Here is a 60,948-nt window from a genome sequence, read left to right as displayed (position 1 = left end):
ATAGAAAAGCCTGAAAATGTTGACTTTGTGTGGTTTGCAGGCTCCACAACATTTTTTTAAATTATTTTTTATTAACAATAGTTATTAAATAATAAAATGTTTATCTGAAAGAGTAACAATGCAAACAGGTTTAGGGTTAGGGGACAGAAAATATAGTTTGGTTTGGTTAGTATAAAAACAATCTATGTCTATGGAAAGTCCTCACAATTCACAGAAACCTAGCTTGTGTGTGTGTGTGTGTGTGTGTGTGTAAGCACTTTGCATAGGCCTATCTTAAAGGTAAATGTAAAAAAATGGCCTAATTTTTCAAATTGCACCTCTGATTGCACACAGCAAGAAATACGAACCCATGTTGGCTTCAGTGGCGGTTTGTGACAAGTGCGCCACCTAGTGCACGTTATTTGTCATAACTAAATTATAAATTATTGTAATCATATGTAAACTATAGCCAAACGTGTGAGACATGGCCACGCCCTATATATATATATATATATATATATATATATATATATATATATATATATATATATATATATATATATATATATATATATATATATGTTATAATCTTTCCTGCGTTTATTAGTTTAATTTGATGGTCAGATTATTTAAATTATTTTAAGCCAGATGTAGAAGTGTGTGACTGACGGCGTTATGTGTGTTGGAGAGATCTCGCGCAGGTCTAATGTCTGTCTGAATATGAACAGAGCTGCATATAAAGCATGTTTGATCGGAGGAAGCAGTGAGTGTAGGAGGGCTCTCGGTTTGGGCTGTGAGAGAGAGACAGAGGGTGTGTACATGACCACAGATCTCACTCGATACACCTCTCTGAGCAGACTGCAGCTGTCCTGACAGAAATGAAGCTTCATACTCAGGATTACTAATCTGTCTAACGAATCTGGCTTCTTTATAGACACACCACAGATGTGCTGCACTGATCTTCGAGCGAGTAATGAGTGTGTGAAGCGTTACTACAGCGGTAAGTGTGTGTGTGTGTGTGTGTGTGTGTCAGAGGTTGCTGGTTTTGATGTGGGATTGATTGATTGACGGCCCTTTGTCCTGCTTCCTGTTTATTATTTACATTCGTATATGAACTGTACTGACATCAGATTCTGTGAGTTTCTTCAAATATGCGACAATCAGTAAATGTGTGTCACATCCCTGTAGTTTACGTTTTAATCGCAGAATTGTTTTACTCATACTGTATATAATTGAAACGTTTTTAAATATTTAACGTTTAATAACTATTATGGTAGCCTTTTAAGTATGTTTTGTTGTTGTTGTTTTGTCGGTAGTAGGGTGATACAAGTAAAAGGGACCTGGATAGTTCACCCAAAATGTCCAAACTCGTCATCATGTCCTCTGCAAGCCAGCAGTCCACAACAGTTCATATAACAGCTCACTTCAGGAATTAACAAAGTTGCATCGATGAGTTTGAAGTACAGTGTTTGGCTAAACAGAGCAAACGAAAAGAGAAAGCGCAACAGAAAGACAAAGGTTGTGCTGAAAGATACACGATCTTACGACCTCGCATAATTTGGGACAAATATAATGTTATTTTAGGGAAAACCATGTGAGTGGAATGTTGTTCAGCTGAATGTACAAAGCAGACTGTTAGCTAAAATATATCCACAAAATAATAATAAAAAAAATAAGAGCGTGCGGTTTATCTGTCAATCAGATGCGTGTTAAAGTTGTGTTCGTTGCCCCAGCAACAGCAGAGAATTCTTTCACAATCAAGCTGGGTCCAATTAAAAGACTGTAAACATAAAGTGATCACATAGTGATCTGATGCTGCTGTAATGTTGCTGGTTCAAAAAAAAATATTGTCTGTTAAACGTAACGCAAAACAAAATCAAACCTACGCCCTTGACCTTGTATGACTTAGGCCTACTTTCTTCTGTGGAACATACTAGAAGATATTTTTAGAAGTGTCCATCCTATGAAAGTCAATGGGAACCAAAATCAAAAATATATTTTGGTGTTCCTTCTTTTGTAGGCTTAAGTGGTTTAAAGAGAGGGACATCCCCTTGAGCTGAAGGTGTTGGAGCTCTGCTCCCGAGGCGTGAAGATGCTGCAGCAGATATTGTCTGACATGTTCATCGAGCCCGAGCTGCTGGCCGAGCTGAATGAGGAACAGAAACAGATTCTGTTCTTTAAGATGAGAGAAGAACAGATCCGCAGATGGAGAGAAAGAGAGGCGCAGCTGGAGAAGGAGGAAGCTGCACGTGTCAAAGTCAAAAAAGGTGTGAATTTACAGAGCAGAGGGTCTGTCACACATGTATGCCTCTCAGGATTTCACCAATCTTGTACATTGTTAAAGAAGAACCAAAATACATAATAGCACTCTTACAGACAACATATAATCAGTATTGACATTTTTTACTTTTTATTTAGATGCACATTTAAGGTCTTTCTTAATGATATGTTGATGCATGCTTTATTTCAAAGAAACTTAATCACTTGGTCTTTCTATAGAATTATTGCCTGATGTTAAATAATAGGCATCCTGTTCAGTCTTTATATTCGTATTTATTTTTTAAGTCCTACCCAATTTTTTTCCTCATTTCCCAAACTTATGTCTTTTTTTGGAAGTAAAATGGTTTGCGACCAACAATTCACATTGTCTTTAACAAAATCTTGTTTGTGACATTGTGTGACCCTCGTCTTGTAGCCTCAGAGAGACAGAGTCAACCCAACACTGCTTTATGCTATAGAAATCTAATCTTAGATTATTTAATAAGCATTCAGTGGCACAAAATCAAAGTCATCATTGTGAATATTGTGAAATGTGTGTGTGCTGAATGCAGTTTCAGGAAAGTCTGTGTCGTGGATGAAGGGTCTGGATGAGGATGTGTGGGTTTGGGTGATGGGAGAGCATCCTGAGGACAAACCCTACGATCAAATCTGTGACGAGGTCATGGCCGAGAGAGCAGCGCTGCAGGCTCAGAGAGAGGCCGAGAAGCTCCGGTAAAACACCGTCTCATTCAGGCCACGCAATTATTTTATTATCTGTGTTTTGTCTTGTTACTGTCATTTTGTTGCACTCTGGAAGCTCCTGTCTAATTTCTTATATGTGTAAAACATACCTGGCAATAAAGCTCATTCTGATTCTGAATTATAAAGTAGCTTTTAATAATGTTATCCTATCTTATACTGAAAACAAACTTATATCATGAGAATCACCATTGAAAATCATTATTATTTTGATAGTATTTAAATATTATTATACTTTAATTCATATTTTGAATACAGCTTTTATTTTCATATTTCCAGTTTTTTTTTCTAACTTTATTCATTTTCATTAGTCCCGCACACAATTCATGATTGCATCATCACAGAAATTTTAATGAACAATATTTCACATTAAACTGCACCGCACCTATAATTGTTTTTAGTATGCAAGTGCTGTATTTTTTTTCATATTATTACGTAGGTTTAATTATTTTTTCTTTTTAGTGTAAGTTTTAGTTAAGTTTAGTTCATTTTATATTACCAGTTAGTAATTTTAGCGCTTCAACTTGAAACTTGATTCAGTTAGCTGCCAAGGCAACATTTCTATTTTTTTTTTTTTTAGTTTTTCATTTAATAATTTTAACCAACTTGTTTTAGTTTTGAGAGTTAACACAGTTAAACTCGGCAGTAGCACTGTAATAGTTCTTTGACTCTGAAAATGTACTGCATGGCATAATCTCCAAAGTGATCCATTCGCGCAGCTCTAGTTAAATATTTGACCAGTTCACTGGAATGTGGTCATCACAGCGCTTGTGTGCTAATACTGTGCTCCTAATGCCACTTCCTCATGCTCTTCAATAGTGCACAGAAGTTAAAATGAATACTAGTTTCTGTTTTTAAAGCCATTTCTGGTGTAGGATTATAATAATCAGTGCCTGTTTGGGTGTATATCAGTGCAAAAAAACCAAAGTGGCCAGTATTTCCATGATGCAATATGTGTTGTAGATAAGTGCATTGAACTAAAGGGCAAACGTCTATGTTCAAAGTAACTGAAGAGTCATCAGTTGAAACAAAGGTATGAGGTAACCTGCCTCTATCCAGTCAAAGCCGCATAACTATTAGTTAACTGTACAACATTAAACTGCAGCAGTATGAAATATGGGCTTAAATCCAGCACACAAACCGATAGCTGCCTGATTTTCATATCAGGGCTCATACCTTTTTTAAAGAGTATGTAGCACGAGTAAATTATTTTTTGTTTTCTCGTTGACATTCACAGTCTTGCCTCGCAGCAACGACTGTATTTCCTCTTGAGTTCTGTGAATAATTACAGACTTCCAGTAAGTCTAAGGACCTATGCAAGTGGCCTGCATGTTTTTGTGTTTTCACGTACAGGGCTAAGAAAGAGGCTGAGCTGGAGAAGCGCTTCTCTGGGCTGTATCTGGAACCGGAGCAGGCTGTGTTGTCTGAGCAGGAGGTCCAGCAGAGGAGAGCGGAGGAGGAACTCAAGGTGCTACCCATCTCCTCTTTGCTTTCAAACACACGGTTGGGTCTGTCCTGACCTGGAGGCTTGTTCTTTGTCAGAAACTGGAGCTGGAGGAGAGGTGTAAGGCTGAGGAGGAGCTGAGGAGGCTGGAGCAGGAGAGGAAACGGCAGATTTACATCAGTCTGAAGGAGGTGCAGAGCAGTAAACACACTCCAGAGGAGGAGGACAAGGAGTGGCAGAACACGTGTAAACCATACAGCCTACACATTTCATCAGTCACTAATTACAACGATTGAAGATACGTAATCTACATTGTTTTGAGAAATAGAGGCAGAAAGTTACATATTACTGAAAACCAAAAGGAAAACAATTATAGACTTTATAAAATTAAGTATTATGAGAGCGTTAGGATTTTTTGGAATCAGTAACATGAAAAAAGAAATACTGTCAGATCGGTTAATTGTGATTAATCACATCCAAAATAAAAGTTTGTGTTTTATGTGTGTTTATTCATATATCCATATAAACATACACAGTACATACAGATATTATGTAAACGCAAACATATTTTAGATGCGTTAATCACGCTTAATCGATTTGACAGATTCTTTATAATCTGTTATACTTTTGAGAATAATTCTCATTATCGCCCATGTTTATTCTCATTACAGTAGTACAGTATTTTTTTTACTGTAATGAGATGTAATACTGTAATACAGTAAAAAGTATTTAAATCCGCTTAAAACTTCAAATTATGCATACATTAAACCTTAAATATGAATCTATTATTGGGGAACACTTTATTTTAAGGACCAACTCTCTGTCACGTTGGGTGTTACAGATAACACAGGAGAGGGAACCAATTTGCAGGTAAGTCATTTATTAAAGGGTAATCCACAGGGGTAAACAGTCCAGGCAGGGTCAAAACCAGAATATCCAAACAAAACATAAACTAAACAAGAAGACAAGGCAAGGGCACGAACTGAAGGACATGAATAAACAACGACTCCGTGACACATACTAAGACAGACCGGGTTAAATACACAAGGAGAGACAAGCGCTAATGGGAAACTGACAGGGTGTGATGATAGGTAATTAGTGACAGCTGGGTGCAATAATTAAGCAGGGACATGAGGAATGTGATTAATGAAGTGAAAGACACCGTGGGAAAAGAGGACATCTAGTGGACACCCAGGGAACACAACCCAGACACTGTGACAATACCCCCCCTCTACGGAGCGGCTCCCAGACGCTCCACGACAAGACACAACACAGAGACAAGGAGGAAGGCGGACAGGTGGAGGCTCAGGGGGAGGGACGGAGGGCCAGAAAAAAAAAATCATGGGGGACAGATACCAGAAGTGTAGACACAAAACAGAGAGACCAGGAGGGAGCAGGACCGGAGGAGGTTCAGGGGGAGGGACGGAGGGCCAGGCTCACAGAGGGGAACAGGCAGAAAACAAGAAACACAAAACATAAGTCCATAAGGACATCACGTGGTGCCCACCAGGGCGGAACAGAAGACCACCACAAACGTGTGATCAGGGCGGAAGCCCCCCCAGGGCGGAGCAGAAGACCCCCACAACCGTGTGGTCAGGGCGGAAGCCCCCCAGGGCGGGGCAGAAGACCACCACAACCGTGTGGTCGAGGCCGGAGTCCCCCAGGGTGGAGCGGAAGACCACCACACCCCTGTGGTCAAGGCGGAAGCCCCCCAGGGCGGAGCAGAAGACCACCACAACCTTGTGGTCGAGGCCAGAGTTCCCCAGGGCGGAGCAGAAGACCACCACCACCATGTGGTCAGGGCGGAAGGCCCCCAGGACAGAGCAGAAGACCACCACCCCCCTGTGGTCAAAGCGGAAGCCCTCCAGGGCGGAGCAGAAGACCACCACATCCCTGTGGTCGATGCACAAAGCCCCCAGGGCGGATCAGAAGCCCACCACTTCCGTGCGGCCGGATCAACCGGAGGACGAGACTCTGGTAATTCCATGGTGTCTCTACTGGACTCCAGAAGATCGGTGCTGGCCTGACACTGCCCATGAAGATCATTGGTGACTTGCATTTGCTCATGAAGATCAATGGTGACTTGCCTTTGTTCATGAAGATCAGAGGTGACTTGCCTTTGTTCATGAAGATCAGATGTGACTTGCCTTTGTTCATGAAGATCAGAGGTGACTTGACTCAGTCCTTGAAGATCACCGGTGACTTGACTCAGTCCTTGAAGATCACCGGTGACTTGACTCAGTCCTTGAAGATCACCGGTGACTTGACTTGACTCTGAAAGGTCAACGGTGACTCGACTCTGAAAGGTCAACGGTGACTAGCCCTGACTCTGGAGGATCAGCGGTGACTAGCCCTGACTCTGGAGGGTTAACAGTGACTAGACTTGACTCTGGAGGGTCATCTGGAACCCGACTCGACTCTGGAGGGTCATCAATGACTAGCCCTGACTCTGGAAGGTCATCGGTGACTAGCCCTGACTCTGGAGGGTCATCGGTGACTAGCCCTGACTCTGGAATGTCATCGGTGACTAGCCCTGACTCTGGATGGTCATCGGTGACTAGCCCTGACTCTGGAAGGTCATCGGTGATTAGCCCTGACTCTGGAGAGTTCCCTGGCACCTGACTCGACTCTGGAGAGTTCCCTGGCACCTGACTCGACTCTGGAGAGTTCCCTGGCACCTGACTCGACTCTGGAGAGTTCCCTGGCACCTGACTCGACTCTGGAGAGTTCACTGGCACCTGACTCGACTCTGGAGAGTTCACTGGCACCTGACTCGACTCTGGAGAGTTCACAGGCACCTGACTCGACTCTGGGGAGTTCACAGGCACCTGACTCGACTCTGGGGAGTTCACAGGCACCTGACTCGACTCTGGAGGGTCAACTGGCACCTGAATCGACTCGGGAGGGTCAGCTGAGACTCTCATCCTGTGCAGCGGCGCTGGGCAAGCAGCTATCTTGGGCCATGACTCTGGACAGGCGGCCATCTTGTACTGTGGTGCTGGGCTGGCGGCCATCTGGGGTTGTGGCGCTGGACTGGCGGCCATCTTGTACTGTGGCGCTGGACCAGTGGCCAATTTGGGCATTGGCGCTGGGTTAGCGGCCATCTTGTGCATTGGCGCTGGACTGACGGCCATCTTGTGCTGTGGCGCTGGACTGACGGCCATCTGGTGCTGTGGCGCTAGGCTGACGGCCATCTGGTGCTGTGGCGCTAGGCTGACGGCCATCTTGGTTTGTGGAGCTGAACCGGTGGCCAATTTGGGCATTGGCGCTGGGCTGGCGGCCATCTTGGGCTGTGGCGCTGGAACGGTGGCCAATTTGGGCATTGCCGCTGGGTTAGCGGCCATCTTGTGCTGTGGTGCTGGACCGGTGGCCAATTTGGGCTGTGGCGCTGAACCGGTGGCCAATTTGGGCATTGGCGCTGGGCTGGCGGCCATCTTGGGCTGTGGCGCTGGAACAGTGGCCAATTTGGGCATTGGCGCTGGGTTAGCGGCCATCTTGTGCTGTGGCGCTTGGCTGTAAGCCATCCTGGGCAGTGGTGCTGGACTGGTGGCCATCTTGGGTTGTGGCGCTTGGCTGGTTGCCATCCTGGGCAGTGGTGCTGGGCTGACGACCACCCCGCCGGAAGAGACCGAAGTGGCTGGGGCATCCCACCGAAGCCGATGCTGCAGGTAGCGCACGAATTCCCAGAATTCCAGTGTCTCTAACTGCGCCATCTCCTCATGAGACACTGGATCATCCAGCCCGCCATTGAAATAGTCCTTGAGGTCCGCATCGTTGTAGCCCATGCCCTCGGCCAGGGACCAGAACACCTGAGCCAGGGCACCCACTTCATTGCCCTCTTGGCGGAGGGCGATCAACCGAAAGGGACTTGGTTCGCCGCTCCGCCATCTTGGCTGGGGAACGGAAAAATGACATACCGCTGGTTCCTAGTGTGACGGAGTCGTTCTGTCACGTTGGGTGTTACAGATAACACAGGAGAGGGAACCAATTTGCAGGTAAGTCATTTATTAAAGGGTAATCCACAGGGGTAAACAGTCCAGGCAGGGTCAAAACCAGAATATCCAAACAAAACATAAACTAAACAAGAAGACAAGGCAAGGGCACGAACTGACGGACATGAATAAACAAAGACTCCGTGACACATATTAAGACAGACCGGGTTTAATACACAAGGAGAGACAAGCGCTAATGGGAAACTGACAGGGTGTGATGATAGGTAATTAGTGACAGCTGGGTGCAATAATTAAGCAGGGACATGAGGAATGTGATTAATGAAGTGAAAGACACCGTGGGAAAAGAGGACATCTAGTGGACACCCAGGGAACACAACCCAGACACTGTGACACTCTCACTCTTTTAACTAGCACACGTATTACTAGCATATTAGCTGTTTATTAGTAGCTATTAATAAAAAAAAGAAAAGATGTTTTTTCGAGCGAAATTCAGTTAATAGTTCATAGTGAGAATTGGACCTTAAAATAAAGTGTGACCTATTATTGTTTTTCTGCATTACAATAATAAGAATCTACTGTAAAAACCAGATTCCAAAAAAGTCGGGACACTGTACAAATTGTGAATAAAAAGAGAATTCAATGATGTGGAAGTTTCAAATTTCAATATTTTATTCAGAATACAACATAGATAACATATCAAATGTTTAAACTGAGAAAATGTATCATTTTAAGGGAACATAAAATTTCATGTTACTGTATCAACACATCTCAAAAAAGTTGGGACAAGGCCATGTTTACCACTGTGTGGCATCCCCTCTTCTTTTTATAATAGTCTGCAAATGTCTGGAGACTGAGGAGACAAGTTTTTCCTCAAGTTTAGGAATAGGAATGTTGTCCCATTCTTGTCTAATACAGGCTTCTAGTTGCTCAACTGTCTTAGGTCTTCTTTGTCGCATCTTCCTCTTTATGATGCGCCAAATGTTTTCTATGGGTGAAAGATCTGGACTGCAGGCTGGTCATTTCAGTACCCGGATCCTCCTTCTACACAGCCATGATGTTGTAATTGATGCAGTATGTGGTCTGGCATTGTCATGTTGGAAAATGCAAGGTCTTCCCTGAAAGAGACGACGTCTGGATGGGAGCATATGTTGTTCTAGAACTTGGATATACCTTTCAGCATTGATGGTCCTTTTCCAGATGTGTAAGCTGCCCATGCCACACGCACTCATGCAACCCCATACCATCAGAGATGCAGGCTTCTGAACTGAGCGCTGATAACAACTTGGGTTGTCCTTGTCGTCTTTAGTCCGGATGATATGGCATCCCAGTTTTCCAAAAAGAACTTCACATTTTGATTTGTCTGACCACAGAACAGTTTTCCACTTTGCCAAAGTCCATTTTAACTGAGCCTTGCCCCAGAGAAAACACCTACGCTTCTGGATCATGTTTAGATATGGCTTATTTTTTAACCTATAGAGTTTTAGCTGGCAACAGTGAATGGCACGGTGGATTGTGTTCACCAACAATGTTTTCTGTAAGTATTCCTGGGCCCATGTTGTGATTTCCATTACAGTAGCATTCCTGTATGTGATGCAGTGCCGTCTAAGGGCCCGAAGATCACAGGCATCCAGTATGGTTTTCCGGGCTTGACCCTTAAGCACAGAGATTGTTCCAGATTCTCTGAATCTTTGGATGATTATTATGCACTGTAGTGGACAATGATGACAACTTCAAACTCTTTGCAATTTTTCTCTGAGAAAATCATCTCCGATATTCCTCCACTATTTTTCACTGCAGCATTGGGGGAATTGGTGATCCTCTGCCCATCTTGACTTCTGAGAGACACTGTGAGGCTCTTTTTATACCCAATCATGTTCCCAATTGACCTAATAAGTTGCAAATTGGTCCTCCAGCTGTTCCTTATATGTACTTTTAACTTTTGCGGCCTCTTATTGCTACCTGTCCCAGCTTTTTTGGAATTTGTAGCTCTCATGAAACCCAAAATGAGCCAATATTTGGCATGACATTTCACAATGTCTCACTTTCACCATTTGATATGTTATCTATATTCAACTATGAATAAAATCTAAGTTTATGAGATTTGTAAATTATTCCATTCCTTTTTTACTCACAATTTGTACAGTGTCCCAACTTTTTTGGAATCGGGTTTGTAAATCATCACTGAGAATATTGAGAAATACACAAACAAAAAAAATGACAATAACTTGTTATTTGGAGAGGAGCTGACACATGAGAAGGGATGTTTTGTTCTCTGTGGTTCTGTTTGTGCTGTTATTTTTGTAGTCATGCATAAATAACAGGCATAACCGGTGCTGTTTTGCATACATGGTTCCAGTGCAAAAGTCAAAAGCTGCAGACGTGCGCAGACGATCTCTGGCCAAGCAGACTATTGAGGACCACCGCAGGCGCTCAGTCAGAGCGCTGGAAAGAGGACGTGTAGCAGCCATGACAAAGGCCTTTGGCAGCACGGATCCAGCCCCTGCACCCAAACCCAGAAACACCAGCAACAACAGCAAAGCTATCAGCCGGTGAGTCACGTGATACACTGCACGTCAGAGCCAGCATCCTTCATCTGTGTGGCAGAAACTAAAGAAGACAGGTTTGAAAGATTGCAATCATCAACCATCATGGCCACGTTTACATGCACATCATTTGGTCAAAAAAATGGTCACATTTATTCTGAAAAAGTTGTAATCATGAACTGTTAACAGCTTCACGCTTCACTGAAGGTGTGATCCAAAGCCAAATGTATGTCATGGTGCTTTCACCCATCTGTATAGTGATTTACGTTCATTTCCTTTAATGCTAGTATGGAATCGTTCTCCTCACTCCAGAAATCCTTTCCATTTCATTTGGACATGGAAATATAATTAAAAAGTGGATATTGTGAATAAAGTGTCTAAATTACATATAATGTCATCTTATTTAGATTTATATAAAAAAAAAAAAATTTGGCTTAAATTCATGTGCATGTAAACACAATTAAACAGGAGAGGATTGAGGATATTTGAATAGGGTGAGAAATATGAACAGAGACATGTCGATAAGACATCAATATCTGGGTCAAGAATAAAAATTCTTTGTTTAGTAGAGACACCATCATTCAGAAGTTTGGGGTCTGTAAAGCTGCGTCCCAAATGACACACTATACAATATGCACTCATACACTCTCTACTTATGTACTCAACCATGTAGTGTATGAATTATATATGGTTATTTTGTCATTCATAATAGCCCCTCCCCCTCTGCTACAGAAGTACAGCTGTGACAGTTGAGTGCATGAAGTGTCCAACATAACGTACTTCATTTTTCCGGTCATTGAAGTGCATCATTCAGGTGTTTAAAGTGCAATTTTTCTTTTTGGATTGCTGTTATAGTTGTGTGATCGCAGTACTAACACTATTTATTCTACAAAACGTCATAGAATAGTGCATAAGTACGTGATTTGGGACGCATCTTAAAAGTTTTTTTTAATATTTTTAAGTCACCAAAACTGCTTTTGAAATACTTTTTTTTTTTGATTCTTTAACAAAATGTTCAAAAGAACAGCATTTATTTGAAATAAATGTTATATATGGTTTTACTGTCACTTTTGATTAATGTGTCCTTTGCGAATAAAATCCTTTATTAATTAATTAATGAATCTTACCGGTAATGTAGTGGTAAATGTTTTTTTGTTTGTTGGTTTGTCCTAAGTTTGGATTTTAGTGGAATATAAATGATGGCGCTTGATTTATTGTGGAATGAATGCAGTGATATGTTTATTATTCACGTTTGCTCTGAATGCTGGTCAGTCTGCTTTGTGTTTACAAAAATGTGCATGCAACTCATATATTAGAATATTGATTACAGTATTGTGAATGATGTAAGTTATTGTACTTTGATATTTTTTTCATCTACCGCTGCATTCGATATCAATATACTAATCTGTATAATAGAGTCTATTAATTAGTCATCAGAAAGTTATGCGAGACTTTGACTCTGGGAGAGCTTGAAAGCTGTCTGTCTCTCTTGATAGTGGCGTATTAATCATAGCTGTCTGTCATTCAGGTGTCATATTCATCTGAGGAATGTTGTACTGCAGACTGTTCTGTGAAAAGATGTTTAATTATGTGTAGGATAATGTTAAATATGCCTCCACAGAGCTTCAGTTCTGGGGTTGTGATGTACGCTTGTTCATCCAGGATTTGAATGAATAGGCCTATATGAGAGTACTCTCTTTTGCTGTGATCGACAGGAAGGGTGGCATGCGGCGCTCGCTGTCAGCGTCTAGTCGAGATCATATTATTCGCTGGTTCAAAGAGGAACAGCTGCCGCTCCGAGCCGGATTCCAGCACGACCAGAGCCGGATCGCACCCTGGTTTCACGGTGAGAACAAACACATTTCACTTCTAAATCTAAATGTAGAGCATTTTGTGTTGGCCAGTTTTCTCTTTGACTGTCCCAACACTAATATCTGTCAAACACTAGCAACATCTTTCCAAAATAAATGAATAAATCAGTCAGAAATGTTGCCGATGTTATTGTGATTACACACCTGCATTCATACTATGTAAAGAGTGAGTGTGAGAATGCAGCTGGATTTCTCATGTTCCCTGCAGGAATCATCTCCCGTGAAGAGGCAGAGGCGCTGCTGGAGGAGGGCGAGCCCGGGTTCTTCCTGGTGCGGGTCAGCGAAAGGGTCTTTGGATATGTGCTTTCCTACAGATCCAGAGAGGGAGTCAAGCACCTGCTGATCGATGCTTCAGAGAGCTGCTACATGCTGCTGGGAGACCAGATCAGATTCGGCTCGCTCACTGAACTGCTGGAATATCATCAGGTAAATGGTGCTGGGAAACCACTGCATCTGGGCCACAAGAATCCCAAACCATTTCTGAATGCTAGTTTTTTAGGTCCACACATCACAAAAACAAACATTTCTTCAGGTGCACATAAAAAAAACATTATTTTATTTCTATTTTATCATCCTCATTACTATTTTATTTATTTGTACTCCACTGTAACAACATATCCTGCATACTTGTGCTCTCCTGATTTAATTTTCACAATATCCCACAAATTATTCTCTGGAATGCTTTTAGAATCTTTTGTTGTTCTCCCCAAACCCTCATGTCTCAGGTTTGTTTTCAAATGGATGCTTTTAAATGTAATTGTCTCCCTTTTCACTTCTAATCTGTAACACTTTAGTATAGGGACCAGTTCTCACTATTAACTAGCTGTTTATTAGCATGCCTATTATTAACATGCTTATAAAGCACATATTCTGCATGAGCATATTCTACATCTCTAATCCTACACAAATGTATGCATTTAGCAGACGCTTTTATCCAAAGCGACTTACAGTGCATTCAGGCTATCAATTTTTACCTATGATGTGTTCCCGGGGAATCGAACCCCCAACCTTGCGCTTGATAGAGCAATGCTCTACTAATTGAGCTACAGGAACACTACAATACCTGAACCCAGCAACTACCTTACTAACTATTAGCGAATTTATTGAGACAAAATTCATAGCTAATGGTGTTAATAGCGGGAATTAGACCTTTAAAATAAAGTGACCAACAATTCCTGCTTGCAGTGTTTAATGGTAAATGGACTGCATTTATATAGCACTTTCAACAGACTCCATGGCCATCCAAAGCGCTTTACAAGTTGCCTCACATTCACCCATTCATTCATACACCAACTGCAGTGTCAGCCATTCAAAGCGCCATCCAGCTCATCGGGATAACCTAACCCAGCTGGGGTTAGGTGTCTTGCTCAAGGACACCTCGACACTTGGTCAGGTGGAGCTGGGGATTAAACCACCAACCTTCCGGTTTGTAGACAACCTACATGAACCACTGAGCCACTGCCACTGGAATGTTTCTAAAGCAAGTAAAATTGCTGAAGGCATGTTGATTTGTTGCTAAAAGTTGCTTAATGACTTTGTGACATTTGTAAAAGTCAATGCATAGAATATGCATTGAAATTACTCAAATCTCAGGAAAGAATCAAATTGTAAAATTTTGTTCATTTTAGATTCGTTCATCAAAATAAACATTTATAATATTATAATTAATATATTTATTATTAAATATATAAATGTTTATTACATATTTTACATTTTTAAATACAACAATGATTTAGTAATAATAATAATACATATTATTTATATGGCTTTTCTACGCACATCATTAACAAGGCAATCACAATATTAAGTAAAAAACAATATAGACATTAAAAAATTTAACATTAAAGACAGCTGTGGCCTTATGGTTAAAGACTAGTTACCAGAAGGTCGCCGGTTCGAGTCTCGGTGCTGGCAGGAGTTGTAGGTGGAGGGAGGGATTGAAAAGCGCTCTGTTCCACTCTCAATACCCATGGCTGAAGTGCCCTTGAGCAAGGCACTGAACCCTCAGTTGCTCCCCGGTGCTGGATCTATAGCTGCCCACTGCTCCGGGTGTGTGTTCACTCCTCACTGCTGTGTGTGTGCACTTGGATGGGTTAAATGCAGAGCACCAATTCTGAGTATGGGTCACCATACTTGGCAAATGTCACGACTTTCACTTTCAGATACAAAACAATAAAAAAAAACACTTTGGTTGTGATCAGAGGGAGTCAGCTCTTCTAAAAAGATGGGTTTTGAGTTTGGATTTAAAATGTGGGAGAGTTACGAAGGACAGGAGCGAGTGGGGAGACTGTGGGGGATCTTTAGAGTTAGTAGTAAATTAAAGGCTGCACTCCAAGGAAGGTCCATAAGAAAAGGGCACAGTGTACCATGTTAATATGAAGGAGTTTTCTGTAGCCTGTTCATTTTTCACCTGTATTTTAATCACACATTGCATTTTGATAGACACATTTTTGAGATAAGATCAACAGTGTATGTAAATGATTAACAATTACAGGAACACACTAACAACTAAGGAGTGCCATAAATGAAGAACAGTTATTATTGAAAACAACTAGCAACTTGATTCACATGTGATGCATGTACTGCTGAACACCTCTCTCCAGTTCTCTTCCAGCTGATGTGCTGCTCGGCTGGCTAGCTGCTCAATGCTTTCTTCTTTTTGTGTGGTTAAGAAGAAAAATGCATGCCTTTTTATCAGTCGACTCACATTTCAAATGTTGCCAAATACATTTTTAAAGTAGCTAGATTTGTTGCTAGGTGCTTTTGTAAAATAAAGTTGCCAGGGTAGTGTGAAAAGTTGTCACTGAGTGTTAACAGTATGTTCTGTGGCCCCAGGTGGAGCCGCTGAGCTCGTCTGGAGCGGAGGAGTATCTGCGGAGAGCATGTGGACAGAAAGCAGCCCCAGCTGATTACACAGATCTCTTCACCTGAACCCTGCAGACACAGCACTGGCTCATCTGCCATGATGCTGTTTATAGGCACCGTCACGCTTCATGAGCACCTTTTTAAGTTTAAATCAAACATTAGCCACGATTTTCCATCCTAAAGCATGAGACTGTTGCTTTGTGTAACAGAGCGGATGAAACTCTGAAACATGAAGTGAAAGTGAAAAGTCTATTTTTATAAGACAGTACCTTATGTATTTCAGAATTTGATATGACAAGCGGACTCTGCTTTTTATTCTGTACTAACCAGCCGGTCAGTTAAAAACAAACCCACTGTCACAAATGTTACTGGAGATTATGGAAAGTGTGAAATCATCGTGATGTACGAAGAAGCAAAAATTATTTTTATTACAACATATGTTTGAAACCATGTAGTTTTGTTCCTCTGACACTTTATAATAAAAGTGTTTGGCTGTGATATGAAAACATGTTGGCTGACATTTTCCTTAAAAAAAAACATTAAATTAATTGTGAAGGAAAACACTATTGCAGGGTTCACTTGGTATTTTAAATTTCATTATCTAACACAGAGAGGTCACAATTTCATTTAAATTTAATTGCTTAAGAATACACAAGAAAGATCCGAACATAAATGTGCATTCACAAACACTTCAAAGTGACTTAAGCTTTGGACTCCCACAAAAGTGTGCAAATGTAAGCTTCCCTTATTGATGTGCACATATTTCATAAAGTGACGAACTCACACAGAATGCATCAGTACTCTCTGATTTAGTTGGAGAATGACACAAAGATCATCCAAAACAGTGAGCTTGAAACAAATCTAGACTTGTTTCCCTTAATGTTTCCATTAATTATTGTATGCAGGTTACATTTCACAAAATGTATACAACAGTGTCTGGAAGACCTTCAGATTGCATTTGTGTTGCACACTCACTCCACCTGCATCTGTGGCATCTTCAGCAAGATCCTAGTTTTTTGAGAACTTGATTTTGAACGTGAATAATGGAAAAGTGATGTTGTGCAGAATTCACTGGTGTTCAGTACAGTTCAAGTAATAATTAAAAGAAGAAAAAGAGCGAGGAAGCAAATATTGATGTAAGAAGAAAATTGAAATGCATTTAAAAACAATCAAAGGATGATTGAATTTCTACTGAAATCGTTTTTCTAGCTAATAAAAGCAATATGATAAATGCATAGCTTTAATTAAACCCTTTTAAAATGAAAAAAAAAAAATACATTTTGTGCCTTTAACAGTTTTTGTAATGAAATCCATGTGTACTTGATTAGTGTTGTATGAATGACTTCATTCCTGTGAGAACCGATCCCGACTGGTCGAGTTGCTCCTCCATCAGGTAAACTCAGACATGTGCGGTTGATTTGAGGCACAGCGTGCTACATGAAGAACTGGCCGAACAGATTGGCCACGCCGAGGAGGATGAGGAAGCTATGGAAGACAGCGGAGGGCCAGCGTAACTCGCCCCTGCGTCTCAGAGAGATCATGTGGATCAGAGAGGGAAGCACAAACACCAGAGCCAAGCCACATATGGCCCCCGAATACCTGAGAGGGAACCAACAAGTCACCTTCATTTGATACGGTTCAGATTGTGTCAGAGCAGCTGCACAGAGATAAACAGAATCTGGAAACTCAACCATGGAGACATTAGTGTGATTACTGAAGAAATCCTTCACAGCACTGCTGGATACACACAGACTCTGTCCAGACACCGGTCTCTTACCTGCTGATGGAGCCGATGTTGGGGTAAAACCTGGCCATTAGGACTCCAGTTCCCACAACAAGGATGTTCAGAATAAACACATGAAGGAAACTATGAATGGAAAGAGGCGGCATCAATCATGTCAATGCATTTAACACAGACGAACCTTTGCGATCATTCTTTAAATAGACAGGGCAAGTCAGTGTTCTCCAATGCATATCAATCTGAGAAATGGTTGAGTATAAGCGTTTACATGGGGTTTTGTAATAAAAACTTTTTGTATAAATGAGGCTGTGGTTTAAATGCAGAACTGTTAAGGAAGTCTCACACTAGAAAATAAGTGCCACGTACAGTTATTGGCCCAATATGAGCTGATATTCCGGACTGGGCCATCAAATACAGGAAGACAAATATAAGTAGTTTAAAGGGTTAACACTGGTCAATATAAAGAGGTGTACAGTGATAGACTGAATCTCAAACAAACCTTTCATCAACACACTTAAGCATTTTAAATGCCACATGATGTTATGAAGAACTATGACAAAGCTCCTTCTAAAAGGACAAGGCAGCTTTAATTAATAATACAATTTTCCTCTTTTGTTCTATAATGTGCAACGCACATCTCAAAATGTGTTTTAGTGTTTCATCCTCTGAAAGACAAAAACATGGGTGCGGTGATAATTTTATTTTAGCTATTTGTGAAAATGTGCTTTACTATTCAAAAGTGATCTCATGTATTTCATTTCCACAGAACAGTCAGTCATTACAGCCAAGACTCAAAGATACACTTCACATGTGTTTCAGTGAATGTGTCAAAGCTATAGAGACTGAATGGAACTGATCGGTTCTCTGGAAGTAACTGATCTTCCCTCGCTGAGGACATCTGCTGGTTAAACATCTCTTCCATCTTTATCTGACCCTCTAACTCTAGCACTCTCTATTCTAAATCATTTTAGACTTGCACTCTATTCATTTACTAACTGCTTTTTTCTTTAAAAAATAAATAAACACTAGCTTCTCTATTCTTTTTGCATTCTGTTAGTTTTTTATTATATAATTTAAAAAAGTTATGGCACTTGCTTAACATTGCTCTTTTGTTGGTTTTGATTTCTTCCATCGTCCTCACAAGTCGCTTCGGATAAAAGCATCTGCTAAATGTATAAATGTTCCGCAAAACAATTGCAAGTCCTGACTTTAAAGCATAATCTACAAAGTGTATTCTGTAATCAGTAAATACCATTAAATATAGCATTTTTGTAAGCGCTGCAAGCATGTTTGTATCACTTTTACAAGCAGAAATAAAAAATCCACTACTACTATTAAACTATGACTGACCCTGGATAATGGTCCCCAAAGAGCTGTCCCATGAGCTGCACGCGCACCAGGTACCCCAGCAGAGGATACACGGTGGTCATCTGGAACAGAAGACCAGTCCTCGCTACGAACACCAGGACATCGCTGCTGGGGAAGTTATCCAGGAAGTTCTGCAGAGGAGGACGAGACCCTGTCAGTGTGAATCAATGCCCCTCACACAGCTCACACAGATCTTACTGAGGTCTCACTGGTTCAATGCAGTCCTTAGACAGCGGTGGTGATGGGAAAGCTGCAAAGATCAGCACGCCCACATAGAGGTACGTTAACCCCACCAGCAGGTACGCCAGAGACAGATCCCGCACCTGCCAAAACAACACCGCTGATGAAGCACAGCACATTTACTGGACTACCAGCACATCACCATGAGGAATAACTACATTTTCAATATATTTCAAAGAAAAACCATTATTTTTAAGAAAAACAGTATTAATATTGCATGATATTCTTGATCAGTCTTGAGCACAAAACTCTTCTTTTAAAACATTTTTCTTTCAGATGTGAAATGTGCACAGTGTGTTCTTGAAAGGTTTCAGAAGAATTCACTTAACATAATTCTCACAAAATCAATATTTATGTCTTCATATCTTCATGGTGCTACAGCAAACAACTCCTGTTCGCTCAGTGACTGGATGAAGTGCTATGGTCAAACCACACACACACACACACACTATAGTTTGGCTTCTTTCTGATCTTCCTAACAACTCACTCTTGACCACAGTGACCCATCTCCATTCTCCCTTTGTACAAAGTACAGCACCGTGTCTTTTTTTTGCAGCAGAAGCTGTTTTAGTTTCTCTGTAGCAGAAAAAGAAACCTTCTGCACCCGCTGCAGACGTGTAATGGCTGGAACTAATCCCACGAGGACAGATGAGATGTTTTGAGTCAGTAATAACACTGATGAGAACACTCACGTTGTTTTCCTGATGTTTGTTGGTCTTCATAAGCGTGATGATGCAGTTGTGAATGAAAAATGCTAGTGTGAGGACCCCACTCAGCTGAGGAAACAGCGATCTGAACTCTAAACCAGAGATAATCGACGAGAACACGTTACACAGAGAACAGAGTGCTGCTTCACTTTCACATGACTCACGCATCGATACATCGAGGAAAGAGAAAACGCATTTGAACTGGTAATGGCCATTTAATCTTCAAAATGTCATACAATTTATTCCATCAATCATTGGATACTTTTTTTTTTAATCTGTGGCAAATGGGGTAAAAGTTCGAATGGGTTTTTGAATCTTTTACAACATTTACATTAATCTTTTTTTACTTTTACCCTGGTAAAGTTCAATGCAGTTTGTAAGTTATGGGAAAGGAAATGAATAAAGAACCATAATTATCCCTTTAAAATGAGTTTACAGGTGATTTCAAGACATTGCACAATTTTAGAGTCCTTTACCTGGAAGAAAAAACATTGATGAATCAAACCAGTGGAAGTCCAGGTGAAAGCCCAGTCGAATGGCTTTATATGTGACCAAAAAGATAAGATAACCCACCGACAAGGTGCCTGTGAAAACCAATGAAAGCCTCTTATACAGCAGGATCATGGAAGATGACACTGATCTAAACACAAGCTGAAAGCAGAAATATTAGCACTCATACCGAGGAAGGTGAACCTGGCGAAGAAGGAGGCCGAGCGGAAGTTGAGCAGCGGCAGCAGGAGGACAACGAGGTAAAACGGGATGGTGTGGGTTTTACTCCACCAGCGATCAAACACCGCTCCTGTGCTGTTCTCTCTCACATAGTACTGAAGAGTGCTGTGACCTCCGTCCGGATCCAGGTTTGGATATGGACATATCACTAGAGAAAGAGACCGGAGAAACACATGCTGTCATACTGAACTGAACAGAAATAATGTTATATAAAAAAAACACTTTAAATGGCCAAGCACATGAAATGCAGCAAAAAAAACTGATTCCAGTTCTGGACCATTATTATAAACTGACATTTCAGGCAAATAATTTATAAAGTTACAAGTACATTTTTTTAAAGTGCTATGAAAAAAAAAAGTGAATTAAACCAAACTTGATGCATCATTTTTTTCTCCTCTCCAGATGATTAGGGAAACCAAACATTCACACTCCTTTGACTGAATGGAGCACAGCAAACTATAGTGGACACTGTCCAATGACAACATGCTTTATAGTATGTGAATAAATTAATTATATAGTCTACTAATTACCAAAAAGCACTGTTCTGTCTCTTTCAAATAGCTGTATCTCAGCCAAAGACTTTTCTATGCTAACAAACCACACATCAGCAGAAAGCGTTTCCCTTAATAGTAGACATGTTGTTGTTTTCACTGATATGCTACCTGTACATGTTACCATCTCAAAAAATGTGTTTTAGGGTTTCATGACACTTTAAGATGGTTAAAGTTATTTTTGAATTATCGAATCTGGGCTGAAATATAAATTTATTAAAACTTGAAATAATACTGTATTAGGAAGTAAATGCATGAAAGCAGTTCTGATATTAGTAGTTTTTAATTTGTACGCTCTTCACTCAAAGTATAATATCATATCATCCGATTTTATTGCTCTTTAACACAATATGTTGTTTGTTTGCTGTTCTTGCATTTCTTTAATAAAAAGCTGTCTCGACTCTGAAGTATTATGCATGCACATGCAGCAAGTCTTGTGCACTTCCATTTAAATCATGACATATCATCATACCCGAATAAACTGTGGTTGATATGTTTTGATGAAACATCAGTAATTAATCAGTAAATCACAGATATTGGCATTCACACAGGCTACAGCAGATGTTATTTTACACTACTATTTGAAGCTTCAGCTTTTCTAAAGTGGAAGTGTGATAAAGGCCTGTAATAATAATGGATCCCTGTGTGCACTCACCTCTATCTGTTCCATTTGTGCCAAAAGCATCTGATGTGCTGACATTGTGAACATAGTCTGTGGATGGCGAATATACAAGCAGTTATACAACAATCCATCGCTCAATGGACAGCAGAACAAATGAGGACTGGTGAGGAGAACAAACACTCACTGTAGATGAATTTTCCTGTGTTGAACAGGAAGTTGGACATGAGGACCCAGTAGACCACCATCGCACCGATCAGTGACACCAGTGAGAAGACAAGACTCGACCACTTTCCAAATCCACCAAAGTAATATTTACACACATCAGGAAACTCCCAGTCTGAGGTGTCTACATATGCTGCAGAGAGTCACATTAAACACCTGCTGCTTTGGTGCAATAGTGGAAATATCACAGAACGCAGGGTTACACAAATCAACATCCCATTCATTGTAGGAACATATGAAAACTGATCTAGCAGCAACTCCTGAGGTTGTTAAATGATGGCTTTCGCAAGACCAGCTTATGTGAAGATGAACATAGGAACGGTATTAATCAGGATCTGAACTCTTGCGTATCACACACACTTTCTGGATGATCCTGTCTGTCACATAAGAAGAACCAGAACTGTCTTTAAGTGCATAGCGCCCCTCATTGCACATTAAACTGAGAATGCTATAAAGATAACCAAATAATGAATGTTTTCGTCTGAGTCACTGTATCTCTCATAACTTGAGCCTTCTGCGTTGGGGCTGTAAAAAAAGTGAAAGACAGGCTGTTTATTAGAGAGCGGTCATGTGGTTGGCTTACGTATGGACTTTGTGGACTTTAATACTCTGTAGCAGCAGTAGAGCGTCAGCAGACCCATAAGAACAATAATTATGATGCCCAGAGTGAAGCCAGCCTAGAAACAGAATAAAAAATCATTTATCCTCTTAACAGCCTGCAGTGAGGAAAGGAAATACAGACACAAGAAAAACGTAAACTTAACTTGTTTTATGCCCCATGGTATACTCAATATAGATGTTCCCATCATGGTGTTCCATATGGCGAAGCTGCACACACACACACACACACACACACTTAAATCAAAAGGTGTTTCAATAACTGCTTGTACAGTACATTTCTGGAAATATGGCCATGTAAATCTGCTCTGCGTGTCTTAAGTCCACTAAAACTAACTGAAAAAAATAACGCTCTCTCCATTTAACATGCTTGCAAGTAACTGTGCTGCAATTATTGTTTGGTTTTCTGACTAACTGTTAACAGCCTTAACATTCTAGCTCTGTATCTTTCCATGCTCTATAGCTGTAATTCACAGGCTCTGTGGCAGAGCTCTTCATAAAGCAATGCATTCAAAGCCTTTTCAAAGGTGATCTTACATTGTGATAATGCTGGGGTTTTTGGCAGTACTGTCGCCCCCCTGCACTTTGAACGCTGTTCCCAGTGGACTGTAGACATAGATGTCCTCAGGACAAGGAATAACATGATCTGGAGGTACCTGATGAAGATAAGACACATGAACATCACGGTGCCTTCATGATATACAGGACAAGACTGCAACTTCAGGAGTCCCCAGACAAATGATACATTGTCCTGAAATACTGGCGGAAGCAGAATTTGTGATTGAGTGATTGTGTTAATCTGTATTTAGACATACATCCTCCACAAACCAAACCAGGCAGAACAGAAAAAAAGGAAATCAGAGCCACAGTCTAATTCAATGATACACGGACACACAAAACAACAGACAGCTCACAAATATCTGTGAAAAAGGCAGCAGAAAGAGGTTTCATCCAAAACACACCCTCAAAGAGCAGAATTATCTCACAATCATACGATTTTGGCTCGAGACTAATTGGAATATAAATATGTTCACTGTTTACTGTTCATGCCAAAGCTACACTTCGTTTCACATAAAACTTTCTACAAGTTTTGAAAGACATAAGTCTGAGAAATTTTGTAAACCTACATTGGACAGGTGTAGAATGAACTGAATCATTTTGAATATGATTCACAATTTTTCAATTTCATGTGTCATTTTAAGGTCCGACTAAAACAAAAAGCCTTAACTGTATAGTGTGAGTATTTGACAAAAGTTATATATTTAAGTAAATGTGCACCACATTTACTGTTGATCTGCTCATTTTTTCAAGAGGAATTCGAGCATGTGTGAAAGATTTCACCCTGCAGACTTCTCAATGGGTTCAAGTTGGTTGCATGGATTTGCTGTGTTGACCAACAGAAAGCTGCTTGGTCTGAAAGTGGCTTCTATGCAAGCTGTAATTCATCACGGTTTTACTTGTTACTTAGAAAAGTTTTTTTCCTACACAGTTTCTGCGATTCAATTTTTATAAACATTAACATCTGTGTAAAGGTATTAAATATTAATAGCTTATCTCTGTTGCATAAACATGATAACGTGTAATATGTTATAGACAAAAATAGTTGCTATTGTGCAAATTATAAAAAGTGAAAACCCTAAGCATTTCAAAACAAATGTGCATTTTATGGCATTTGTACATTCACTTAAAATTGCGATTTGACATGCACGGTGATCACAAGAGGCCTAATAAACCACCTATAGATATTTTGATGCTTGTTCGTCCAGACAAAGATTTAAACCTTTAGGAGGTATTAGTGAAATGTAAAGCAGGAGGCAGGGACACACCAGCAGTGGGTCTGAAGAGGCGGTCAGACGGCCGTAGTAATGCACTCTGCTCCTCAGCGCCGCAGCTTCAGCAGACACACGCTCCTGAACATCATCTCCCACTATGTTTCTGGGCTCCACGTGAAACGGTCTGAAAGACGAAGCAAAGAACAACTATCATTGTATATGAAACAGCTCATTAAGATCTTCACCTCATGAAGGGGGCTAGATCTCCAGAAACAGGACACCTCGGCATTAATGCATTTTGTAATATTATGCACATGGAGGTAATATGCTTCTGAACAGCACCAGGAGGTTTTACTTTCACATAGCACTACATCTTCGACAGTATTTGTGAAATACCAGAGAGTGTTAATTCAATCTGGCTAGTGGTGCTAATAAATCCTGTAAGGAAAACAGTTAATAAAAGCAGCTTTCTGAGTAAATGTTAGGGGAGATAGCCTTGAGGTCTGGAAACACTGTCCCAGCTCCTGTGAATTAGAAGGGTCCAAAAAAATTAGATTTTGCTGGACACTCCAGACCATAAATATTTGTCAAGTATATTTAATCAATTTATGTTTTGCAACCAAAAAAGAATGCATAGCTTAATCACAAGATTAAAACATTCTACATCTTTTAGTATATATTCATTTAATGCCATGTCAGCATCAAAGGCTATTTTCATGGCAAAAACAGCTTTAAAAAAATAGAAATATTCTGTTCTTAAATTAAAGCCAGCAGAAGATCAGTACCTTCTTTGCTTGGGGTCCAATGAATCGGTGTAATACTCCCCAGCTTGCACTGATCCTAGTAACGGTTTACTGTCCTCATCCATGATGCTTGTGCTTTGTCTAAACCCTCATCACCTGTAAAGGCATTTGCAGGCAAAGGCATTTGTCCAGTAACACTTTACATGGAAAAGACATGATGAGACATGTCTCACACAGACTCGAAAGCGTCAAAGAACAACAGAGATGGCTGTCCTGTGAGTAATGCGGGAACAGACCAACACAACTCCTGCCATCAGCTGATGCATGTGTTATTCATTTAGAGATTTGTGTTAGGATTGTGGAACATACATTATTAAACACACACACACACACACACACACACACACACACACACAGAGCAATTGCAGTGTCAACAATGAGACAATGAATATCCTCACAAAAACAGATGTGTGTGTGCTTCATATCAACTGAATTAGGGTTGAAAAATTATTAATTGGGATCAATCACATTCAAAATTAAAGTATATCTTTACATACTTTATGTGTGTACTGTGTATATTTATTATGGATATATAAACACATACATATTCATATATTAAGAAATGTTAGATTTATCAATAAAAAATATATAATATAAATTGCATACAAATAACACACATACACACATATATACTGTATATATGTGTGTGTGCATTTATATATACACACATTACACATACTGTAGTATGTAAACAAACTTTTATTTTGAATGTGATTGATCGCAAATAATCGTTTTGCAGCCCTAAACTAAATAGATTTTAAATGATAAAATCAGTATATCAAATTCATTATTACCATTACAATGAACATTATGTGCATTTTCAGCACACAGAAGCAAAGCCATTCAGAAACAGAAAATCTAATCAACGGTTTAATCTGATTAAGAGAGAACAAAAGAGTTTATGCAAGTAGATTACCTTTCCTGTTGTTTGGATTGTAAACAAACAAAACGCGTTTGTGAACAGATTAATATATATATATATATATATATAATAAGCAATTTACTGTGAAAAGAGCAGATGAGCAGCTGTGCTGTTTGAAGGCACTTCTGAGAGTCATATGACATCAGGTGTCATTATATGAGCCCTGCATCTGCGCTTCATATATCCAGTGAGTCAATCATTCAGTTTCTGTTCTCTTAAAGGAGACGCGCATCTGCAGTTCAACTGATGACAAACACAGACTGTGGAAGCGCGAGTGCATCTTCATTTAGACTATAACCTAATAAACGCAAGAACCAGAACACGACCTTCAAGCGATCATTACTAAATACACTAAAGTACATCAACTCAAGAGTCCATCCATAAGCTCAATTTGGATCATAAAAGGAACAGAACAGAGTTATTTGCACAGGTATTCATACGCTTCCCTGAGATTCCGTGTCGCTTTAGTATTTAAATGAAAATAAACAGGAAGCTTGAATTATAAACTTACCAAAGCAGACAAAAGCTGACAATCTGCTGAAAAAAACAAATGTTTTTAAAATAAATCTCGGTATATAAACGGAACATGCTTTTCAAGTGTCGCATGGGATTAGTAGTTCAGCTTCCACCGCTACACAACGCTCGAGGAACGCGAGGAAGCCTTCAAACAACTACATTACCCATAATTCCAGAGCGGGCAAAGACAAACCTTTATGAACGAATGAGGACGTTAACAAAATTGATTAAACAGAAAACTAACGTTTTATATCAAATAAAATGTTTATTGTACGCATTTTAGTGTAATTTAGTGTTGTTAAATTGTGATTATAGAGTTCATTTTAACAGAAGACAGAGGTTCTTAACCAGGAGAGCTCAGAAACTTATAACGCTCAGGATTGGTTGATTGAATGAATAAGACAAACCAAAAAGTGATTTCTAGGTTTGGAAAGAAAGAAAAAACAACAAAAATATAATTCGCTGGGTATTTCTTTACATTTTCTGGTTATGCCAAGCTCTAAAATATTTTATCAGGTATACATACATATTTAATAAACATACACACACACACATATACATATACAGTATACGCACCTTTCACTTCTCTGGTTGCCACCATAGGTTGCCACGACGAAACTTTGGTCACCAGATTACGTAGCAGTTACGCAATGTTGTAGCAGTGGCAGCTCTCTGATTATTCCCATCTTTGAAAAGCTCCGCTCGCCGGAGTCATTGGACACCATGCAACCTAATTTTGACCGTTGGAAACGTCTGAGAAAGATTCAGCGATGACAAAAGCTCTACAAGCCCCGATTCGTATATATATATATATATATATGTGTGTGTGTGTGTGTGTGTGTGTATATATATATATATATATACACGAATCGGCGCTTGTAGAGCTTTTGTATATATATATATATATATACGTGTGTGTGTGTGTGTGTGTGTCGAGAGAGAGAGAGAGAGAGAGAGAGAGAGAGAGAGCGAAAGAGAAACTTGTCTATATATATTTTTTGAGAAAAAAAAATATTATTTCATTCAGAAAAACACTAGGCTATTTTTCTATCTCGAATACCGAAACTTTGATTTTGTGTCGAATGAGAGACCCAATGTTGGTTTCAGTTTCGTTTTAGCCTAAATTAATTAGGTTTATTGCTTCTTATATTTTTAATTCTTGTTCTTTTCTAAATACAATTTTAATTGAAAATTATTTTGTTGTGGAGTGAGAGGAGCTAAAACAGCCTAGTGGAACGGCACCCACCCCCCAACCTTGAGTGCAGCTCGGCGTTTAGCAAAAACACTGCTTTCCAGAGCGTCCCACGCTTCGCTGTGCCTCTCTATTTATCATTCTCTCTCCTTCATGGTAATCAATGGTCAGGTGCAACAATTATTTAACTCAACCCCCTCTTCCCTCAAATCCCCTCCCCCACACACACAACAATCATAACAATGCATCTTTCCCACATCACTTCTTTACACTCCCCCCACCCATAAAGCAGACTCGTCCTCGAGTCAAATTCAAAACATCTCATAGTCCCGGGACCACACTGGTGCACTTCCTAGATACAAGTCCTTGGATAACGTTGCACCTTGTTGGACCTCCCCAGTCATTGGAACTTGGCTAGTCATGGATGGTTGCATATGCCCCGTGTGTGAAGATCCTTGACCACTTTGGTCCTGTGTGGTTGAAGCCAGCCGGTCCCTTTGCCCTTGTGATCCCACTGAGGCAGCACTGCTTCCTGGCACACCACTTGCTCCCCCCTCAACTGGCACAAGTCTGTACAGAACTTCAGTTATCCTCTCCGTGACTTTATAAGGCCCCTTAAACCTTCTTTGTAATTTTGGACAGAGCCCCCATTCCTCACTTTCCCCCGAACCCAGACCAATTCTCCTTCAGAATAGTATTGGAAATGTGCTCTGAAGTCATAGTCTTCCTTCTGCTTCACCGCAGCTCTTAACTGATGGCCCTTTACCGCCTCCACCACTGTAGACAATGTCTCCAACAGTCTAGCCACATACTCTGACGTGGAAGAGAATACCCCCCCCCCCACCCACATTAAGCATAACATCGACAGGAAGGATGATCTCTCTCCCAAAAACCACTTTCTAGGGTGTAAACCCAGTACTGGAGTGCACGCTGCTTCTATAGGCCATCATCACATACGGCAACAGGATGTTCCAGTAAGCTTGGTTATCTACAAACAGAGACAACATAGAGGCCAGTGTTCTGTTAAACCTTTCAACCATCCCATCCGCTTGAGGATGATACGGTGACGTCCTGGTCTTATAAATGTTTAGCAACTGGCACACTTCTTTAAATAACCTGGATTCAAAATTTCGGCCCTGATCAGTATGGATTATCCTGGGGGCTCCAAAGCGGCACACCCACTGTTCAACCAGCAATTTAGCCACCGTCTCTGCTTCTTGATTAGGAAGAGGGAACGCCTCGAGGTTACCACCGATTGGAATGGGGCCCGCCATTGTTTCCCTACAGCTTTCCTGGACCCACGATCCACACACTCACGACACCATCGCTTCACATCCCCAAACCAGCCCAGCCAATAGAACCGATCTTTCACTTTTGCTTGTAATTTCTGTATACCCAATTTCTGTATTTCTGTATTGATGGTTCCAACATATCCTCACAACAGGCCACGAAGGAATTGTCCACCTTTCCAGCAATGACTGCCTCACTACGTGGGGGAATTACAGTATCTTCCAAGACAATCACGGTCCGAGGCGTATCAATATCTGCCGGAACAATCAGGGGAAGCATTTTACCCATAATTCGACACTCCTTTTTACCAAAATCCACAACGACACCATATTTACTCAAAAAGTCAAAACCCAAAAGAATATCCTGGGATGGCACATCAGCTACCAAAAACTCAGTGATTAATGCCAATAAATCAAACTGGCAGACTGTTTGCCATTTTCCCAAAATCCCCATCAACCCTCCATTAGCTGCAGACACCTCACCATGATGTCCAAACAGTTCTGTTCCCCCTTTAGTGATTTCAAGCCAACGTTGTTTTGGTATAACTGATAATGTTGCCCCACTATCTACCAAGAGAAGGGAGTCTGACGCACCATTTTGGCGCCGATGTATCCAGAGCCACCCTGGTTGCCTGCAGAGGCCGCATATGTACCAACACGCCAGGGGGCAGGCAGTGGGCTTATGGTCTCATTGTGCATACACCGGCGGGCTGTAAATGTAGCCCTTCTCCAATCGCTACTATCACAGGGCTCGAAACATCTAGCCGTAGCAGCTTTTAGCAGCACATAATTTCCTTTAGCCTCAGCGGACAAACCACTGTAAATATCTCTTGCACGCCCAGAGAGTAGAAGAGACATAAATTTAAGTTTTAAGGGTTCATCCAAATTATTTATATCAGCCGCCAAATCAAATTGTTCTGACCAATCAGACCACTCCCGGCCTACACCAGTGAATGTTTCAGGCATAAATACTGGCCGTGCAGTAGCTCTTAATGTTCCCATCTCCCTTACGTGGCCCCCACCTTCAGGCCCAACATTATCCTCCCCCTGTAGCATTTTTGCAACAGTTGTCTAGGTTTTATAAGGTTCACAAAAAAAAATAAACAAGATCCCACCGCTGCCACTGTAACATATTATGTATGTTATACATATATGAGGTTATGAGGACATCTAGTGGTCATCTGATATAATGACATCCAGAGTCATGTGTGATGTTTTGTTACGGAAGAGAGTGAAATAAAGTTATGTGATGATGCAGCAGCTGGGGTTCGTCTGTCTGTACGAAGAACAGAACATGGTGTCAGAATAAACTGATAAAAACGCCGAAAAAGAGGATGGCACAGTTACAGCCACCACCGCCATTGATTCTGCAAGGAAATCTCTCGGAAAATTGGAAGAACTGGATACAGAGGTTCGAACTTTTCTCGCTAGCTAGTGGAGTAGCAGAGAAGTCTGAGACGGTGCAGTGTGCTACATTTCTGCACGTGGCGGGGGAAGAGGCCATAAAAGTATGTAATACATTTGAGTTCTCAGCAGAGGAGAGAAATAAAATACAAATACTAAAAGACCAGTTTAAAAATTACTGTGAGCCTCGGAAAAACCTACCGTACATCAGACATGTCTTCTTCACGAGATCGCAAGGGCCTGCAGAAACAATCGACACCTACGTCACTGATCTGAAAAGCAAAGCGAAAGACTGTGAGTTTGGTGATCTGCACGATTCTTTAATTCGTGATAGGATTGTATGTGGCATAAGAGAGGATCAACTAAAAGGCAGACTTCTAAGAGAAACGGATCTCACATTGCAAAAGGCCATAGACATCTGCAGGGCCAGCGAGATCACGTCGAGTCAGATGAAAGCACTCAATGATGAAGTAAATGTACACAAAGTTGAATCCATAAAGCCAAGGAAAAGAGACACCAAATCAGAGCAGACGTCAGTGATGAGAAAGGAATGCAGTAGATGCGGCAACAAGCACGAGTACAGAAAATGCCCAGCCTACGGGAAAACATGTAAGTCTTGTCAGAAGAAAAATCATTTCGCAAAAATGTGTAATACCAAAGACCTGCAGAGTCAGAGTAAAAGAATGCACGTGATTGAACAAGATGGTAACATGTTTATCGGTACAGTAACAGTGGAAAAAGAAAGAGCTGTACTGTCCATCAACTCAAGTAAGGAGGATGAACAATGGGTCGAGACAATCCAGATAAATAAGAATGATGTAAAAGTTACACTGGATACAGGTGCTGAATGTAATGTCATGTCAGAAAGAGTGTACAGGTTGCTAAACATAGCAGGGAGACTGCAGAGATCAAGCTGCAAACTTGTTACATATTCTGGACACAAGATGGCGCCATTGGGCAAGAAAGCACTGAACTGTGTGTACAAAGAACAGAAATACAAAATCCTGTTTGAAATAATGAAGCATGATGCACCTGTCATTCTAGGACGATCTGCATGTCAGAAAATGGGCATGATCAAAAGGCTGTATGAAATTGAAAGAGCAGTGACATTCTCAAGGATTTTGACGATCTATTTGAAGGATTAGGCTGTTTACCAGGAGAACACCACATACAAATTGATCCAAATATCAGACCAGTTGTGCATGCGCCAAGAAGGATACCGGTAGCTCTGAGAGAGAAAGTGGTTGAAGAACTACAAAGAATGGAGCAGATGGGGGTCATCGCAAAGCAAACTGAGCCAACTGAATGGGTCAACAGCATGGTTACTGTAGTAACATCGAAGAAAATGCGCATTTGTATGGATCCTAAAGATCTTAATCTGGCAATAAAAAGAGAGCATTATCCAATGTTGACAGTAGAAGATGTGGTCTCAAGAATGCCGAATGCAAAGTACTTTTCTGTACTAGATGCGAATCAAGGGTTTTGGCAGATAAAGCTGGATCATGAAAGTTCAAAGCTTTGCACAATGAACACACCAATTGGGCGATACCGTTTTCTTAGGTTACCTTTCGGTATTTCCTCAGCGTCAGAAGTATTTCAGAGATCCATTGCACAAATGATAGAAGGACTGGATGGTGTGGTAAATATCATCGATGACTTGCTGGTGTGGGGAGACTCCATTCAAGAGCATGATGAAAGGCTAATAAAGCTGCTGGAATGTGCAAGAAAAAACAATTTAAAGCTCAACAGGAACAAGTGCAAAATAAGAATGACGGAGATCAAATACATAGGACACATACTGAGTGCTCAAGGAGTTAAGCCAGATGAAGAAAAGGTGAGGGCAGTGGCTGAAATTCCACCACCGCAAAGCAAGCAAGAACTGCAAAGATTTCTTGGAGTAATGCAATATCTGGCAAAGTTCATTCCCAATATGTCTGACACAAGTGCACCTTTGAGGAGATTGCTGGAGAAAGAGACAGAGTGGCACTGGGAGGATGCTCAACAGCAGAGTTTTGAAAAACTGAAATATTTGGTTACTCAAAGTCCTACTTTGAAATTCTTTGATGTGAGCAAACCAGTCACATTGTCGGTAGATTCCAGTTCAGAAGGAATAGGAGCTGTGATTCTGCAAGAAGGAAGGCCAGTGGCTTATTGTTCGAGAGCTCTGAACGACTGTCAGCGTAGATACGCTCAAATTGAAAAGGAGTTGTTAGCCATAGTTTATGGATGTGAGAAATTTCACCAGTATGTGTATGGAAAGGAAATCATGGTTGAAAGTGATCACAAGCCATTAGAGAGCATATTTAAGAAGCCGCTGCATCAGGCTCCTATGAGATTACAAAGAATGCTTCTACGACTACAGAGATACAGTCTGAAGGTGATGTACAAACCTGGTACGGAACTATACATAGCAGATGCTCTCAGTCGTGCTTATCTACACGAACATAAGGAAAATCTACTGGAAGAGGATCTAGCAGTGAACTGGATTACGCCACAACTTCCTATCTCAGAACAGAAACTGGATGCTTTCAAAAGGGCAACAGCAGAGGATGCAGAAATGCAAATGTTGAAAAAGGCAGTGCTGAATGGATGGGCGACAGAACGATCTATGATGCCAAGATCAATACAGCAATACTGGACATTTCGAGAGGAAATCAGTCATGAAGATGGTCTGTTATTCAAGGCAAATAAGCTCATTGTTCCAAATCAGCTAAGACATGAAATGATCAACAAAATACACGAGTCACACCTGGGAATTGTCAAATTTAAGGCAAGAGGCAGAGACATTTTGTACTGGCCAGGTATGTCGACACAAATTGAGGATGCAGTATCCAGATGTGCTACCTGCAATGAAAACAGGAACAACAATCAAAAAGAGCCATTGTTCCAACATGAAGTGCCAGGGCGACCTTGGGAAAAAATAGGTACGGACATTTTTTACCATAGTGGTTCAGCATTTCTGTTATGTGTGGACTACTTTTCGAAGTACATTGAGGTTAAACTACTCAGGGACACGACTAGCTGTGGAGTCATCAGGGAAATGAAGTCCATCTTTGCAAGACATGGAATTGCAGATATAGTAGTATCTGACAATGGACCTCAGTATGCAAGTGCTGAATTTTCAGGTTTTGCAGAGGAATGGGGATTCAAGCATGTGACTTCAAGTCCGGGTTATGCACAGTCTAATGGACAAGCCGAGAGAGCAGTGCAAACAGTGAAAAATCTCTTAAAGAAAGCCCAGAGTAGTCAATGTGATCCGTACATAGCACTACTGGAGTACCGTAACACGCCAATGGAAGGGATAGGATTATCACCTGCACAATTACTGATGGGAAGACGTCTCAGGACCAAGATACCAACATCATCTGCATTGCTTACCACGGAGACAATGTCACAAGTGCATGAGCAACTTAAGCAGAGACAAAAGAAACAGAAGCAGTACTACGACAGGATGGCTAAACACTTACCTGATTTGCAGCCTGGAGAAGGAATAAGGATACAAAAGGGAGATGCATGGAAGCCAGCTGTTGTTATGGGAAAGCATGAACAGCCACGTTCTTTTATAGTAAAGACTCCTGATGGAAAGCTGTTCAGACGAAATCGCAGACATTTGAGAAGAACAAGAGAAACAGACTCTTCAACATTTGAGAAAAAAGTGTTGACATGGATACTGATAGTCAGCAGTCAGTTGATGCAGCACAGAGCAATGCACTGGACAGTAAAGACATTTCAAATGAAAGAAATGATGGTGAAAGTGCAGAGAAAGAGCAAGATTACCATACAAGGTCTGGAAGAAGGGTAAAAATGCCTGAAAAATACAAAGACTGAGAGTTAATCCAATGTATGTGCATTGTTAAATGTGCAAAAAGTTGAAATGGAACAGTTTGTGTAAAAATGCATTTGTGAAAATGTGTTAAATAATTTTGTTGTTATGCTGAAAGTTTGGTAAGTGAAACTCAAATGTTGTGTTTAAAAGTTTGTGTAATAGTTCCATGCATCAGTATAAAGGAATATACTTAAGAAGGGGGATGTAACATTATGTATGTTATACATATATGAGGTTATGGGGACATCTAGTGGTCATCTGATATAATGACATCCAGAGTCACGTGTGATGTTTTGTTACGGAAGGGAGTGAAATAAAGTTATGTGATGATGCAGCAGCTGGGGTTCGTCTGTCTGTACGAAGAACAGAACAGCCACCAATGTAGTAAACCTAAACAGGAGAGCTAATGTTGTGGCTAGAGGAATCTACTCTACAGACCAAGCAACACCACAGGGGTAGAAACAATAATCTTTATTATATATAATTCATGCAGTTACCAAACATGTCAGACTGGGTCAGGTTCTGGAAGTCCCAAGCACTAATGTTAAACAATCTGGGTGAACAACACCACCATGGAAGCTGCTACACAGAGGACCGCAATAAATAGACCATTAAAAAAACCTAGCGCACATGCAATAAATAGGCAAAAGCTATGAAACACATATCACCCCCGCAGGACACGGCACACGTTCACACGTTCACACAACATGTAACCTTCACACCAAAGTCGCCATCAGACTGCCACATAAGAATTCAGTTCATCATAACCCTCCCACCCCATCATGAAATGGCTATACTGCTAGATTTAAAATTACACACACACACACACACACACACACACACACACACACACACACACACACACACACACACACAAAGAGTTAAAAACTTAACTCTCCCGGGATGTGAGACCCTCCCCCGGGGTCTAGGCTTTGGTGCTGGTTGGTAGAGGGGAAAAAGCAGACACCAGTCCAGCGCTTGCGAGGCCTCCGACTGTAGTGAAAACGGAGCACCCCTTTTCTGAGAAGCCGCGCCACCCAACGCACTCCTATACCCGGCCTTATCTACAGGTTAGCCTGCTAAACTATCTTCACCACCGGCAGCCCTAAACAGCCTGCGAACGGCACCCACCCCCCAACCTTGAGTGCAGCTCGGCGCTTAGCAAAAACACTGCTTCCCAGAGCGTCCCACGCTTCGCTATGCCTCTCTATTTATCGTTCTCTCTCCTTCACAATAATCAATGGTCAGGTGCAACAATTATTTAGAAGAAGAGTAACAATTACTCTTCCCTCAAACCCCCCCCTCCCCACACACAACAATCATAACAATGCATCTTTCCCACGTCACTTCATTACACTATATAACATACTATTTACTATATAAATAATTTTTAGAATGAAATTTGGGAGTCTGATTTTCGGACGCATATACAACGTTACTTATTATACATTTACTATTATTCTATATTCTTTATATAAAATATAATTTTAGCATCCAGATACGTCGGGAACATGAAAACATTTGGATTTTTGCCGAATGAGAGAGGTAGGCATCAGCTTCAGCTTAAATTAATTTGTTTTTGGATTGACGTTTTTATAGCCTAAATTTATGATGATTTGTTTTGGATAGAAACTAATAACTTTTTATAATGTTAGCATTTAGCTTTAGACTACAGGCATTTTAGCCTTCGTTATTTCAGAAGTAACACGGCTAATAAAATGCGATGTGAGCTGCGCCCTAAGTTTTTTTTTTTTTTTTTTTTTTTAACAATGCACCAAACATTTTTAAATATCTTAAAAATACTTTGTCTTTAAAGTGCTGATAGATTTATTTATTTGAATTTTTTTAAGTAGCTTACGTTTGCCCAAAATCTAGAGAAGATGATGCTGTATTCGCTGTGACTAACCGTTAGATCTCAATTTTTTCCTTTTCTTTTTGAGTAAAGAAAACGCTATACTTATACTTATTATAATATAATATTAATATTATTTTTAGGCAAATTATAGGCAAAAAATATTGTTTTTTTTTAAATAACGTTATTAACCGGTATTTCTTCCATCCCAAACAGTTTCAGAATGGTAATAATATCAGAGGAACGCAGGAAAAGGAAAATTTTAAATATCGATTCTGCTCGGAGTGAACCGATTGATTTTTTTTTTTTTTTTTTGCTTTTTCAAGCCTTGGTGGCACTTTAGGTACATTATTATTGTCATCTTTATTACTATTATAACCACTGCAGTGTGAACTTGCTTGTTTCTATTGAATGACACAAAGAGAACTCCAGTTTTCTTATTCCATGTTGTGTTCATGTGACAGAACATGCTCCTAAGTTTATGAGAAGAAAGCAAGATGGAAAACAAAGCTCAGAATAAGCTCATAGCATACATTCCAAAGTGACTTCTTTTTAGACCTGTTGAAAAAATATCCTTCTGAAGATACTGCAACTTACTGAGAAGGCATAAAAACATTTCAAGGTTACACTAAAGGATCTGAAAAGTACTTATTTGATAGGATGTATATACATCCAGATACCAATATCACACATACGGTGAATGAATTGCTTTGCACTTTTGCAAATCTGAGGTAAGATCCAGGGATTGCTGGGGATTGTTTGCAACATCAGGAGGAAGTCCTGTTATAACCAATGCCTAAATGTTTGGACAACCACAATTCTGCCAGCTGCATTGTGGATGCGTAAGTGCTCGCTTTAGACCCGATACACATTTTGTATTGCTTAGGGTCTAAATGTGTGTCACACAAGACAGGATGATAAATATGCACAATACCTGCTTCTTGAGAGCGAAACACTTTCAAGCCAGAATTAATGACTTTTGTGAACAAATCAACATCTTCTAAGCCCCAGCCTTGTATTGAGGTTTCAAAACCCCCAGCTTTAAGCAAGTCACTTTTCAATATGTAGGTGATACCAAATCCATAGTCTCGCGAGAATCCACTCTTCTTGGTGAAAACAAAGGTGCTCTCTTCAGAAGGGCCCCCAGCATAGACAATTTTTGGATCATACTGACTGAAGACTATAGGGAAATATACCTGCCTTCCTTCCACAGTGTTGTCTCGATACCTTTGGATGAAGTCAACGTTGAAGACCAGGTCCACATCACAGAAAAACAGCAGTAAGTTGTTTGGCAGCTGAGAAGAGATCGAGAGAAGATCGAGAAAAGTTTCCCGTCATGGGTATGATAGATAGGTTATCTGTCATGATATTCCTTAATCAGCTCTAGGTGTCTCTCCTTATCCTGGTTTGTATCACTGTCAACCAGGATCATGGTCAGTTTCATGTTCTGGTTCGGGATCAGGCAGATTCTCTCAAAGCAAATGAGAGTCACCGTTGATGGCGTTTACTAGGTCGCCAGCATTCAGTTCCTCTGCTTCACTGAAGAATGGTTTACTGAAGGACTGCTGAAGGTAAGCATGTCTCCGCACTGGCACCATCACTTTCCTACCCTTGTGCTTCTTGTAAAGCAGCATAAGGTCCAAGATTTATTTGGCACCATGAAGTGGATCCACCCTTCTATAGCCATACTGGATATTTTTGAAGTCTATGATGCGGCCTCGAGTTTTGGAGTTCTCGTTGATCATCTCCATCACTTGAAGCACTGTATCTTCAAGCGCTGAGCGGTACAGGTTTCCGAGGTCTTGATAGGGTATCTGCCTCTCGCTGGTGGAGTACAGGTGCCTGCTTGTCAGAAAATCCCACTCTATGACACCTCCCCGCTCTGTGGGGCAATAGCGTGTGTAGGACAGTGGTGCCCCCAATAGCTGGTCCTCCCACTGGACTGCAGCATTGCCGAGTCGGCTCATGGTGACACCTTCACGGTGCAGTTCTGACAGCAGCGTGAATGGGTGCGATCATCCATTAATTTTTACTACTAATTTTAATGTGAAATAAACATAAATTGACATCGCATGCCTCAAGTAATCGCTACTTGCAGAAAGACATTTCACTTATCTCAGGCAAATCATCAGTATCTACAATCTCATTATTTGCTAGATAAATTAAGCCTAGATATGAGCATCTCACAAAATATTAGACTATAGAGTCAGCAGCCATATCACCCTGGAGCCCAAGACCGGTTGCCCACTGAAGCTAAGCAGGGCTGAGCCTGGTCAGTACCTGGATGGGAGACCTCCTGTGAAATCTAAGTTGCTGCTGGAAGAGGTGCTAGTGAGGCCAGCAGGGGGTGCCCCAGTGTAGTGATGGGGACACTACTGTATACTGTCAACAAGCACCGTCCTTCGGGTGAGATGTTAAACCGAGGTCCTGACTCTCTGTGGTCAGTAAATTTGCCCATTGGCCTCTGACCATCATGGCCTCCTAACAATCCCCATATCCGTTGATTGGCTTTTTCACTCTGTCTCCTCTCCACCAGTAAGCTGGTGTGTGGTGGGCGTTCTGGCGCAATATGGCTGCCATTGCATCATCCAAGTGAATGTTGCACACTGGTGGTGGATGAGGAGATACCACCTGACTATGTAAAGCGCTATATAAATGTAAGGAATTATTATATAGTTTAAAGAAGAGGGAGAGGTTTATAGATTTTTAAAAATTATTTTTTGAGGTAGATTTAAAGAAAGTAAACCATACTGTCATATCTGTGTACAATCACACCCCTAGTTTCAAAACATCCGGTCAATATGGAATTTAAATATCTGGTTGAAAAGAGCATGGAAACCCATTCACCAGGACCTGTAAGTGCTTATTGACTAGAAATACTGTTTTAAGTTGGGTTTGTTTTACTGTATTAATGTAATTACTATATTATTTTTATTACAGCTACTATAAAATCACAGACAATGATTAGTTATACAGTTACACAGAATGCAAATCTGAATGAAGGGTAAAATCACAATCACCTGTTGCCGAGATCTGAGCAATACTGTTTGAAAGTTTTCAGGATGTGTCCCTTTCAAAGGATACCCAAACTGCATCCTCTAGGGGTTGCTATGGGGAACGCCTCATCGTGACCCATGTCTGAAGCATACATTCAAAAAACACCAACAACTTGTTGGCCGGTGACAGCCCACGACACTCCTCGTCTTCATTAACTGTTTTGTTTGAAGCGTGCATTCCATGGTAAGAGCAACATTTTCTTCCTTCATTATGGTGAGCGCTAGCAAGACGTTTAGAAGGTGTGTGCATCCGTGTTGACATGTTTTGAGACCTGATGATACACAAGATCTGTGCGTCTTCTGTTTAGGTGAAGAGCAGGTACACAGTGTCCTCAAAGGGGTAATCTGTGTCAACTGTGATCCAAAAGAGGGGCAGCTGTCTGCTGGGTTCGGAGACCAGGAAGAGCAGGAGATGTCTGAGGAGGATCTCGATGAGCGTTATCTTTCTGACCATAACCCTCCAGCTCAAGTGAGCCTTCCTTTTCCTTTTCTAGGCACTAAAAAAAAAGTAGGTCGCGGCTCACATCGCATTTTATTAGCCGTATTACTTCAGAGATAATGAAGGCTAAAATGCCTGTAGTCTAAAGCAAAATGTTTACAAACATTATAAAAACAGTTATTAGTTTCTCTCCAAAACAAATCCTTTTAGGCTTTTGGTTTAGGCTATAAAAACATCAATCCAAAAACAAATGGAACGATAAAATAATGTTATTTAACGGTTAATGGCCATTTCAAATTTTGGATTCTGTTCAGAAATATAAAATTTGATTTTGTTTCTGTTTCTGGTTCTGTTCCTGTCACAATTTCGTTCGTTTCCGGTTTTCGTTTTCATTCCTTGAACCAGTTCAGAGCCGTGCTTTTTGGTACCTCTGTCGAGTGGTTGAGAAGTTCAGGGAGGAAAAGGCGTGCACATCAGCCTTCAAATCCTTCATTCCACGAAGGTCCATGTCTGAGCCCGAACAACCCAGGAGTCCTGTCCCATCTTGGTCTGAGGATCGAAGATGAGCACAGAAGGCTAGTGTCACAGCACGTCCTCCCGTGAGGAGTAGGAGGAATTGTGGGTCAAAGGGACTTTTCAAGACCCAACGGATGTGATCCAGTTGAGTCAATAGTACTTTCGTCCAGATCAGGTTAATACTTGAGTATATACTCATTTTGCACTGGGGGTTTAAAATCTGCCCTTATCTTCCCCTTCCTAATTCCCTTTTAAACCACCATCTTTTCACCTGGATAGGAACCTAGGTAGGAACTTCCTGCATTAAAGTCTCCTATGCTGGACCTACAATGTTTTTGTTGGTCCTATGGCTTCATAGTAACCACCTTACTGATGGTCTGGACTAGAAGCTTCTTTGGGTCGCTTCGTGAATGGGGCTCTTGCACAGGAACCATTGTGGGTGAGTACAATACATGAAAAAAAAACAATAATATATATATAAAAATTTAATATTGTGATATATTATTACAATTTAAAATAATTGTTTTTAAATATATTATACTTTAAATTATCATTTATTTCTGTGATGCAAAGCTGAATTTGTAGGATCATTATCAAATGATCCTTTTGAAATGATTCTATTACACTACTGGCCAGTAATTTGGGGTCAGTAATTTTTTTTCTTTCCTTTTTCTTTAAAATAAAATCAATACTTTTATTCAGCAAGGATATGTTAAATTGATAAAAAGTGATAGTAAAGAAAATATATTTTTAGAATATATATTATTAGAATTTTGAATAAATGCAGTTCTTTTTAACCTTTTATTCATCAAATATATTAGACAGCAGAACTGTTTCCAACACTCATAATAAATCAGAATATTAGAATGATTTCTAAATGATCATGTGATAGACTGGATGTTACATGTGACACTGAAGGCTGGAGTAATGATGCTAAAAAATTCAGCTTTGCATCACAGGAATAATTTTTTTTTAACGTATATTCAAATAGAAAACTCTTATTTTAAGTGTTTTTTCTGTATTTATCAAATAAATGCAGGCTTGTTGAACAGAAGAAACTTCTTTCAAAAACATTAAAAATAGTAATGTTTCCAAACTTTTGGTCTGTACTATATATATATATATATATATATATATATATATATATATATACACACATTTATATATATATATATATAGTACAGACCAAAAGTTTTGACACACCTTCTCATTAAAAGAGTTTTCTTTATTTTCATGACTATGAAAATTGTAGATTCACACTGAAGGCATCAAAACTATGAATTAACACATGTGGAATTATATATGGAATTATATACATAACAAAAAAGTGTGAAACAACTGAAAATATGTCATATTCTAGGTTCTTCAAAGTAGCCACCTTTTGCTTTGATTACTGCTTTGCACACTCTTGGCATTCTCTTGATGATCTTCAAGTGGTAGTCACCTGAAATGGTCTTCCAACAGTCTTAAAGGAGTTCCCCGAGAGATGCTTAGCACTTGTTGGTCCTTTTGCCTTCTGTCTGCGGTCCAGCTCACCCCTAAACCATCTCGATTGGGTTCAGGTCCGGTGACTGTGGAGGCCAGATCATCTGGCGCAGCACCCCATCACTCTCCTTCTTGGTCAAATAGCCCTTGATACCTTCAGTGTGACTCTACAATTTTCATAGTCATGAAAATAAAGAAAACCCTTTGAATGAGAAAGTGTGTCCAAACTTTTTATATATGGTATTATATAATGATTACATATATAGCAGGCAGCCTTGCTTGGCCTAATACATTTTTCACACTTCATCTACAGGCTCATACACAGGCAGGAGGCTACCAGAATGGAGCAGCGTTTTTGCACTATAGGCCTACGTTTTATAATAGGCTTTACAAATATTTATTTTGTTTAAAAAATATTATATGTTCTAAAACATTGTTTAATTATATTAGTAGTAGTAGGCCTCTAGTCTTAGGCCATCATTTTCTGTGTTCATTATTGTTCACGGTTTATTTTTTTATTGTTTTACGTTTCTTCATTCGGAATTTCAGATCCATTTAGGATCCATTCAATTATTTCTGAATAAACAAACAACGCAGTTTACATGCTTCTTTCTTGTCCAATTATTCATTAAGATAATAATTAATAAATGCACACAATTACAAACTTGATAAAAGTTACAGATATATTGTACTATTCACAAACAAATGCCTTTCAACTTACATGTGCAAAATTCAGAATTAAATGAATGTGCTGCAATTTGTACAAAAAGAGAGTCTGTAGTGGCCTGTGTGTTTTAGCCATTAAACAAGCACATTTAGTTCAAGTTTGTTAAGTTTTGTTTTGAAAAAAGATTTTCTTTAAAGTGAATTTCGTTTATTATAAATTGTATCTTAATTTTAATAAATTTTTCATCTACCAATTGCCTGGATTTAATACATAAAAAGCAATATAGCAGACATCATAATAATAATGACATGGAGGCGCCGGCGCGCCGCGGTCACACTTACACCATTTGAAACTCGTAACACACGCTTTCACCGAATTTACAAATGCACATCTTGCTTGTTGCTCACACATCACACACATATTATGCTGAATGTTGTGCTTGTTCAATTTAATAAAAGTAAAACTTTAATTATGATAATTAAAATAATTGAATATTTAATATTGAGTGGCCAATTTTTGCTCTTTTATTAATGGTATTTATATAATATCTGAGCGGCACCCCCGTAGCCTAAATGATCTAGCACAGCAGCACCTGCGGTAAAAAAAAAAAATCTGGCGCCACCCCTGGTTATAACGGCCCACATATTAAAAATGGTCGGGTTTAAATCGGGCTCGGGCTCATAATTACAGTGAACGTGTCAGGCCGGGCCGGGCTCGAACACAACGGGCTCGGGTAGGGTTGGCTTGATTTGTTGGGTCCGATCTAAGCCCGGCTCTTGTACCTTGGGCTCCACTCAACCAATGTGTCTCTGTTGACAAACTTAGAAGCATTGCGCTCCTCACCAGTGAAGGTTATTGTGAGCATGGTGCTTCCATGGAGTTGTATTCCTCACCCTGTGGGCTTTTCTCGTGGTAGTATTTAGCAGTGTTCCCTCTTATCAAAGGGTTGCCTATGAGCATGCTACTCATTTTCTAAATTCTGAGTTCTCCTTTCACATGAGAGTTGAGTTCTCTGTTTTCCCAGAGCACCTGGAACCGGCAGCATCAGGTGAACTAGGCTCGTCCTCTGCGTCCCTGATGTGTTTTTGGCTAAGCTTGCAGTATGCTTCCCTCATGATTTCTACAATCATGTTGTTCGTCGAGCCGCCCTCTCCCCCCTCTCCCAAGCTCATGTAGAGCAAGTGTTAGCCCCTGTGTGACAGACCAAGACTTAGACTTAGTCCACTAGGTTTTTCTGCCATGCTTCAGACGCAAGCATCAGAAGTGGATGATGTGTTCTCCCAGTGCCTATTTATACTATTGTCGCGCTGGTAGTAATGTCATGGGCTGTCACAGGCCAACAAGTTGTTGGTGTTTTTTTGAATGTATGCTTCAGATACGGGTTATGACGAGGTGTTCCCCATAGCGAGCCCTAGGGGACACAGCATCTCGTTCCCTATTCAGGGAGCCATGGTTACATAAGTAACCTGAGATGTTCTGTTGTCTTCCAAGAGTTGTCTTTGCAATAGTGAGCAAACTCTTGATTACAACAGAATAGATAGATCTGAAAAACTGATGAAGCCATAATCCCTCAAGATGTATTGCATCTTGTGCAATTATTAGAAATTATTCTTATCCCCGTTGGATTATTAGTTTTAACGCATGTGTTAGACTTAATGACTCGAATTGTATGACACCTTGAACAGCACCAGCACTGTAATTGCAAGTGTGCTGCTTTGATGTTGTGCTTTGATGTAATTTTTGACATTCAAGACAAACATTTACACTTTTATTCTGACCTGCACTGTACTCATCAAATGTAACACTGGACACATTTGTTGGCTGAGGTGTTTTTCCACAGTTTTCCAAAAAATATTCAAATTAAATGAGGCAAGTTCTCTACAGCCATTAGAACTGTTCAGACACATCTACTTCCATGGAAAATCAGTATGCGGCGTAAAAACCCTTAAGCTTTTACTTTTTTTATCACGAATGAATTACAAAAAAAAAAAAAAAAAGGGAAAAAAACTTGTAACAAATTTCCAATTGTGACTTTAATAATGAAGTTAAACTAAACATGCTCTCTAATGACTCATTTAGTTATTAACGGCAGTTTCCTAATGTGATAAATGCTGATGTCTGCAACTTAACCCTGATCATTTGTCTCCTGTCTACTACAGGATGTAAATGGAAAGTTGGCGCTTGGCTCTAGCACTCAGTTTATAAATGCTGCAGTCAGTGTTCAGGAGGTCCAGGATGTTTTGCATCAAGCATAAAGCAGCTAGTGTCTCCAGAGCAAAACTGTGATTCATACTCCACTCTGAAAAGCATGACTTTACACTATACATTGTATTTGGTGTAAATGTAAAGATGTGAACACATAACAAGTAAATGTAACCCTAGATCAGATATGCGACAAGGAGTGAAATTATTTCCTTATGCAATGTTTTCCCTCATGAATCCAAAATTTCAGGCTCTCGCACAAAACAGATGCCATGCAGCAAAATAGTAAAACTAATCTGGAGAAGACATCTCCCATTTTCTTCTCTTTTACACCAAAAGTTTTATACCACATATAATTTATCTTGTGAACCTATTGTTTTTTTTTGTCATATTTGGTGGTTATTTTGAGATAGAAGTCAAATTTACAGAGAAATCTAGAGAAAAATTCATTAAGCAAAATTCAAAATAGTTTTGATGACTCCCAGTGGCTGTGTGTGGTATGACGCCCTAAATAAAATCTCACAGGAACCTCAATTTTTTTCATATCACCTTCAAATTTATAACATAACTTATTTAGACACAATGCTTTAATTTTATACCAATTTTAGAGTAAAACCTGTTATGTAAAATATTTATAATAAATAAAATAAAATAATTATATAGCGTATATTATTTACAGTACATTTAAACTTCTATAACTTTTTGATACTTCTGATACAGCAACTGTATTTAAAATGTTAGAAAAGAGAAAGTCCATAGTTTTTGTTACATCATCAAGTTGTTCTGAGGTTTTGGATATGCTAAGGAATTTGGATACATCAGAAAGATAACTTACAAAGCAGTCTTTTGTGGTAGAAGTGATGATTCTTCCATACTAGTAACAAGAAGTAGAATTTACAAGTTTGGCTCTATGAAGTTTGCACAGAACTAAATAATGATCTGAGATATCATCACTTGGTTGCATAATTTCAACACTATCAACATCAATTCTACGTGACAGTATTAAATCTAGACTATGATTTCGACAATGAGTAGGTCCTGAAACGTGTTGTCTAACCCCAATAGAGTTCAGAATGTCTATAAATGCGGATCCCAATGCATCTTTTTCATTATCAACATGGATATTAAAATCACCAACTATTAAAACTTTATCTGCAGCCAGAAGTAATTCGGATGTAAAATCACCAAAGTCTTTAATAAAGTCTGTATGGTGCCCTGGTGGCCTGTATACAGTAGCCAGTACAAACATCAGAGGGGATTTATCATTAACATTTGTTTCTCTGGATAATGTTATATGAAGCACCATTACTTCAAACTAGTTATACTTGAAGCCTGCCCTCTGAGAAATCCTGAAATCATTGTTATAAATTGTCATGGCACTTGTACAGGTACTTCTCAATAAATAAATATGTGAAGGAAAAGTTATTTTATTTCAGTAATTCAACTCAAATTGTGAAACTTGTGTATTAAATAAATTCAATGCACACAGACTGAAGTCGTTTAAGTCTTTGGTTCTTTTAATTGTGATACATTTGGCTTACATTTAACAAAAACCCACCAATTCACTATCTCAACAAATTAGAATATTTAATTAAAAAAAAAACTATATAAAAAAAAACATTTAGTGAATTGTTGGCCTTCTGGAAGGTAGGTTAGTTTATTGTACATTTACTCAATACTTTTGCTTTTATTAAGTCAAGTCAAGTCACCTTTATTTATATAGCGCTTTAAACAAAATACATTGCGTCAAAGCAATTGAATTCAGTGATGTCATCTCTGTTCAGTTAAATAGTGTCTGTGCATTTATTTGCAATCAAGTCAAAGATATCGCTGTAGATGAAGTGACCCCAACTAAGCAAGCCAGAGGCGACAGCGGCAAGGAACCGAAACTCCATCGGTGACAGAATGGATAAAATTGCCTCAATTCGGCGTGGCATGGAGGTGATTAGTTTGTAGCACTGCTGAGGTGGTATGGAAGCCCAGGTTTCTTTGACAGAGGCCTTCAGCTCATCTGCATTGTTTGGTCTCTTGCTTCTCATCTTCCTCTTGACAATAGCCCATAGATCTTATGTGGTTCAGGTCGGGTGAGTTTGCTGGCCAATCAAGCACACCAACACCATGGTCATTCAACCAACTTTTGGTGCTTTTGGCAGTGTGGGAAGGTGTCAAATCCTGCAGGAAAATGAAATCAGCATCTTCAAAAAGCTGGTCAGCAAAAGGAAGCATTAGGTGCTCCATGATTTCTTGGTAAATGGGTGTAGCGACTTTGGTTTTCAAAAAAGACAATGGACCAACATCAGCAGATGACATTGCACCCCAAATCATCACAGACTGTGGAAACTTAACACTGGACTTCAAGCAACTTGGGCTATGAGCTTCTCCACCCTTTCTCCAGACTCTAGGACCTTGGTTTCCAAATGAAATACAAAAATTACTATCATCTGAATGAAGGACTTTCGACCAATGGCAACAGTCCATTTCTTCTTTTCCTTAGCCCAGGTAAGACGATGCTGACATTGTCTGTGGTACAGGAGTTGCTTAACAAGAGGAATACGATAACTGTAGCCAAATTCCTTGAGACTTCTGTGTGTGGTGGCCCTTGACCCCAGCCTCAATGCATTCCTTGTGATGTTCTCTAAAATTCTTGAATCCAGGTTGCTTGATAAATCCTCATAAGGCTGAGGTTCTCTCGGTTGGTCATTTACACTTTTTCGTTCCACTCAACTTTCTGTTAACATGCTTGGATACAGCACTCTGTGAACAGCCAGCTTATTGGCAATTCATTTTTATGACTTACACTCCCTTTGAAGGGTGTTAATGATTGTCAGAGACCATTTGAAGGCTCTGGAAACCTTTGCAGGTGTTTTGAGTTGATAAGCTAATTGGCATCATCATATTCTAATTTTATATAATTTTATATAATAAGATTGTGATTTGGTGGGTTTTTGTTAAATGTGAGCCAAATCACCACCATTAAAAGAACCAAAGACTTATACTACTTCACTCTGTGTGCATTAAATTTATTTAATGCATGAGTTTCACAATTTGAGTTGAATTGCTGAAATAAATAAATTTTTCCTCGACATTCTGACATTCCTCTGACATCTGCTGTCAGACATTTAATTTTCATTCAAAAATGTTTTTGTGTTAAATACATTAAATATGTTAAATACTCATAGAACAGACTTTATATTTGTGTGTGCTACTAGTTAAGCTAGGCTAGTTAAAGGGTTAGTTCACCCAGATAGCAAAATTATGTAATTAATAACTTACCCTCATGTTGTTCCAAACCCGTAAGACCTCCGTTTATCTTTGGAACACAGTTTAAGATATTTTAGATTTAGTCCGAGAGCTCTCAGTCCCTCCATTGAAGCTGTGTGTACGGTATACTGTCCATGTCCAGAAAGGTAAGAAAAACATCATCAAAGTAGTCCATGTGACATCAGAGGGTCAGTTAGAATTTTTTGAAGCATCGAAAATACATTTTGGTCCAAAAATAGCAAAAACGACGACTTTATTCAGCATTGTCTTCTCTTCCGTGTCTGTTGTGTGAGAGAGTTCAAAACAAAGCAGTCTGGATATCCGGTTCGCGAACGAATAGTTCAGTTCACCAAATCGAACTGAATCGTTTTAAACGGTTTGCATCTCTAATACGCATTAATCCACAAATGACTTAAGCTGTTAACTTTTTTAATGTGGCTGACACTCCCTGAGTTCAAACAAACTAATATCCGGGAGTAATTCATGTACTAAAACAGTACACTGACTGAACTGCTGTGAAGAGAGAACTGAAGATGAACACCGAGCCGAGCCAGATAACGAACAAAACGAACGTTCACGAGTCAAGAACCGGTTGCATCGGTTTTCGGATCACCAGTAGTTCTTTCGGACAGTTCGGTTCAATTAACCGGTTGAAGAAAACGGTTCACCGGTCCTTTTGCGCTCGACGCAAAAGAACGAGAGCGTTAACACTCGTTAGCTTGTCATTAGCGTTTTCATTCGAACCTATCGCTGTTTTCTTTTCTCCTCTCACTCCAGTTTTTCACAAGTTCATCAAACAACCGCAGTAAGAATTTTCATCAAGCACGGTGAGTAATGGCTTCTCCTATCATTGTTTCTTGCACCTCTTGCCACATGTACAGTTTATCTATCTCTGTCGCTGATGAGGGATTCACATGTGATAAATGTAGGGAAATAGTTAGGCTGACAGAGAAGATTTCAGAATTAGAGACACGCATCCAAACTTTAATTGAGGACAGTAAAAATGTTAGGGCTCTAGATACGGCTTTGGATGCGTCTAGCTCAGGGTTTCCTGTACATTGTTCGGTTCCGGAAACAGAGCCCCAGCAGCAGGGCAACTGGGTGACGGTGAGGCAGCGTAGTCGTGGGTCAAAACACTGCTCTTCTGTTCCATTTAAAACATTAAACAGGTTCTCCCCACTCAGTGATGCACCCACTGAGAAACCTGATGAAAGTGCTCTAGTTATTGGTGATTCTATTGTACGGAACGTGAATATAGAGACACCAGCCACCATAAGTTAAATGTTTACCGGGAGCCAGAGCGCCTGACATCTTGGCAAATTTAAAAGTGCTGGCTAATGCTAAACGTAAATACAGTAAGATTGTTATTCATGCCGGCGCTAATGATGTTCGACTTCGCCAGTCGGAGATCACTAAAAATAACATTAAAGAGGTGTGTGAACTTGCAAGCACGATGTCAGACACTGTAATATGCTCTGGTCCCCTCCCTGCTTACCGTGGTGATGAGATGCATAGCAGATTGTCATCACTCAATGGCTGGATGTCTAAGTGGTGCCCACAGAATAACATAGGTTTCATAAACAATTGGACAAGCTTTTGGGGCAGACCTGACCTGTTTAAAAGAGATGGTCTTCATCCCTCCTGGGGTGGCGCCACTCTTCTCTCTAGAAATATGGCAAATAGTCTTAGTGTTTATACTTGACTAACTGGGGCCCAGGTCAGGAAGCAGACAGACTGGCTAAACCGACCGTCTGCTAGCTGCCTCCCGTCACAGAGGTCAGTTAATTCTCAGCACATAGAGACTAGCGCTTATAGTATTATAGTATCACACTATAGAGACTGTGTCTGTTCCCCGAACTAGAAAATACAAAAAACGTCCAAACCAAGTTAAGATTAACAATTTAATTGAGGTTCAACAAATAAAAAACAGAAGCAATATGGATAAACAAATGATAAAGCTTGGCTTATTGAATATCAGATCCCTTTCTACAAAACACTTTTTGTAAATAATATGATCACTGATCATAATATAGATGTACTCTGTTTGACAGAAACCTGGCTAAAACCTGATGATTACATTATTTTAAATGAGTCCACCCCCCAAGATTACTGTTATAAACATGAGCCACGTCTAAAAGGCAAAGGTGGAGGTGTTGCTTCAATTTATAACAACGTTTTCAGGATTTCTCAGAGGGCAGGCTACAAGTATAACTCGTTTGAAGTAATGGTACTTCATATAACATTATCCAAAGAAACAAATGTTAATGATAAATCCCCTGTTATGTTTGTACTGGCTACTGTATACAGGCCACCAGGGCACCATACAGACTTTATTAAAGAGTTTGGTGATTTTACATCCGAGTTAGTTCTGGCTGCAGATAAAGTTTTAATAGTTGGTGATTTTAATATCCATGTTGATAATGAAAACGATGCATTGGGATCAGCATTTATAGACATTCTGAACTCTATTGGTGTTAGACAACACGTTTCAGGACCTACTCATTGTCGAAATCATACTCTAGATTTAATACTGTCACATGGAATTGATGTTGATGGTGTTGAAATTATTCAGCCAAGTGATGATATCTCAGATCATTATTTAGTTCTTTGCAAAATTCATATAGCCAAAATTGTAAATTCTACTTCTTGTTACAAGTATGGAAGAACCATCACTTCTAACACAAAAGACTGCTTTTTAAGTTATCTTCCTGATGTATCCAAATTCCTTAGCATATCCAAAACCTCAGAACAACTTGATGATGTAACAGAAACTATGGACTCTCTCTTTTCTAGCACTTTAAATAAAGTTGCTCCTTTACGCTTAAGGAAGGTTAAGGAAAACAGTTTGACACCATGGTATAATGAGCATACTCGCACCCTAAAGAGAGCAGCCCGAAAAATGGAGCGCAGCTGGAGGAAAACAAAACTAGAGGTATTTCGTATTGCTTGGCGGGAAAGTAACATATCCTACAGAAAAGCATTAAAAACTGCTAGATCCGATTACTTTTCTTCTCTTTTAGAAGAAAACAAACATAACCCCAGGTATTTATTCAATACAGTGGCTAAATTAACGAAAAATAAAGCCTCAACAAGTGTTGACATTTCCCAACACCACAGCAGTAATGACTTTATGAACTACTTTACTTCTAAAATCGATACTATTAGAGATAAAATTGCAACCATTCAGCCGTCAGCTACAGTATCACATCAGACAGTGCACTATAGACCCCCTGAGGAACAGTTCCACTCATTCTCTACCATAGGAGAGGAAGAATTGTATAAACCTGTTAAATCATCTAAACCAACAACATGTATGTTAGACCCTATACCATCTAAGCTCCTGAAAGAGGTGCTTCCAGAAGTCATAGATCCTCTTCTGACTATTATTAATTCCTCATTGTCATTAGGACATGTCCCCAAAACCTTCAAACTGGCTGTTATTAAGCCTCTCATCAAAAAACCACAACTTGACCCCAAAGAACTAGTTAATTATAGACCAATCTCGAATCTCCCTTTTCTGTCCAAGATACTAGAAAAGGTGGTATCCACACAATTATATTCCTTCTTAGAGAAAAATGGTATATGTGAGGATTTCCAGTCAGGATTTAGACCGTATCATAGTACTGAGACTGCTCTTCTTAGAGTTACAAATGATCTGCTCTTATCATCTGATCGTGGGTGTATCGCTCTATTAGTTTTATTGGATCTTAGTGCTGCGTTTGACACAATTGACCACAACATTCTTTTGCATAGACTTGAATACTTTGTTGGCATCAGTGGAAGTGCATTAGCATGGTTTAAATCATACTTATATGACCGCCATCAGTTCGTAGCAGTGAATGAAGATGTATCCTATCGATCACAAGTGCAGTATGGAGTACCTCAAGGCTCAGTACTAGGGCCACTACTCTTCACGCTTTATATGTTACCCTTGGGAGATATCATCAGGAAACATGGTGTTAGCTTTCACTGTTATGCTGATGATACTCAGCTCTATATTTCTTCGCAGCCCGGTGAAACACACCAATTTGAAAAACTAATGGATTGCATAGTCGATATAAAAAACTGGATGACGAGTAATTTCTTACTGCTAAATTCTGAAAAAACAGAGGTGTTAATTATAGGACCTAAAAACTCTGCTTGTAATAACCTAGAACACTGTCTAAGACTTGATGGTTGCTCTGTCAATTCTTCGTCATCAGTTAGGAACCTAGGTGTGCTATTTGATCGCAATCTTTCCTTAGAAAGCTACATTTCTAGCATTTGTAAAACTGCATTTTTCCATCTCAAAAATATATCTAAATTACGGCCTATGCTCTCAATGTCAAATGCAGAAATGTTAATCCATGCATTTATGACCTCAAGGTTAGATTATTGTAATGCTTTATTGGGTGGTTGTTCTGCACGCTTAGTAAACAAACTACAGCTAGTCCAAAATGCAGCAGCAAGAGTTCTTACTAGAACCAGGAAGTATGACCATATTAGCCCGGTCCTGTCAACACTGCACTGGCTCCCTATCAAGCATCGCATAGATTTTAAAATATTGCTTATTACTTATAAAGCCCTGAATGGTTTAGCACCTCAGTATTTGAATGAGCTCCTTTTACATTATAATCCTCTACGTCCGCTACGTTCTCAAAACTCAGGCAATTTGATAATACCTAGAATATCAAAATCAACTGCAGGCGGCAGATCCTTTTCCTATTTGGCGCCCAAACACTGGAATAACCTACCTAACATTGTTCGGGAGGCAGACACACTCTTGCAGTTTAAATCTAGATTAAAGACCCATCTCTTTAACCTGGCATACACATAACATACTAATATGCTTTTATTATCCAAATCCGTTAAAGGATTTTTAGGCTGCATTAATTAGGTAAACCGGAACCGGAAACACTTCCCATAACAACCTATGTACTTGCTACATCATTAGAAGAATGGCATCTACGCTAATATTAGTCTGTTTCTCTCTTGTTCCGAGGTCACCGTGGCCACCAGATCCAGTCTGTTTCCAGATCAGAGGGTCACTGCAGTCACCCGGATCCAGTACGTATCCAGACCAGATGGTGGATCAGCACCTAGAAAGGACCTCTACATCCCTGAAAGACAGCGGAGACCAGGACAACTAGAGCCCCAGATACAGATCCCCTGTAAAGACCTTGTCTCAGAGGAGCACCAGGACAAGACCACAGGAAACAGATGATTCTTCTGCACAATCTGACTTTGCTGCAGCCTGGAATTGAACTACTGGTTTCGTCTGGTCAGAGGAGAACTGGCCCCCCAACTGAGCCTGGTTTCTCCCAAGGTTTTTTTCTCCATTCTGTCACCGATGGAGTTTCGGTTCCTTGCCGCTGTCGCCTCTGGCTTGCTTAGTTGGGGACACTTCATCTACAGCGATATCGTTGACTTGATTGCAAATAAATGCACAGACACTATTTAACTGAACAGAGATGACATAACTGAATCCAATGATGAACTGCCTTTAACTATCATTTTTGCATTATTGACACTGTTTTCCTAATGAATGTTGTTCAGTTGCTTTGACGCAATGTATTTTGTTTAAAGCGCTATATAAATAAAGGTGACATTGACATTGACATTGACGTAATGGCGTCATTTGCGATACTTGCCCTTGATTCAAGCCTTCGGTTTACCCGCGCTCATAACACTAGCACAGAATCAGTTCAGAATCAATCACCAAAAGAATCAGTTCGGTTCATGCGCTCTGTGTGTCAGTCTGCTTCATGCTGAATCACACATGCGCAGTATCATCAGCTCCTCGATTCTTCTTATCTGGCTCGGCTCGGTGTTCATCTTCAGTTCTCTCTTCACAGCAGTTCAGTCAGTATACTGTTTGAGTGCATGCATTACTCCGGGATATTGGTTTGTTTGAACTCAGAGGGAGTGTCAGCCACATTAAAAAAATTAACAGCTTAAGTCATTTGTGGATTAATGCTTATTAGAGATGCGAACCGTTTAAAACGATTCAGTTCGATTTGGTGAACTGAATGACAACAGACACGGAAGAGAAGACAATGCTGAATAAAGTCGTCGTTTTTGCTATTTTTGGACCAAAATGTATTTTCGATGCTTCAAAAAATTCTAACTGACAATCTGATGTCACATGGACTACTTTGATAATGTTTTTCTTACCTTTCTGGACATGGACAGTATTCCGTACACACAGCTTCAATGGAGGGACTAAGAGCTCTCGGACTAAATCTAAAATATCTTAAACTGTGTTCCAAAGATAAACGGAGGTCTTACGGGTTTGAAACAACATGAGGGTAAGTTATTAATTACATAATTTTGCCATCTGGGTGAACTAACCCTTTAAGTTTATTCTTTAATACACAATTGCTTTGCTATATTATAAGTGTTCTTTGACATGCTTAGGTAAAAGGTTGTGGAGGCTATGCATTCTAAACCATGTGTCTTGGTTTACATTAGGATAACTGTTACATGTGTGTCTATGTCAAATTTGTTTGTCTCCTAACTGGAACACTTGGCTATTCCCCATATAGCTACAGTGCCTATGTATAGGAGCAGGGTTGCCACACGGCTACAATATGATTCAATTCAATCAGGACCACTTCCGTCAAGTATATTTATGACAATTATATTGCATACAGTTATTGTTGGTGGTATGGTTATGTTCTGAGCAATACTCCACATGCCTGTCCACGCAGCCATGCTTGGACAGAGCGGGGAGAGCAGCAAGACGAACCCCCCTTGGATAAAGAACAGAACCATTATAAGCATACATAATTACAATTCACAATTACATGAGTTGTATAAAAAAATGTGACAGAGACTGCTTCCAATGAAGCAACTGTCAACAAAGAACAAAGTTAAATCAGATTACAGGTTCAGTTGGTGGAGTTTGGGTTGGAGGAGGGAGTTAATTGCAAGCAGCGATGCGATGGAAGAGACACTGAAGAATGGGAATTTAAATAGACCGCATGTGATAGGTGTCAAGACTGAATTGGTACATGTCAGAACAGCTGCCTGTCGGCTGATGAAAGCGTGACTAATGTGGCCTGACTGAACTAATGCAATGCTCAATAATTGCATTATCCTTTCTAAATAGTTAAAGTGTTTCATTATGTAATTCTCATGATACAATTTTACCTGACTAATAATAAATTGTTATAATTGATTTATTATGATCACCTTTGAAATCATGATTATTTCTAGTACAAAGTAGATTAAAATCATGGTCTGGTGATTCAACAAATCTGTGTCCCGTATAGATCATACCGAAGGACCAGTGATTGAAGGGGGTTATTCATCATTAGGGATCTTCTGATTTCTGACTTAACAAGTTACAGTTTTCGGGATTATAGAGAAAAAGTAATTTTTTTGTTATGCGCTAGCAGGGTGCAGCCTATACTTAAAGGTATTACAATCACCGTGTATCCTCTGAGTAAGTACAGAACTGGTGAGTTTGTGCCAAAATAAACTCACAAACCAATATGAGGAAGAGTAAGAGGAGAAAGTGTCAAGACACTTTTATTTACATAGAGCTTAATATAGACAGGTTCTAAGCACTGTTACAGTAATAAACAGTAAACATTGCATCAGTGTTTAAAAAAAATTACAATTACAAACCATCAAGCAGACCTACAAACAATAGATAGTGTTATTATAGGCAGTTTTTCTCTGTCAATTTAACACTTATCTCTAAAGAAATGTAACTGTCTTCCAAACAATTAACACAGTTATGGGAAGTCGTGGCCTAATGGTTAGAGAGTCGGACTCCCAATCGAAAGGTTGTGAGTTCGAGTCCCGGGCTGGCAGGAATTGTGGGTGGGGGGAGTGCATGTACAGTTCTCTCTCCACCTTCAATACCACGACTTAGGTGCCCTTGAGCAATGCATCGAACCCCCAACTGCTCCCCGGGTGCCGCAGCATAAATGGCTGCCCACTGCTCCGGGTGTGTGCTCACAGTGTGTGTGTGTGTGTGTGTTCACTGCTCTGTGTGTGTGCACTTCGGATGGGTTAAATGCAGAGCACAAATTCTGAGTATGGGTCACCATACTTGGCTGAATGTCACTTCACTTTCACTTTCACTCACTTTCACTTTCACTTTTTTCAGTAACCTTGGTTCCCTGAGATATGGGAACGAGTACTGCATCTGCTAAGATGCTATGAGAAAAAGTCATATTTCTCCGATGACTGAAGCCTTTTCTATAACTCAGTATAAATGCACGACCATTGGTTCGTGCAGTGAATTAAAAACAAAACAATGGTGAAAAAGCCTGCCACAGCCTGCCAGAATGGCCAGCAATGCAGTTCTTGTATCTCAGGGAACGTCTAGGTTACGTATATGTAACCCTCATTTCCTGAAGGAGGGAACGGAGACGTTATGTCAGAAAGAGACTGACGAATGGGGTCTCGCCCTCAAGTCTTCACTGAGCCGAGCCCAATGACCCGGCCATTCAGCTGAACAGCGGTGTGGCAAAGGGACGTAATGTCTCCTTTCCCTCCTGAAATGAAAGTATGCGTCCTTCAGGTCGGTTGCTGCAAACCAATCCAACAGAAGAATGCATTTGAAAATGTGCTTGGGCATTAGCATCTTAAACGTAAGTCTGTGAAGAGATCGGTTCAAGGCACGCAAGTCCAGGATTGGCCGTAACCCACCTGTTTTCTTGGGTACTATGAAGTAGGGGCTGTAAAAGCCAGACTTCATGTCGGCTGGAGGGACCACCTCTATCGTGCCCTTTGCCAGCAGGGTCACGAAACCTGAAACCTGGGGGGGGGGCGCCGGGCAAACTGAATCGCGTAGCCGATGATCGTTCGGATGATGGCCCGGGGAGCTTTAGCCAGGATCCCAGAAACCGATCCAGTAGGGTCAAGGGAACCACAAGCGTACCCACAGTGGGGCAGCGAGGTGGAACAGACAGCCCCAGCATGGGAGGCATAGCGGGGATGAGAAGGCAATGCGTTCTTGAGCCGGCTCTGCATTGAAACTGGCAAAGGCAGAGGGGAATAAAAGCGGCGAGGAAGCACGTCGCCAACTGTCCGTGGCCTCTTGTGACCCAGCGGTAGAGGAAACAGCTCTTTTAGCGAAGGTTTTGGTACCACTGGCTGAGGGGCTAGTGGCGGAACAAAAAGAAAACAAGAACAAAGCATTCTCCCCCGGCCCTCCTCCGGGAAAAAGGAGTGGTCCTGCTACTATCTCCTGATGAGCTGACATCCCCAACCCTTCTTCGGCCATCTCCTCGCTGCGGCCGGGGTGAAGGCTGCTACTGTGGCCGAGCGGGAGTGGAGGAGACCACTGCTGGGCAAAATTCTCCACCGCGTCGCCGAAGAGGCCAGCCTGGGAGACCGGGGAGTTGAGGAGTCCGATCAGACTCCCTCATGTCTGGCAGGTTTAGCAATAGGTGGAGCTCCTGGACCACCAAAGTGGACATCACCTGACCCAAGGAGCACACAGTAACCTTTGTTGCCCGGAGAGCGAGGTTGGTAACAGTGCGCGCCTCCTGCAAAAGCCCTGGGTCAGCACTGCCCCGTGCAGCTCTTTGTACCTTGTACCTTTGCACCTTGGCCTGTAAGACCTGAAGGGTGGCCATAGCATGCAGGTAGAAGCGGCCTGACCCGCAGCTCTGTAAGCCTTGGCCACAAGCATGGATGAGAACTTACAGGCCTAGGAAGGAAGCTTGGGACCACCACGCCATGCGGAGGTGCTCTGAGGACAGAGTTGCATCGCAACAGAATGCTCCACTGGGGGAATCCCAGCATACCCCTTAGCCACTCCACCATCAAGGGGCAGTAAAGTCGGAGGAAGCACCAGAATGGTTTCGGGCAGTTAAAGGTCACTTCCTGGTGCACTTCCACAAAGAAAGGAACCAGAGGGGGGTGCTGGCGATCAGCACGAGCAGCCCCCAGGAACCAATCATCCAGCCTCGAGCGCTCGGGACAGGGTGGAGGATTCCACTCAAGCCTGATGCTCTCAGCTGCCCAGGAAAGCATGGCTGTCAGCTCGGGATCAGACTCGGGCAACGCTGGCACTCCAGAGGGAGGAAACACAGCCATATCCTCATTTTCTGAGGAATCAAGTGCGCCTTGTGATGCGCCGATCAACATTAGGTCTTCCTCCCGAGCCCCGAATGAGATGTCAGGAGCCTGAGAGGGTCCAGCAAACTCATCCGGAAACTCAACCAGCTATGGCGTTTGTGAGGGGGGTGTGGCCCGAGGAGGCTGGCTCGTTGGGGAAGCCCACACGGTAACCCTCAGATCACCCTGGCCACCAGCTGAAGTAGCCCTCTTATGAGAACATGAGCTAGATCATACTCTTTTAGAGATGGAAAAAGCTCTTTCAGTGGTGCTGAAGCGCTCAGGAAAACGCGGGAGCTGAATGCAAGAAGCCCATACAAACCGCTAAATCGGGCCGTCACACCAACACATGCTGACTCGCTTGTAAACACACCAGTGAAAGCAGCAAGCGATGTGCTCAGCTCCGGGAAGCACCGCGGGAGGTAATAGGGCCAAGCTCACAGAGGTCAGCCCAGCCTTGAGTAATTGTCCCAAGAGAATTATGTATAGCCTCGGAACTCAGTGAGGGCCAAGAGCATACAAACACTAAACACTGGTCTGTCTTATCCAGACGTGCCCATTTATTGAGAAAGAACCTGAGCCTGTAAACCAGGACATTCAGATGATAAAATTTGATAAATGTGGACAGCGAGGCCCAGCTGGCTGCCGCATAAATCTCTGCAATGGACACACTGCAAGACCAAGATCCAACAGCTCTTTCAAGGAGGACAATATCAAAGATATGTCTCAGTGAGTTGGATCTGTGCCAGGGGCTGTACACCAGGAGGAGAAGTCAGACCATTTCAGGGCATAGAGGCATCCTGTAGACGGTGCTCTAGCCTGATAGATTGTATTTCGTATGCTCTCTGGGAGGTCGGCAGGCTCCCATCGAGAGGCCAAAGGTGCCGAGCCATATCATTCTGTCCGTCTGAGAGAGGAGGTACTGCTAATATTTCTAGGTAGTTAATGTGAAGCTGACCTTCCTCTTTAGACCAGTGACCAATGGCCGGTTTGCCATTGCATAGCACTCCCCAACCTGTGTTGGAAGCATCTGTCGAGACCACCTTCTACAGACCATTTCCAGGTGAACACCCCTTTCCTTCCACTGATGGTTTTTCCAAAGTGTCAGAGATGCTACGCGGAACTCATGGTTTCAGCTAGTACTGAAGGGGCCACATGTGAAGCAGGCCCAACTGAAGTACCAGTGACACGGATGCCATGAGGCCCAGCATGCTCTGAAATGCATTGAGAGGGTGAAAGGCTCCAACCTTGAATAAGGGTGTGTAACAAATTAAAACCTTCATAATCATCGGGAAGAAGGAGGCGGGAACCGGCGGACAATGAAATGATATTTTAATGACAAAATAAAGACAAAACAGCGCATCAGCCCCTCACGGACGACTGACGCGCACAAATAAAATCCAAACACAACTAAAACCCAGGCCTGGTCCTCTCTCGTCCGTCACTGTCGTCGCTCCTGTTTTATATCCTTCCATCTCCTCCGTGGGACTCAAGACCGGTGGGTCGAGCAGGTGTCGCTCATTTCCAATTACTCCATCGGCCTCGCTCCTGTTCCCACGGCTCTCGGCCAATTGCTTTTAGTCCTGTACATAAATATACATAGGAGCTCATGAAAGAAGAGCTTTAGGTTTTTAATAACTGTGTATACACAAAAGTATAATATTATGGCAAAGGTTTTTGTAGCGTAGGGAAGCAAATGTTTGCTTTTGAGAAGGTGTTTACATGAGTTGCTTTAGAATATTACTTTCATGTTCCCGCTTTACATGTTATAGTACATAGATTGATTATAATGGCACACGTCATTCTGTCCCCATGCGACAGCATCCGACGTCCACTCCAGAATTTCAGGTATCAACATACATACTGTCTTGGTGCCATATATACAGTTTTGGGTGCTGGATTTTTAATTTTACGAAAGCTTTAAATGCAGTTAATTATTTGTTATGCTATACATGTAAACAAACGATGCCATTGTTGAAGCCATGCTCTTTTTTTTGCTCTCAAAAGGTTAATCACTGCCGTGTGTATCCTGTCACAAAATGCAGTGAAAACTCCCACAGAATGGTAATAGTGTAATTAAGATGTCTACATATCTATACTGCACTTCTATAATGTGACTAAAATAGGAATACTTCGTCTTTCTTCTTTCTTTCATTCTTCATTTTTTTTCAACTGCTTAAACACAAAAACGTTCTTTCCTGTTTCACACCAGACACCAGGAACACCAGATCACACACCAAATCTGCAAAACCATACAATAATTCTCTGCCTTTGACAGTAAGTCAGTGTTCAGTTACATAAAACACTTTTTGCAAAACAATATGTAACAAACAAAAATCTTACTGGAATTAATATTATGGCAAAGGTGTTTGCAAATGTTTGCTTTTGAAATGTGTTTGTGATATTTTGAATGCAGTGCTTCATGCAGTGCTTTTCAGGAGATGTGAGGCATTTTGCATTTTGTGTGAGCAATTATTGGGTTTGTCAAAATTATATATATTTTTCGCTCGGGTTTCAACAGCAGTGATTAGATAAAACTATTACTTTAGGCAGAATTAAATTATTTTTACCCTCTCACATTTCATTTTAGTAGTGTAAATATAAATAATTTTATCACTTATCAAACCTCAGTATTTTGAAAAACAAATATATTTAACACTCAATTCACTGCATTTCTGTTTACATTACTTTGTAAATATATACTCAATATTGATAAAAGTCAAGCCCCCTTTATTTTTATAATGCTTTTTATACAGATAATTTCAAAGCAGCAATAACATTAAAATTCTACTGTAAAGCAGCTCTAAACAAGCCATTTGTGTCATTATACAGCTCAAGTCAGTTCAGTTCAGTGTTGATTCAGTGTTGGGGACACTTCATCTACAGCGATATTGTTGACTTGATTGCAAATAAATGCACAGACACTATTTAAACTGAACAGAGATGACATCACTGAATTCAATGATGAACTGCCTTTAACTGTCTTTTTGCATTATTGACACACTGTTTTCCTAATGAATGTTGTTCAGTTGCTTTGACGCAATGTATTTTGTTTAAAGCGCTATATAAATAAAGACTTGACTTGACTTGACTTGATTCAGCCCAGTTAAATAACTGTAATGTGTATTTTTGCAAATACATACATGTATGCGTGTTATGACCAACTTCTTCACTGCACACTGAAAGCCTAAATTAAATATCTTTATAATATAAAGC

The 60,948-nt window shown here is 40.5% G+C and overlaps 2 protein-coding genes across 3 annotated transcripts; one reads left to right on the top strand and one right to left on the bottom strand.

The window, feature by feature from the left end:
* Positions 1 to 719: 719 nt before the first annotated feature.
* LOC132127450 (SH2 domain-containing protein 4A-like) lies at positions 720 to 16,217 on the top strand. 2 transcript variants are annotated; one of them, XM_059539332.1, is made up of 9 exons: positions 720 to 979; positions 2,000 to 2,246; positions 2,811 to 2,970; positions 4,351 to 4,465; positions 4,540 to 4,687; positions 10,751 to 10,943; positions 12,653 to 12,783; positions 13,017 to 13,234; positions 15,644 to 16,217. In XM_059539332.1, exons 2-9 carry the CDS (start codon positions 2,072 to 2,074, stop codon positions 15,737 to 15,739), a joined length of 1,236 nt encoding a protein of 411 aa, XP_059395315.1. In that variant the 5' UTR covers positions 720 to 979; positions 2,000 to 2,071; the 3' UTR covers positions 15,740 to 16,217. The 2 variants fall into 2 exon arrangements, with proteins under 2 accessions (XP_059395315.1, XP_059395314.1); XM_059539331.1 differs by having other exon boundaries at positions 721 to 983; positions 2,007 to 2,246.
* A 788-nt stretch (positions 16,218 to 17,005) lies between these two features.
* On the bottom strand, positions 17,006 to 26,595 carry LOC132127183 (neutral amino acid transporter 9-like). The gene is made up of 15 exons (XM_059538875.1): positions 26,480 to 26,595; positions 25,029 to 25,142; positions 24,298 to 24,427; positions 23,009 to 23,127; positions 22,618 to 22,681; positions 22,437 to 22,530; positions 21,816 to 21,986; positions 21,665 to 21,721; positions 20,409 to 20,606; positions 20,206 to 20,313; positions 19,715 to 19,821; positions 18,992 to 19,105; positions 18,765 to 18,913; positions 17,451 to 17,540; positions 17,006 to 17,272 (listed from the first exon to the last, which is right to left on the bottom strand). Exons 2-15 carry the CDS (start codon positions 25,109 to 25,111, stop codon positions 17,107 to 17,109), a joined length of 1,650 nt encoding a protein of 549 aa, XP_059394858.1. The 5' UTR covers positions 25,112 to 25,142; positions 26,480 to 26,595; the 3' UTR covers positions 17,006 to 17,106.
* Positions 26,596 to 60,948: the final 34,353 nt, after the last annotated feature.

Source organism: Carassius carassius, chromosome 45 (genome assembly GCF_963082965.1).
Source record: "Carassius carassius chromosome 45, fCarCar2.1, whole genome shotgun sequence".
Lineage (NCBI taxonomy): Eukaryota > Metazoa > Chordata > Actinopteri > Cypriniformes > Cyprinidae > Carassius > Carassius carassius.
Note: the sequence above shows the minus strand (reverse complement) of the source record. Positions and strands in the feature narration are given on the sequence as shown.

What these genes read in the sequence shown, in the direction of transcription:
- LOC132127450 (XM_059539332.1), top strand. Translation starts at nt 2,072, where the DNA reads ATGCTGCAGCAGATATTGTCTGACATGTTCATCGAGCCCGAGCTGCTG. An exon ending in ACGTGTCAAAGTCAAAAAAG is followed by an intron (nt 2,247 to 2,810) that starts GTGTGAATTTAC and finishes TGCTGAATGCAG; the next exon opens with TTTCAGGAAAGTCTGTGTCG. An exon ending in AACAGCAAAGCTATCAGCCG is followed by an intron (nt 10,944 to 12,652) that starts GTGAGTCACGTG and finishes TGTGATCGACAG; the next exon opens with GAAGGGTGGCATGCGGCGCT.
- LOC132127183 (XM_059538875.1), bottom strand. Translation starts at nt 25,111, where the DNA reads ATGGATGAGGACAGTAAACCGTTACTAGGATCAGTGCAAGCTGGGGAG. An exon ending in CACAAATGGAACAGATAGAG is followed by an intron (nt 20,607 to 21,664) that starts GTGAGTGCACAC and finishes CTCTTTCTCTAG; the next exon opens with TGATATGTCCATATCCAAAC. An exon ending in AACATCGGCTCCATCAGCAG is followed by an intron (nt 17,273 to 17,450) that starts GTAAGAGACCGG and finishes GTTCCCTCTCAG; the next exon opens with GTATTCGGGGGCCATATGTG.